Source organism: Nicotiana tomentosiformis, chromosome 2, assembly GCF_000390325.3.
Source record: "Nicotiana tomentosiformis chromosome 2, ASM39032v3, whole genome shotgun sequence".
Classification (NCBI taxonomy): domain Eukaryota; kingdom Viridiplantae; phylum Streptophyta; class Magnoliopsida; order Solanales; family Solanaceae; genus Nicotiana; species Nicotiana tomentosiformis.
In genome coordinates, this window is record NC_090813.1 from 172,931,714 (window position 1) to 173,003,802 (window position 72,089).

Sequence of the window (72,089 nt, forward strand, 5' to 3'; positions counted from 1 at the left end):
TAAACGATTCATGGTGAAAAAAAGAAGAAGAAAAGTTAACAATTCACATTTATCCTTAGTTATATTGTAATTGATGATGATTTTTCACTCACTTAGAGCCCGTTTATATTAGCTGATTGTAAATAGCTGATAAGTTTGAAGTGCTGAAAAATATTTAAAAGTATTGAAACTAGTTTTTTAAATAAGCATTTACGTATTTGGATAGACGTGATGAAACTGATAATAAGCAGTTGATATGTTTGGTAGAAAAGTATTGATAAGTTGTTATCTTGTTAAAAGACTAAAATACCCTTAAATTGTTTTACAAAAGATTATGAATTAAGAAGTTTTTTTGTAGAGAAAACGATAAACAACGGATATAGAATGAAGAGAAAATTAAAAAATTTATTTTGGAAAAAATTATTTTATAAATTAAAAAATATTATTAAGGATAAACTAGTAAAAATTTTGGTCAAACTAAAAGTGTTTATAAGGTGAAAAGTTAAGTTGGGATGACCAACTTATGACTTATGATTGATTTTAACTTATAATCATTTTGTATGTTACCAAACGCTTACAAAAGCCAAAATTTATAACCAAACAAACACTTAATTGTGTATTTTTCTTTCCTCTTTTTATTTTATTTCTTTATTTTATTGATCCTAAAACTTATGCACATTTACACAAAATCATTCCATCACACACACACAAAATCATTTCCATCGGTTAAGGATCGGAGTACAACTTTTCCGATCAGAAAATGGAGGCGACTCCCTCTAATCCTACTCATAACATCATCTCCACCGCCCCCTCTGCCGCAATCAGTATGAACGCCTCCGTCGCCAGCCACCGCAATCCGCTAAGAGTTGACTGGCCGACGGTCGACGGACCACTGGGTTTAACAGAGCAAGATTCCGTCGATTACGCGCGTAGATTCTTCAACTTTGGGTTTTTACTCCTCCCTTGGCTTTGGGCTGTCAATTGCTTCTACTTTTGGCCTGTCCTTCGTCGGCCCAACTCCCATTACCAACCCGAGCTCCGTCGCTGTAAGTCCCAGTTGACTTATCGATTATGAACTCTATGTGATTGAGAAACACTGCGTAATATTCTTTTTTTGGATTTAAGTTATATTTATTGGCAGTGTAATGGATTTGTTACACTGTGATTTAACCGGTTATAATAGGTTACTTATCATTTATTCTAGGTTATCCATCAACGTTAGTGAATATAGTTGCTTGCAAAATCCTTTTAAAGCGATCTTATTCTGTAAATGTTTTTTACACTCCGTGCATAGAACTTAAACTCTTTTTCAGAAACCCATTGGAGTAACCGTGATGTTAACGTGCTTTTTCTAGCTGCTTTAGTTCATGAATTGTACTTGCTATGTTCCGAAAAGAATGAAAGGGCTTACGAGTATAAGGGCCAACACATCTAATTTTGTGAAATAGGACATGATTTCTTAGGTGTTGTTCAGACAAAATTTACATATTCCAAAAATACTTAGATCAAAATTCATAGGTAAAAAGAATTTGAAACAATGTATTTAGAAAAAACATTGTTTGACTCTGCAGGTAAAATTTGCACAAATTAATTCGGACAGAAAGAGAACTTATTTGCTTTCAATGTTTTGATGAGTGTGTACTCAGAGGAGCGAATCCATTACTTAAACTTGATAGGTTCGGATTTTAAGATTCTTAGCACTTAACTCATTTTACTAATAAAATTATGAGTTCAAATATAATATTCGTTGAAATTTTGATGGGTTTTGATCTATGCTCCGCATTAAAGTATTGGGTTCGGATGAACTAGGTTCTTATGAGCCTGTGTGTACTATTTTCTTTTGGAGGGGAGGGGACTAATTTGGCCAGCTTTGGCATTAAGTTACTGAAAGGAAACACGTCCTGTTTGTTTTGTTTTATTTTGTTTTGTTTTGTGTTTGCTAAGCTTGATCTAATAGTTGTTTGGATCAGTGCTGGGATAGTGAAGACAAATCTTACCCCGTCCGGATCACAATTTGAATCTTTTCATGTTCTGTTAATTCCTGCTTCTATTTTTGTGTCTTGAATTGCAAGTTTTGTCGAATCTTTCACTTTGTTCTCGGATTAGTATTATATGAGAAAATGAACTTATTATTGGTAATTTCTTCTGTGAAACGGTTTGGCTAGTTGTCCAATAGTCTGGTGTGGTGGATATGTGATAGCGTTGTGTTGATATGGTACTTGTTGAATTGCATTGTTGAGGCAATAGATGCTTAGATGGTCCAAATTTGAGTTAAACGCCTATAGCTCAATAGATTTAGGAAGCTTGTTGAACAGGGTGAGAAGTTCACAACCTATGAGGTTCGCAGGCAGGGGGTGGAGTTGCTGAAAAGGGGTCCTAAGTTTTATCAGGTACTAGAATAATGTGCATGAAACCTAGAGCTTCAAATTGGTTAAGCTGTAGAAACTTAAAATCAATTTCTTTGGTAATGAAATCAATGTTAAGAGTGATGACCATTAAGAACTTGATATTCAAGAAACACAAACCAAATGCCATTCGTGTTTTAGAGTTGACTTCTTTGTTTAAATGTAGAGAGTTTTACAGCTGTATCTGCACTATGTTTAGTCGGATGATAGAACATTTTCCAGATGTTATATAAGATTGTCATGTTTTCCATGTAAACGAATTATTTAGTTGGATCAAGAAGCATTTTCCAGATGTTATAAGTTATACCATATCGGTTCCTAGGATGGTTAGGCAGCTCTCAGAGCACAAGTTTGCGAAGCAAAACACTGGTAACCGGGGCTTTAACTTATCAGTGTATGTGAAGCGTTTTAAGTATAATTACTTTTATGAGAAATGTGAAATAGATTAGTTAAATATAGCATGTTTGAGAAAGCTTGGATTGAATTGCGGTTAGGAAATAATTCTTTTTGGGTCAAGTGGCTTTATAGCTCATTACACAAGTTGTAATTAATGCATCATTCGGGTTGTAACTTCCCCAGCATTTCCTTTATGCTGGTATTATGAACAAAAGTTATACTTTACCGAAACAAATATTTTTGGGATTAAGTGTGTGATAAGTTGATAGACGGTTTTATGTATTTGGAAATCCATAAACCATTTTTCACCTTAAACAAATCTAACTTAGAATTGTTTTGCCAATTTATAAGAATCACAAAGAAAGAAACTAATTTTTTTCCCTCATTTTGTTTGTAATATTTTACCAACAATATAATAATACATTGTGCATATATAGATAGATCTATATACATACAGAGAAATCATAGAATTACCATATGTTGTAAACGGAAGCAACTAAATATCATAAACGAAAGTAGGCTAAATATCATGATTCTTTCATAGGTCTTCTAATTAGAAATAAAACAAGGTTTTGGTCGTTTCAATTTCCATGAAAGAACAAAGCAGCGAAAGCTGGCATTAAATGTTGCCTCAAATTGAGATTATCCACAAGAAATTAATATTGACCATTAGGAGTAATGAATGTGCGTAATTTGATTTCTTATTTTTTGTGAAGGATCGGATGTTCAATAACTAATGGTCAACCACCGACTAATATTACCTTATCAATTTCGGGCTAATTTCACCAACTGGGTGTTCCCTAAAAAAATAGGTCTTAATATTAAAAAGATTAAAGGAGAGAGGATTTAAAATAAAAATGGCCAAAAAAATGATTTCCCGGTGAGATTTTATGTTGTCCATGTGGGTTAGTGATTGGATTGGGTAAGTTAGAAAATCGGGTATTTTTGGGGGGTATTTTGAACCGATAGATGGACGGAGGGTATATTTAGCCCTGACCAATAGTTCAGGGGCAGTTTTGGCCCTGTTCCATTTATTTAATTGGATGGGACCGGTAATAAAATGACATGTGGAATTTAAATAAATTATTTTTTAATTCAAGTTGACCGTTAGTCATAAGGGCAGAAATGAGCCGAAAAGATAACGTTGGGGGCATTTTTTGACCGATAGGGAGCAATTTTGGCCCTTTTCCGTTTATTTATGCGAAAATGAGAGCCTTCTTTGCAGTTCTTTATATGTTGGTTGCTTGGCATACAATATTGAGAATCCTAAGGGGTCGTTTGGTTTGGAGATGGGGGTAGTAGTTACGCAGGGATTAGTTATGCAGATATAAGTTATGCAGGGATTAGTTGTGAAGGGATTACTATACAAGGATTAATTCTTTTTGAATATTTGATTTATTGTATTAAAAACTAATACACGTTATGGTGAGTATTCCACCAGGCATCAAGAATCCCATTGAAGCCTATGACTGGCTTCCATGAATTTCAATATCAAATGTCTGTCCTATGAGAATTCATTTGACAACACTTGGAATTACCTGTCAAATTCTCATTCCTTAATTCCTTGCCTGGAAAATGCAGAAACGTATAAAGGAAGGGAAAATAAAAGATCTTCCTATATCCAATTTTATTTCTGAACTTCTCATAAACCAAACAAGTGAAAGAATGGCGAGCTGAAATTCTCATTCCTTGATGGGGGGTAATTTGTCATTTATTAGTTTAATCAATGTATTATTTAATACACGTATTCTTATTCCACATTCTACCCCGCATAAGATTGTATATAGATTCCCTCATTATTTTATGCTAGTATTATGTATAAGGAGGGGTAAAATCTAACCAAACATTGTGTAAGTTGTGGCAAAATTTTGTACGGAAATCAAAACACCAACCAAACATTGTATAAGTTGTGCAAGGTTTTATACGGAGATAACATCAACCAAATACTGTATTAAGTTATACTGGATTTTATACATGGATTAACTCTTTTAGAAGCCAACCAAATGACCCCTAAGTGTTCAAATTCCATGTAGTTAGAGGAATGAGATGGTAAGAGATGACAATTACTTTCGCAAGCTGGCCCAGGGGCCACTCTTACCTAAAGGAAAAGAAGATGACAGTTACCTTGTTGTCTGTTCTAGTTTTTAGTGCTGCTTTTGTTCCTAAGAGTTAACTCATAACTGTACCGGAGGTGGATAGGAATTCTTTTTTATTCTTCCACTATTAGAAGTGGTGGATATGCCATGTCAACAACATATCTCCAATTCAAGTGCAAATAAGGAATGGACTGTGGTGACAGAATACTCGAAAGAATAAAGTCTAATTTTTTTTCCCAGAAGTGTGTCATGTCCGTTTTGTAACTCAAGATCTTTTATTGTGCAAATGTGTATTTAACAACTATTAACTCCCCTTGGTCAAAAAAAAAAAAAAAAAAAAAAAAGAGGCCCTTGGTCTGAAAAGCATATGTAGTAGCCTTTCTTTGACTTTAGATGGATGATAGATTGTATAGGTGTTGAATGCAATTAATATCTCCATATTGCTAAACTTAAGCGGATATTTAGGATTATATAAAGGTGCTAATTTTTGGATGAAAAACGGCCATTTGACAGTAATTTGTAGTTACCCCTGCATTTTGACAACAGCAATTTTCTTTAACAGGACTTGGAAACTTAATAAAAACATAAGAAAACCCTACTAAATCCTAAAAATTTGAAAAAGAAGCACCGTGTTTGCCAACCCCCATCTTGACTGGATATCGCCTTTAGATGTCCTTGAGCCCATATAATCATGATTCGTGTCCTGTCATTGAACACTAGAAATTTCATTTCATCAATCAAGCTATATGCTTATGCATATAAATGTAAATGGACGTTCCAGCATCCTGTGTGCAAAAGCAGTGCTCTATATAATTCAGATGCAGTGCTTTAACAACTTTAGAAGAGATCCATATGGCTGTCACTTGTCGTAATTAGCCGGTATCAAGGATAAACCTTAAAAGGGACGTTCTTTCGCCACTCCCTGTTCATAGTGGAGGGCCAGTGCAAGTGGACTTGACTGTTGAGGTTTGGATGCTTCCACTAGGGATTTCCAGCACTTGCTGTGATAACTCCTATGTTTCAGTTGGTTTTGGTGGTCTTCTTGTCTAAATACTATGAGCTTTTTCCTTGTTCACTCTGATTTAAAAAAAAAAAACACTTTCTCGACTCATTTTCCATCCAATTCTCTCCCTCCCTCCCTCTCTCTCAGTTTTCAAAGCTCGCCTTTAGTGTCAGGTGCTGGGCAGGTGAGCAATTTTTAATCAGGAATTCCAGTAGAAGTCCTAGTTTTAACAGTTAATAATGATCTAGTACTTTCTGGCAAGTCATGCAATTGTTAGAAAAATATACTCATGACTAGGCTTATCACGTGCTTGGGGAACTTCAATACGCATGTTACAGTCTCAATCGCTGAGGTTAGAATGTTTTGACTTGTAAATGTTAGGTCAGCAATTGGTTTCATGGTGTTGACTGTTATGAATTACTGTTTTAACTTGGGCTGCAAGCACTTTTTCTAACATTGAGGTTTTGAAATCTATGATTTGTAGATGTTGTCAGGTCAGCAATTAGTTTCGCGGTGTTTGCTGTTCTTCTCTCAACTTGGGCTCTTACCTTCTCCATTGGAGGAGAGCGTCTATTTGGTCATGCTTGGGACAAGCTAGTAATGTACAACGTTGCTGAGAAATATGGTTTAACGGGGTGGATGTAGGTACTTATTCCATTTCTCTGTGGTCGAAGCTGCTAGATACAAGATTTGTATATATTCTTCACTTGAAAAGATTATCTGACGTTGGAACTTCTCAGTTAGACAGTTACTATGATACTATTAAGGAGGTGATGAAACCAGAAAAGAGGTCCACCTTTTGAACTCATTGTATGCAAAACCTAAAGATGCACTTTACGGATTGGAAGTTGTCATTTTGCTCCTTTGCGCTCTCTCTCTCTCTCACACACTCTCTCTCTCTCACACACACACACATTAAGAGATACAGAGGTACTATAATACTGTTAAATTGTAGATGGAATCATAATAATGTGAATTAAGGGACATGAGATTTTGTATTGTATTGTTATGAGGTGATTTAGAAGGATTATAATGCTGGAGGATTGTAGATGGGTAAATCAAATCTATGCAAAGTTAAGCTACTAAAAATTAAAGTTATCTGACCATAACCTTTAGAAAAATCATGTAGCTGGTCATAATTAAATAATTTGTGATTTGAGACGCAATAGCAGAGTTGTGTATAATCAGAATTTTTGGGGTTGCAAGAGGTAGTCTTTTAAGGGAAAGGGGAAGGGGTTGAGTCAGTGGCGAAGACGCCAATTTACGAGGAGTATCCTTGAATATGTCTAATTATTTACTAAATGTTTAAGTAAATAATATTTTCTTAAAACAGTATAGAGAGAGAGAGAACAGTGAAAGAAAAATATTGGTGAAATTGTGATAATAAGTTTGATTATGCAAAATTTTGTGATATTAAGTTAGGTATGCTCTATGCTGCGGGAAATTCCTTCTGCTCTCATAGTCATGGACTCATGGGTAGATCTACCCCTGGTAATGGGTGCAAGAGTACCTCATTTGTTTTATACTTAACTAGTTTTAGGGGACGCGTTTTGCACGTGTTCCTCAAGTTAATGAATGAATAATCTTTTTTTAAAAAAAAGTTAAAACGTGAATTACATTTTTAATGACAGAATTATAATTAAGAAAATAATTATACGAAATTTGCGCATATACAATAGTTTATATATCTAATTTGGGAGAAAAATATTTCTTGAATGGAACTTTGAAGTTGCTCTACTAAATTCAAATATGCATGTTCCTAGCGTATGTTAAAGAAAAATATTATAAATAAATTATTTAGTTTATATAATTTAAATTTTAATTAATTTTAATATTCTAAATATTAGGACTTTCTATATAATATTTCAAATAAGAAAGTTTTAATAAGCAAAGTTTTAGTTGACCTTAAAGTCCTAAATCTTAGAAAAATAATTAAATGACGTTTTTGTCTACATGAAATCTATATTCGATAGTGTAAGGGTACGCGCTTTCCCTAATGCGCAAAGCAATTCCTAGTTTATAGTACGCGGGTTGCGCGTAAGACTGGCAAGTGGGCCGGTCCAGGCCCGGGACCGCGGGCCAAACGGTTAAACGGGTCAGGACCGTTTGGTCCGGTTTTAGCGGGCCTGGTCCGGTCTCGTGGGCCGGTCCTATGATTTGGGCCCGTCAGGCCCGGGATCGTTTGGCCCGTCAGGGCCCGGGACCGGCCCGGGACCTTAGCGGGCCAAACGGTCCCAACGGCTTTTTTTTAAAAAAAAAATAGCCGTTGGGCTGTCAAAAATAGTCGTTGGCTATTTATAAAATAGTCGTTGCGCGTAAGGCTGGCAAGTGGGCCGGTCCAGGCCCGGGACCGCGGGCCAAACGGGCCAAACGGTTAAACGGGCCAGGACCGTTTGGTCCTGTTTTAGCGGGCCTGGTCCGGTCTCGTGGGCCGGTCCTATGATTTGGGCCCGTTAGGCCCGGGATCGTTTGGCCCGTCAGGGCCCGGGACCGGCTCGGTCCCTTAGCGGGCCAAACGGTCCCAACGGCTTTTTTTAAAAAAAAAAAAATAGTCGTTGGGCTGTCAAAAATAGTCGTTGGCTATTTATAAAATAGCCATTTAACCTCCCCCCCCCCCCCCAAACTTTGTTATAATCCCAAACTTTTTATAATTACATTTTTTCCCTATTTTCAACTATAAATACCCCATCATTATTTCATTTTTTCTTACAAAATCATCAATCTATCATAATCTCTCTCTAATTTACTTCTATAATTGCTACTATTGCTTACTTTATTGTTACAATTTGTGAAACAATTGTGAAGTTGGTGAATTGAAGTCTTCAACGATAATCAATTTCCAACAAGTTGTTCGTCAATTCGGTAAACTCGTTCCAACTCTTAAGTTTTAATATTATAATTTTGTTTGTTTTATTTACTTTGCTTGATTAATTAAGATGGCTTATTCCTTAAAAAATATGTTTAGTAAAAAAAAGGAAAAATCGAAGAGTGGTGAATCTAGTGGCCAATCTGTTCCTCCTCCACTTCCCCCGGCTCCCCGACCCAAACCTGTTACCCGTCCTACACCTCCTATTCTTGATAGCGATAATAGTTTATTACAATTTACCGAGAGTCAATTATGCCATAATATTGCACCCGGTGAACAATTAAATCATGAATATATGAATGCTCTTTATGGTAATCCAACTATTGATGAAAATGATGATGAAAAAATAGATTTTGATGAAACGCAACCGGATGACGATACATCCACTAGTCCTGCTCCTGAAGTTAACCCAACTAATAATAATTCAGATGATCCCCCGTCTGACCCTCTTATTAGTGCCCCTACTTTTTCTAGACAACCTTCTAAACGGGCAGAAACATCTCTTGTTTGGCAATTTTTTACTTAACTATGAGAAAAAAATAGGGCTAAGTGTAAAACTTGTGGTAAAGAGTTAGTTTTTCAATATGTTGGAAGTCGGGGGGGACAGAAAGTTTGACTAGACATATATTGCTACACCCTCAAGATAAAGCTAGATATTTTCATATAAAAACTTTGGCTGAGGGGACAAGTGCACCTAGTCAGGCTGACCTTAGTACCGGGTCAAATCAATTTCAACCGGGAATTAACACTGTTACCGGTGGTATTTTATATTATGATCCAAAAAAAGATCGGGAAGAATTGGCAAAAATGGTTACTGTTATGTGCTTACCCTATAGTTTTCCTTCTAACCCCCACTTTGTGCATTATATTAGAAAAGTTTATAATCCTACTTATAAAGGTTTTCCTCGCACAACCGTAAAGAGTGATATTTATAAATATAAACATGAATATGAACAATATTTGCGCTATTTATTTACTCATATAAATTGCCGTCTTGCTATTACAACTGATATTGGTAGAAGTGGTAATGACTGTGATTACCTTACTGTTACCAGTCATTGGATTGATGAGCATTGGATAATGCAAAAGCGCATTATTGCTTATAGAATAATTAATTCACGTCACACAGGGCAATTTATTTCTATCACGATTGCGGATATTTGTAGATATTTTTGCATTAGTGATAAAATAATGTCAGTTTCAATGGATAATGCTACTAGTAACACAAATGTTGTAGCCTTGCTTACTACTACACTAAGTCCTGTATTTAATAATATTTTTCATGTTAGATGTATTTGTCATATTTACCATTTAATTGTGGGTGATGGTATGCGAATTTTAAATGTTGAAATTGAAAAGGTTAAAATGGCTCTTAATTAGCTTTTTTATTCAAACCGTAGAAGTAGACTTAGAGAATATTTTAAAAGATGCGATGAATTTGGCCTAAGAGAAAAAAAGGTTCCTAAACCTTGTCCAACTAGATGGAATTACATATATGAAAGTTTAGTTGTTGCATATGAATATAGAAACCCCATAAACTCAACATTTAATGCTCATGTAAGTGATGATTATGAGCACCTTATAAATGCGGATTGGGCTAATGTTAAAATGCTTGTAGATTTTTTAGAAAAATTCCATATTGCTACAAATGAATTTTCTGGGCAATATTATCCTACTATTTCTAACTGTTTAGTTTATATTGCAGAACTTGCAAATTTGTTTGATCATTTTTCAAAGGGTGGGGAAATTTATCAACTTGCTATTGATTCCATGAGAAAAAGTTAAAAAAATATTTTTTTCCTATTCCCCCTATTTATGGTATTGCTGCATTGTTAAATCCTACTATGAATTAGGAGGTCCTCAATTTTGGTATGAAACTGTTTATAATGGATTAGCACTTGAAGATGAGGAGTTGTCTAAACTTCCGAACGCAATAGCCTCAATTAAAATAAATGTTCAAACTATTTATAATGCTTATCAAGTTGCATTAGATCATGCTAGACCAAATGTTCCAACTCCTTCTTCTTCTAGTTCTCAATCATCTAAAAGAACTACGGGAGTAAGAGCACTTAGTGCTTGGGCAGGGTTCAGGGGTTCTCAAGGTTCCAGTACTAGTGATTTTTCACAACTAAATGAGCTTGAAGTTTATTTGTCACAGGGAATTGAGAAAGTGAATCCCAGCGGCTCCTTTAATATTTTGGAATGGTGGAAGGACAAAGAAAAATACTTTCCGATTCTTTCAAGGATGGCCCGAGATATTTTAACTATTCAAGCTTCAACAGTGGCATCAGAGAGCGTTTTCAGTCAAGCAAGACTTCAACTTGGTGATTATAGAGCGTCTATGAGGGAGAGCTTGGAAAAATCAGTACTTTTCAAAGATTGGATCCGTTCGGAAAGAAGAAATTTTGGACTTGCTGAATCACAACCAGAGGTAGACGAAGTTTACGAAGAAATGCTAGCTGAACTTGCGGAGGATGATGCTTCGCCCGGAAGCGGTGATGACCAAGCTTCATTTCCGCCACCACCAACGGAAATTCCTCCGTACCTTGAATGATTTGTGAAATTTGTAAGAGATACCATGTAAATTAATATGTAACTTGTATTTTGGCACATCTTGATTAGTTTTTTTTGCTTCTCAATGGTGGTATTAGCACCTTGTTGTGCTCATTCCATAGGGGGAGGAAGACTAAGAAAGATATTGCCATGATTTTTAATGCTATAATAAAAATATAACGCATTGATTTGAATATCTCTTTACAATATTTTTGTCTTTTTATATATCTTAATCTATATACTATACTATATATATACATCTCATAAGATATATAAGCTATATTCGATATACATATATATATAAGCTTATATATATACTATACTATTCTATATATACATCTTAAGATATACTAAGTATACTAGATATACTAGATATATATAGTATAGTATAGTAGATATACATGTATATATAGTATATCTTAAGATGTATATATAGTATATAAATCGAATATAGCTTATATATAGTAAGATGTATATATATTATAGTATATCTTAAGTTGTATATATAGTATATATACTATACTATACTATATATATATATATATATGTATGTATATATATATATGTATGTATATATCGAATAAATCGAATATAGCTTATATATCTTAAGTTGTATATATAGTATAGTGTGTGTATATATATAAATCTTAAGATGTATATATAGTATATCTTAATATGTATACTATCGAATATGACTTATATACTATGTATATATAGTATAGTGTGTGTGTGTGTGTGTGTATATATATATATATATATATATATATATATGTGTATGTATATTGAGTATATCGAATATACTATGTATATATAGTATAGTGTGTGTGTGTGTGTGTATATATATATACTATAATATATTATATATATACTATAATATATATATACATAGTTTATAAGTCATATTCGATAGTATACATCTTAAGATATACTATATATATAGCTTATATATTTTAAGATGTATATATATCTTAAGATCTACTATACTATACTATATATATATCTAGTATATCTTAAGATGTATATATAGTATATTTTAAGATGTATACTATATATATATAATATAGTATATATATATATTTTAAGATGTATATATAGTATATAAATCGAATATAACTTATATATCTTTATTACTATTTTTTTTCTCTAACTTCTATAAAAAAAATAAAAATAGAAAGTTTCTGTTGGGCCCGCTTAGGCCCAGGACCGGCCCACTTAACCCGGGACCGTTAGTTCGTGGTCCCGGTCCCAAGCCGGTTCCAGCAATAAGCCCGCGAAGCCCGGGACTGCATAGGACCGGCCCACTTAGGATCGGGCCCGCGAAGTCCACTTAGAACCGAACCCGACCCACTTGCCACCCTTAATTGCGCGTGTACCAAGTTTGATGACAATATATTCTTAAAAGTAATATAACTTATATTCAAAATATATGCTTGAGATAATTAAAAGACCTTTTTTTAAATCATGGATTGACAAATTACAATGTGATGCTTGATATAACTATATCTCTCCTAACGAAGGTAGTTTAAACCAAATCTACGTTAGTTTTATTACGAAACTATGTCAGAATTTACAAAATATTTGGCTAGTGCGTGAAAATTACTCGAACAATAAAAGATTTAATTCAATTAAAATAATTACTTCAAAGGATGTTTTTAATTATAGATAATAATAACAACATACTCAGTATTATCCCACACCGTAGGGTTTAGGGAGGGTAGTGAGTACGCAGACCTTACCTCTATCTTCTTTAATTATAGACAATTCAACTAATTATATATGTAATATAATTTATTTATTTACATCGAATTGAGTGCTATTTGATTTAGTCTTAAAATGATTTAATTTATTTTGATAGAATAAAAATAAATAGCCACAAAGTTTCGTAATAAATAGCCAAAAAGTTGTACCAGATTTGATGAAAGTATATTTTTAAAAATAACATAACTAATATTCAAAATATATGCTTGAGATAATTAAACGACCTTTTTTTAATTATGGATTGAGAAATTACAATGTGACGCTTGATATAGCTATATCTCTCCTAGTGAAGGTAGTTTAAATCAAATCTATGTTAGTTTATTAAGAAATTATGTCAGATTTTACAAAATATTTGCCTAGTGCATGAAAATTACTCGATCAATAAAAGGTTTAATTACATTAAGATAAGTACTTCAAAGGATAATTTTAATTATCGACAATCCAACTATAATTCATTTATTTACATTAAATTGAGTGCTACTTGATTTAGACTTAAAATGATTTAGTTTATTTTAACAGAATAAAAATAAATAGCCAAAAAGTTGGAAATACGATTTTTTCTCACATTTCTGACATAAATAAAGAAGGAAGAGAGACAGACTTAGAGCCCGTTTGGATTAGCTGATTGTAAATTGCTGATAAACTTAAAGTGTTGAAAGGTATTTTTAAGTGTTAAAACTGATATTTTAAATAAGCATTTACGTGTTTAGATAGCTGTGCTGAAACTGATAATAAGCAATTGATGTGTTTGGTAGAAAAGTGTTGATAAGTCGTTCTTTTGTAAAATAACTAAAATATCTTTAAAGTCATAGCTTGCTAGCGCTTAATGGCGTTGTATGAGATTTTAGACGGCGTTTGAGGTGGCTTATTGCCCGAGCAGCTTGTGCTAGGTGAGACGAGATTATTGAATCTGAGATCAGTGCGATCAAAGTTATGTAGGGTACATTAAAAGAGCAAATACTGTTATTCAGTTCAGAATGAGGTAATAGTTCTTGTCAGGAGGAGAGACTCCATGATTTGTTGATTCGGCAGATGGTTATGAGTTTTTACACATCCTTTTCGTCGTGGAAGTATTGCGAGAGTTGGGACAGAGTTTATATACGTTATAAGGTGTACTGCGTGCATCGGATTCGTGAAACTTCAGCTATTGTGGTCAAGTGATGCTATTATGGTCAAACGACTTATGTGGTGCATGGTGTAATTTTAGCGGAGGAGCATGATCATGTTTGGTATAGTGTGTGGTCATTGATGCGGTGTTCGTATATTAGAATCGGGTCTGGTAAAAAATTTCGGATGTTGGAATTTGGTTCTAAAGCTTGTTAGCTAAAGGATATAGGATCTTCAGTTTGGCTCGAGCTAATGTGCTCGCATGGGTTGTGGTGGCACGAGCAGGTGCACGAGGTGATTTTGGACAACTCCTGATCAGTTCTTGGCACATTCAAGGGCGAACATATGTTTAAGTGGGGGAGAATATAACGACCCGATAGGTCATTTTGAGCTTTAGCGCGGCGTTCGATGGTTTGAGACCTCGAGTAGCTTCACTTCATGTATTATGACTTGTACGTGTGGTCGGAATCGAATTTTAGGAAATTCAGAGTTGATTCGGATGGAAAATTCTAGATTCGGCAACTTTAAGTTGGAAGAATTGACTAATGTTTGACTTTTGAGTAAACGACCCCGGAATCGGAATTTGAAGGTCCCAATAGGTTCATATGATGATTTCAAACTTGAACGTATGTTCGGGTTGAGTATCGGGTGGTCCGAGAGTATTTCGGCGCTTATTATGGAAAGTTGACATTTTAAAAGTTTAAGAATTTGTTAAGTTTGACTTGAAGTGGATTTTAATGTTATCGATGTCCGGTCGGGATTCAAGGTTCGTATTATGATTTATGACTTGTGCGTAAAGTTTAGTGTCATTTCGGAATGTTTAAGTATAATTCGGACGCGTTCGGCGAAGTTTGAATGTTTGAAAGTCTAAAGAGGTTGCAACCGTTGATCCATAGTTTTGATGTTGTTTGGCGTGATTTGAGGTTTCGACTAAGTTCGTATCGTATTTTGGGACGCGTTGGTATATTTGGTTAAGGCCCCGAGTGGCTCAGGTGAGTTTCGGACGAGGTTCAGATCGATTTGAGCTTTGTTGAAGCTGCTGGAATTTATGTTGCTGGTGCAATCGCTTATGCGAAGCCTTGGTCGCAGAAGCGACTGGAGAAGGGCCAAAGCAGTGGCCGCAGGTGCGAAGCAATTCCCGCACCTGCGTGATCGCATATGCGGTCTCTGGCAATGCAGAAGCGATGGGAAGTGTAGAAGTGCAATGGTGGCTCGCACATGCGTTTGCGCGGAAGTGGACCTTCTGCCGCAGGTGCGATGGAGCAGTTGGGTAGTGCACTTCGCAGAAGCGAGCTCGCAGGTGCGATAAATTTGTCCGCAAGTGCGAAAGTCGCTAGGCAGTTGGGTGCTTTTAATCCGAGACTTAGCCCATTTCTCTCATATTTTTTATTTGGTTGGGCGATTCTTGAAGCTCTTGGAGGTGAGAGTTTCATCATCAATTGTGAGATAAGTTACTCCCACCTATTGTAAGTTAAATACATGGATTCTATAAGGATTTTAACATAAAAATTAGTAGAAATTATGGGATTTTGGTAGAAAACCTAGAATTTGGTATTTTTGGATTTTGACCACGAAATTAGACATAAAAATTCGAATAAATCATACATTTGAGTTCGTGGCGTCATGGGTAAAGTTTATTTTTGAAAATTTTCAGAATCCGGGCACGTGGGCCCGAGGGTTGACTTTTTTGACTTTTCGATAGGAGTTGAGAATTGTTATAAATTGATTAATTATAAGTATTAGAGTATATTTTGATTGAATTGCACATTGTTTGACTAGTTTCAGATCGTTTAGTTTTGAGTCAAGAAGTTAAAGAGGCATTGGAGCCGGTTATGGAACTTCGGAGCGAGGTAAGTCTCTTGTCTAACCTTGTGAGGGGGAAACTAACCCTTAGGTGATGTAATTATTATGTGCTATTAGTTGTGGGAGCTACGTACTCACGAGGTGATGAGAGCCCGTACGTGACTAAAGCATATTTATGTTCGGGTAGATTTAGGACTTTACCATGTAATAATTAAATTATTTGAACTCATTCTGCTGACTTAATTAAATTAAAATTATAATTGAACTTGATTTAGAAATTACATATATATTAGGCTGAGCCTTATCACCTTGAGTTGTTGGCAATTTATTTGAGAATCAGTAAAGGTTATACTCACTTTGTGTTCATATACTTTATCGCAAGCACGTGCCTCGTAATTTGAATTTTTCTTTCTTTCTTGTGGAGCGGGCCGAACGCTTCGGCAGGATCATGTACCACACTCTTATGGGAGCGGGCCGTTCGCCTCGGCAGTATAATGGACGCATTTATGGTTCGTACCGCTCGACCCTCGGCAGTGTACATGTTATGATGGGATCGGGCAATTGGCCTCGGCAGTAACATATTCCTTCTGGGATCGGGCCGTACGACCTCGCCATAATCGTGCGTTATATCGCTAGCAGTCCGAATATTCACGAGATTTTTCCTTCCACTGATGCCTTGAATTTTATATGGTATTTCTTATTCATTTGATATTGGCACTGGATATTTTCCAAGCTGTTGAGATAGGATACGAGATTGAGAAGTTTATATCGTTAAAAGAAATTTTGAAAGATTATGCTGGTTACCGTTTCATCCTACTATTACTGTTGTGCTTCATATCTGTTTAGCATTTAGCATACTGCTTTATTGGACCTCTAGTAAGTGTTGGCGTCGACCCCTCGTCACTACTTCTCCGGGGTTAGGCTAGATACTTACTGGGTACGCGTTGATTTACGCACTCATGCTACATTTGTTGCACTTATTGTGCGTGCATATATATATATATATATATATATATATATATATATATATATATATATATATATATATATATATGGTGGTCTTTTGGGCGCAAGGGCGCAATTGTTGCGGGGACTTTACGGTGAGCTGCATTCCATGTTACCCGCGGCATACAGAGTCTCCATCAGAATTATTTATATTCTGCTGTCTAGCTTGTATTCCAGACAGATATTGTATTATTATTGTACTCCTTAGTAGATGCTTATGCACTTGTGATACCGGGTTTTGGGATATGCTAATTGATGCTTATGGTTTTATATATCATTATCGCCTTTCATTTCTTTTATAAACTACTAATTATGTACGTTCACGTGGATTTAAAAGCGCAAATCTCCTTCCTTAATAAGAATTATGATTTCAAAAGTAATAAATTGAGTAATTAAGTTGATCAGTCATTGTTGGCTTGTCTGACGACGGCGTTAGGCGCCATCATGACTTATAGTAGATTTTGGGTCGTGACACTTTAATTAGACAATTCAACTAATTATATATGTAGTATAATTTATTTACTTACATCAAATTGAGTGCTGTTTGATTTAGTCTTAAAATGATTTATTTTATTTTGACAGAATAAAAATAAATAGCCACAAAGTTTCGTAATAAATAGCCAAAAAGTTGTGCCAGATTTGATGAAAATATATTTTTAAAAATAACATAACTAATATTCAAAATATATGCTTGAGATAATTAAAAGACCTTTTTTTAATTATGGATTGAGAAATTACAATGTGATGCTTGATATAGCTATATCTCTCCAAGTGAAGGTAGTTTAAACCAAATCTATGTTAGTTTTATTACGAAACTATGTTAGATTTTACTAAATATTTGCCTAGTGCATGAAAATTACTCGATCAATAAAAGGTTTACTTAGATTAAAGATAAGTACTTCAAAGTATATTTTTAATTATCGACAATCTAACTATAATTCATTTATTTACATTAAATTGAGTGCTATTTGATTTAGACTTAAAATGATTTAGTTTATTTTAACAAAATAAAAATAAATAGCCAAAAAGTTGGAAATACAATTTGTTTTTGACATTTCTGACATAAATAAAGAAGGAAGAGAGACAAACTTAGAGCCCGTTTGAATTATCTGATTGTAAATTGCTGATAAACTTGAAGTGTTGAAAGGCATTTTTAAGTGTTAAAACTAATATTTTAAATAAATATTTACATGTTTGGATAGCTGTGCTGAAACTGATAATAAACAATTAATGTGTTTGGTAGAAAAGTGATGATGAGTTGTTCTTTGTTAAATGACTAAAATATCCTTAAAAATTTTAAAACAAACTATAAATTAAAAAGTTTCTTTGTAACAAAAGTGATGAACAACGAATATGGAATGAAAAGAAAGCTAGAAAATTTATTTTGGAAAAAATATTTTGTGAATTAAAAATATTATTAAGGATAAACTAGTAAAAGTCTTGGTCAAACTAAAAATACTTATAAGCTGAAAATCCATAAGTTGATGTTGATCAACTTATGACTGATTTTAACTTATAAGTATTTTGGGTATTTACCAAACGCGTAAATAAGCTAAAAGGTGCTTATAAGCCAACTTGACTAGAGCTCACCCAAAAACCCTAGTAGAAACAAACTCTTCCCAACTATTCAAATTTACTGCTTTTTACCCGACAATTAAACAACTACATGCCACTGTCTGGTATAGTTTTGCTGAATTAGGTTCTTAATTTTTTTATTATTCCTTTAAATGGTTAAATAAAAGTTTATTATATTTATTTGAGCATAAATATTATAATGGCTGATACAAAACGCGATGCATTAAAATCTATTGAGAGAGCAAGTAAACGATAATTCATTATAACTAAATTATATAGTTCGTCTACACAATTTATATAAGGAAAGAATTTATATAAGTATAATATTTTTCATTTTCTATTCCTAAATATTAGGAGTTCTTACCTAGTTTAAATAAGGAAATAAAAATTTAGTTGATTTAAAAGTCCTAAATATTAGAAAATAACTTATATTACAATTTAATCAAATAATACATCTATTTTAAAGGGTAAAAAAGATCATTTGACTAAGAGGTTTCGTACTTTTGATATAGTACTAGTCTCTAAGTTCGTACGATGCATAAATATCTTATGTCAAATATTACAAAACGCATACCAAAAAATAATAAACTTTCAAATTAATTGCAACTGAATATGTACGAAGTTTAGTACATACAAAATTCGATAATCAGTTCCTTAAAAGAAAAAGGAATATAATATACAATCCAAACCAACTAATTTGGTAATATTTTGGCACAACAAAAGGAAAAAATAGAAGTAAATATTATGAAATCATATAATTATGTGATTAAAGTTGTAAAATCACTTGAATATAATAATACCTAATATTATTTCTCCAGTTCAATGATCTTCTTTGATTTAGTTAAGCTTTAATGATTCAGATACATGGAAATCATATTTATTAAGATATATTAATAACAAAGAAACCAAAGATTCGTAGCTTCTTTGGCATTAATTTTTTATGTTCTTTTGTTGTTCCATTTACGTTGTGGCATTATTTTTTTATGATCTTTAGCCAGTGCACTCATGTCACAAAATTGATGTGAAACCTTAAAAATATGAAATCGACATCCAACCCACATCATCTTAGACAGGAATTGCGTATTCGGGTTTATTTTATAATTTTAATTTTTATCTAAAATTGACTGGACTATATTTCGTTGTTTCAAAATAATGCCAACTTATAAACCAACAAAAGTTCCCAAATGCAAGTTCTACTTGGAAGACACGAGGAACACAAGTGTTGCTACTACTACTTGGAGGCTCAAATGTTCCATTTAGAGCACACCAATTTTATTCAAGATGAATCCTTGATGGAATTACATATGATTATTATTGAATATGGGACATTGATGGAATTGAATATGCTTACCGTATTGTCCTCCTCATAGAAATCTCATCATATTTAGTTTGACTCCGAAACGATTTAACGAGCTGATTATCTGAAATTCTAGTAGACACGTTTAATTGAATTAAAATATATAAAGTTGCATTTATAATTTATTCTGTATGAATTTGTTTTTTGAAGAAGTAATTTTATTTTTAGGGTCATAAAAGTCAGCTAATATTTCAAGAATATTTTTATCGTTTAACATTTAGAGTCTTAACATTCGTGCTGTTATATATATAGAAAAATTAAACGAATCGAATTTTACTATATAATAAGAGGGGAATAAAATAGAATAAAATAAGCAGGAGGTAATCTAATTCAGTATAGTTTAAATGTAGAGTGAGATCTTTATTTTTCATTACATAGTCTTAAAAAAAAAAAAGTTATTCCAATGGGAGAATAACTCAATTAAATTAAAATTTACATATTTTTTACCTTTCATTTCATAGAATATTTTTAATTTTACCTTTTCTATTCCAATTTATATGTTATAGTTTTCCCTTAGCTTGTATAAAAAGAATGTTATAATTTTTTAATACTAATATAATTTTAAACCTCTTATTTTATATTTAATAAAATAATTATAGCTTCATAATAATTTATATTCTTAAACTCCGCCAAATATCGTCACAGAAATTAGAATCGAGGAACAGTAGATTTTCCATTAAACTCTGATTTTAATATTGAAAATGTTTCTCTACAGGGAGCAGGCCCACTATTTCTTTAAAGCCACGTGTGAAGTTTCTTCACTCGGACCAAAAGCCCTTGTTATAACGCCTGTGAAAATCAAATCAGTAGCTAGTACCCTTCTTCCGCCGCGGACCTCCGTCGCAAACGACGGCAGCCATTTCACCGACGTCGAAAAATTAATCTGCATCACAGAGCACGAACCCTAACAAGTCCTCAATAATGCCTAAAACAAAAAGGAGTAACGGAAAATCCGACAAAAATGACGGAGACGAGCCGGAGATTTTCGTCGTTCCATCTTCCAGTACCGAATCACAACAAGACGAAAAAGAAGAAGAAGAAGAAAACGACGGCGTAGAAAATGTTCAGGAGGAATACGTAAGAGATACGGACGAAGAAGAAGAAGAAGAAAAGGCCGCGGAGGGCAAAGCCGGTAATAATACTAATCGCCGAGGCAGGAACGAGAAATTGGAAGTACAGAAGAAGGTTTATAGAAGAAAGGGGAAGAAAGGAGATGAAAATAGAGAAAATGAAGCAAAAAAGTCAAAGCAAAGTGAGAGTGAAAATTTGAAAATATATATGAGGAAGAAGAAGGTCAAAAATGGGAAGGAAAAAGAAGAGGAGGAGCAGAATGTTGCAAAAACAGCTAAAAGGGAAAAGGATAATACCGAGAAAAAGATGAAGGAGAAGAATGAAAAAGGAAGAATAGGCAAAAATGCAAAGAGCAATGGAGATTCGACTCGTGGATGCAAAATTGAGAACAAGAAGAAGAAAAATGAAGAGGAAGGAGGACAAAAAGTAGCCAAAAAGGCGAAGAGCAATGGTGATTCGAGTTGCGGAGGCAAAAATGAGAACAAGAAGAAGAAAAGAGAAGAGGAAGGAGGACAAAAAGTGGCAAAAAAGGCGAAGAGCAATGGTGATTCAAGTCGTGGAAGTGAAAATGAGAAGGAGGAGAGTAAGAAGAAAAAGAAAAGGGCAGAAGAAGGAGAAGGAGGAGGAGGAGGAGGAGGAGGAGGAGGAAAAGCAACAAAAAAGGCTAAGAGCAATGGCGATTCGAGTAGGTCGAAAAAAGAAGAGAAAAAAATGAAGAAAACAGAGAATAAGAAGGAAGGAAATGAAGAAGCTGAAGAAAAGGGAGTGAAAAGGGCACAGAGTAATGGGTCTACAAGTCGAGCTACAAAAGAGAAGATGAAAAGGGAGAAGGAGGAAAACGAGGGTAAAGCAAGTAATGGGAAGGTAGAAAATGGAGCAAGGTGCAATGGTGACACCCCTTTGAAGAAATTAAAGGCAAAGAAGAAAAGGGAAGATGATGAAGAGGAGGAACATGAGAAGAGTGAAAGTGCTCTTTATCAGTTTCCTCATAATCGAATCCATCGAATAATAAAGGACGAAAATTCTGATATGAGGATGTCCCAAGAAGCAACATTTGTTGTTAACAAAGCTACGGTATGGCCCTATAGTCCTTATTCAGTTGTGTTATATTTGCCACTGTACATATTATTTTCATTGTCTTATCAACAACAACAACAAACCCAGAAGTTAATGTTATCGACATTTGTTATTTTATAAAGAGTCCCTGCTAGTGCATTTTTCATAGTTAATCTTTCAAAAGTTATTCTTTGACTTTGAGGACCTCCATTAAAGAAGTGAGTGATTGACACAAGTACTGTCTAAAACCTTCATTGCTCACTGATTTTGGAGATTATTAGACTTCTTTTAGTTTTATGAGGACTTTGGGATAACTGCTGGAGGCATATGTGATCTGCCCAATAGCATAAGTAAATAGAGGTGAAGTAAGATTAGACAAAATCGTTTAGCCTAAATGTGGAGAGTTAGATATATAAGTTCAGTCTTACAGGAGAATGGCATAAAGGTGGAGAAATAAATAAAATAAAAGTAGAATGAGTGTGGTATGTGATGGGAAGACAAGAAATATTATAAAATAGTGAATGTTGGGCCGTTAAGGACCAATATATCTACTAGATGAATGGCGTAGCGGCTATTACAACAACAACAAACACAGTGTAATCCCACAAGTGGGGTTTGAGGAGGGTAGTCTGTAAGCAGACCTTATCCCTACCGGGTGGGGGTAGATAAGTTGTTTCCAATAGACTCTCGACTCAAGGAAAGTTGGAAAAAGAAGCAATGACAACAAGCAATAATAATAACAAGATACTAAGATAATCGAAGCAGAAGAAACAACATATAGTAATAGAAATCAAATAATAAGAAAACCTTATAAAAAAAATCAAATAATAAGAAAATACAAGAATATTACAAATACTACTGGCGTGGAAAAGAAATACGCTGACTACCTACTAACCTTCTACCCTAATTCTTGACCTCCATACCCTACTCTCAAAGGTCATGTCCTCGGTAGGTTGAAGCTGTGAATGTCCTGCATAATCACCTCTCCCCAATACTTCTTTGACCTACTTCTACCTCTCTTGAAGGCCTCCGTGTCTAACCTCTACTTCTCTTCAAGGCCTCCATGTCTAAGCTTTAACACCTCCTCACTGGAGCATCTGTGCATCTCCTCTTCACATATCCGAACCATCTCAACCTTGCTTCCCACATCTTGTCCACAACAGGGGCCACTCATACCTTGTCCTAAATATCTTCGTTCCTAATCTTATCTCTCCTAGTATGCCCACACATTCACCTTAGTATCCTCATTTTCGCTACTTCCATCTTTTGGACATGAAAGTTCTTGACTGGCCAATATTCCGCCCCATAGAAAGTCTAACCGCCACTTTGTAGAACTTACCTTTAATTCTTGGTGGCACAAGACACCACATGCGAGCCTCTCCAATACGATGCGTGACATCCTCGTTAATCTCCCTATTACCTTGGATTATTGACCCAAGGTACTTGAAACTCCCTTTCTTGGGGATAAATTGTGTATCAACCCTTACTTCCACGTCAGCCTCATGAGTTACATTATTGAACTTGCACTCCAAATATTCCGTCTTAGTCCTGCTCAACCTGAAGCCTTTAGACTCTAGGGTTTGTCTCCAAACCTCCGGTCTAGTGTCAACTCCGCCTCGCGTCTCGTCAATCAGTATTATGTCATCTGCAATTAACATGCACCATGGCATTTCCCTTGAATGTGTCGCGTCAATTCATCCATCACCAATGCAAATAAAAACAGGCTAAGAGCTGATCCCTGGTGCAAACCCATCACAACTAGAAAGTGTTTCGATTCCCCTCCCACTATCCTTACCCGGGTCTTGACTCTATGATACTATGTCTTTAATCGCCCTAGTGTATGCTAAAGGTACACCTCTTGTCTCCAAACATCTCCATAGAACCTCTCTTGGGATTTTGTCATATGCTTTTTCTAGGTCAATGAACACCATATGTAAGTCCCTCTTCCTCTCCTTATACTGCTCTACCAATCCCTCTTCCTCCTGCTCTACCAATCTCCTTACAAGGTGAATGGTTTTCGTAGTTGATCGCCTCGATATGAATCCGTATTGGTTCTCAGAAATAGATACTCCTTTCTTACCCTTGTCTCCACCACTTTCTCTCAAACTTTCATAGCGTGGCTTAGCAACTTGATACTTCTGTAGTTGTTGCAATTTTGAATATCGCCTTTGTTCTTGTACAACGAAACCATTGTACACCACCTCCATTCTTTGAGCATCTTTGCCGGGTTAAAAAATGACATTAAACAACCTGGTTAGCCACTCCAAACCTGCTCTGCCTGCGCTCTTCCAAAATTCTACATGGATCTTGTCTGGCCCGGTCGCTCTTCCCTTACAGTACCCAAAATCTCGACAACTCTCGGAGTGTACCAAATCACCCATCACAATATTCTTGCCCCCTCTTCATTCAAGAGTTTATGGAAGTATGCCTGTCATCTTGGTCTAATGTGTGCCTCTTCCACTAATACTTAGCCTTTCTCGTCTTTGATGTACGTCACTTCGTCCAGGTCTCGGGCTATCCTCTCCCTCATCTTGGCTAGCATGTATAACTTCTTATCCCCGCCTTTACCCTCAATTTCTTCATACAAGCGTTTGAACGTTGTCGTTTTCGTTGATGTTATTGCTAACTTCGTCTCCCTCTTCGCTGTCTTATGCCTCTCCCTGTTCATCCTCTTGTCATCCTTGTCTTTGCTCTCCACTAACTTCGCATAAGCAATCTTCTTAGCTTCCACTCTCTCTTGGACCTCTCACCTCTCTATTCCACCCCCCCGATGTCTACTAGAGTTATCCCTCCAGACCCCCAACACATCTCTAGCTGCTTCCCTAATGCAACTAGCGGTGCTATCCTAAATACTGTTTGCATCCGCACTACTTCCCCGAGCCCCCATCTCCATCATCTTCTTCCCCATCTCCTGGGCTCGGTCAGAAGTCAAGCCACACCATTTGATCCTTGGTCTGTCGTACATAGCCCTCTTTTTCCTTTTCCTCTTAATCTCTAAATCCATCGCCAAAAGCTTATGTCGGGTTGTAAGATTCTCACTCGAGATAACCTTGCAGTCCTTACGAGGACCTCTATCACACTCCCTAAGGAGGAAGTAATCTATTTGAGTCTTAGCCCTGAGCCACCGTACTACAAAAGGTTATCTAGCGCTCTTCCTTTTTCGGGAAACTCGAATAACTATTACCAACTCAAAAGCTTCTGCGAAATCCAAAAGCGAGACTCCTTCGCATCTATCCCCAAAACCAAAACCTCCATGCACAACGCCATAACCCCTTGAAGTAGTCACGATGTGGCCATTGAAATCGCCTCTTATGAACAACTTCTCGGTGGGTAGTATACCTCTCACAACTTTGTCCAAATTCTCCCAAAAATGCCTCTTGACCTCCTCTTCCAGGCCCGCTTGAGGTACGTAGGCACTAATTATGTTCAAAATAAGCCTCCAACGACTAGCTTAATCACCATCGTCCTATTGTTCACCCTTCTAACCTCTGCCACCTGCTCCCCGAGTTCTTTATCAACTAAAATGCCTACTCTATTCCTATTCTTCGAGCCTCCTGAGTACCACAATTTAAACTCATCCATGGCTTGTGCCTTAGTACCTACCCATTTGGTTTCCTGGACACAAGTTAAGTTAATCTTTCTCTTCTTAAGAATCTTCACCAACTCTATAGACTTCCCCGTCAATGTCCCTATGTTTCAAGATCCTACTCTCAGCCTAGAGGTACCCTTAACCCACTTGCCACCTTTGAACCCCCCCCCCCCAAACCGAGGACATGACCTTAGTTTACCATTGTTCATTAGAGCCACTAAAACATATGTAAGCTAATTAAAGGTTTACTAAATAGAACAACTTGAAATCAACTAATCTATAACAAAGACAGGCAAGCAAATATGAACGAGAGAAATAGAATATAGCCGGCGAGGCAACCAAAAATAAAAAGTATTCAACACCGCAAAGTGTGTCGGCAAGGCGACGAAAAGGAAAGGTATCACAATAACAAAGATGGCAAGGCCAAAATAGAGGAACAATAATGAAGCTAGAACTCTTAACCCAATAATCACCGCAGAGGCAACCAAAAATTAAACAAAAAAATTTGAACACAACAAAGAGTGCTGGCAGGGCGATGAATCAGAAAGGAATCACAATAATAGAGCCGGCAAGGCCAAAATAGAGGAACGATAGTATTTGGAGAACGTTGAATCTAATGGTGTAGTTGGACTTTGCACAACACCTATGGAGACCAAGATCTGGAACAAAATAATACAAAAGAGACGAACTGGCAGCAATGAAGGCAGGGCGCCCGAGTATGTCGTCCAAGTTAGTTTTCCGTCAAGGATGCATTCCTTTGTCAGCTCTGGATGTACCTGCAAAATCAAAGAAAGAAAGAACAAAGGGGAGGGGAGATGGTGGAGGTCGACGAAGTATATATCTAGATATATATATGATGAAAGAAAGAAATTCAGCTTCTAAGATGAATTTTCCGTTGAATACACAAAATTAGAGATGATCATATCCAATACAAGATGCAAATAGCACAGATAGAGGATAAAACAAGAGAATGTCACTAAGGTAGTTTTGATCATGTCTGATGTAAACTTGTGTTTACGCTGACCCATAGGTCCAATAATATGATGACTGAAGGTGTGACAAATGAGACGAAGTAAACCTACAACATCTCGGAATAAACACCGACTTGGCTAAGGATAGACACAGTGAAAGCAATTCATGTAGGTGATACGAACTAGTTAGGATTAAGACTTAGTTGTTGTGGTTATAGTTATAATAAGTTTGGTTTTTGTAAGGAGTCTTTTTATCATTTTAGAGACTTGTATCTCTGCGTTAGGGGAAAGTGTGTGATTTAGAGCTAAGTTGCTCGAACACAAGTGCGGGTGTCCGACACGAGTGCGGATCTAGAGGTCGGATCCTTTGAGATGTAAATTTTAAGATTCGGGGATATGGATCCTAGTACGGATACCGGTGCGGGGATCCGACTAAAAATAATTAAAAAAATAAAAAAATAAAAAATAAAAATTTCTTATGAGAAATTTTGTGCAATACTTAAGTATAGCTTGTAAAGTGTAGATTATTTTAGTCTCAAGTTGTAGATAAGTAAAGGATTGATTTCCTAGATAAGGTATGCTATTTTCTTCAAATCTACCCTAGTTTTGGTTATGATTTTGGGAATCAAATTGTATCTCGTCTCGAATTTTTTTTGTCCATCATGGTCGAAGTGTCCAAAATTGTTTGACCAGATCCGGTACGGATCCCATACCCACACCCATACTACTGTCGTATCGACACGGGTACGACACCTAAACTGCCGTGTCGTAGCAACTTAAATTTAGAGAACTCCTTATATGCCCTTTATTTGGCATTGTAATAAAATGAACTTGAATAGAATACAATCAAACCTTTCTATAACAGTCTCGTTTGTTCCGATATTTTTTGGCTGCTATAGTGAAGTACTGTTACAAAGGACATATATTATAACATTAATATAAAAATCGGTTCCGAGAAAAACATAGCTTTTATAGTGAATGACTGTTATATGGAGATGCTGTTATAGAGAGAGGTATGCTTGTAGAATGAATTCATAGGATTCATGAAGATGATCTCAACTAATTTGAGATTGAGGTGTAGCTTTTGATTGAATTATACGAGATTACCGGAGCAACTTATCAGTGCGAAATTTAGGCTGCTAGAGGCATGCATGATCTGACCTAATATCACAAATGGGAGTAGGAACTTATTGAAGCCACAACAAGTATGTGACATATCTGTAAATATTATTCACATTCTTAAGCTAAAGATGATCCTTGGAGATACCATATTCTTAGCTACACCAAGCCATGGCATACTCCTTTTAGCACCCGGTTGGGTTGGTGAAGTATACACGTTTCTAATGCATTGAGGAGTAAGATTGGTGGAACATGGAAAACCTTTTCTCTTTTCCATTGAATTAGTAGATGCTTCATATGCTTGGAAAATGTAAAGTATAGAGTCATTTTTTGGATTAGAAAGCATTTAGGACCTTCTTGTATTTTTGATACTTTCTGATATTTTTAGTTTGTTGTGTCCATGTTGCTTTTCTCAGGTAATGTAGTTGCACCAATGTAGTTAATTGTTGCAGTTACAAACCAAGCTGTTTCTGCAGTTCAGAATTATCTCATTTTCTCTTTACAACATTTAATATTATTAGGAGAAAACTATTTGTAAATGCTTTTGTTGAGCAATGAGGTGTGGATTCTTTGCTTTGATAGTGTGGTACCATTGTGTTGTTCATTATATAATCAGGAAAATAATACCCCTCAAAAGTGTAGGACCCTTTTGTGGTGAATTGTTTGCTTTCAAACTGTTTTATTGTTTCTTCCTCACCTCTCTTATGTAAGTTTTCTTTTGTTTATATGTTAGTGGATCTCCCTTCCCCTTCCACCGTGGCACTGTCTTGTTCTTCTTTTGTCGTGAGGTGTCAGTTTGTAATGGACTTAGATTAAGTCAAGCCTAAGCTCAAGGTTTTAGGTTAAGTAAGCTGCCTGTTTGGATTGTGCTCTGAGCCCTACTTTTCGTAGGTTGTGTTATTAGGAGAGATGAAGGGAAGAAGCAAAGGAGAAGGATAAAGCATTTGCATTTGAGTTGATCAATTTCGGAGCTTGTGGAAGTTACATTCTTTAATTAATTAATTAATTTATTTATTGACAAGGAAAATTACTTTCTTTAATTCTGTACCAGTAGTAGTAGTAGCAGTATATCTGCTTCGCTCTGCATGTTATCTTGCTTTACATATTTACGATGTCTTACAGATTTTGGTTGCTCCATGCAGGAGAAATTTCTTGAAGTATTTTGCAGGGAGGCTTATGCTTGTTCTTTTCTGGATCGCAACAATTATGTTGGATATGACCATCTCTGTGAGTATCTCTCAGTCCTTTGCTTATAAGTTAGTAGGACCTTCTTTCCTTGTGTAACAGCAGCTAGTGTTTTTTCTGTTACATTTTACATGATATTCCTGATTCACTTAGTGCTTGTGGTTTTGTGCTTAGCATTACTGAATTTGTTCTTTAATCACCTCCTGTTATTTCGGCATACCTTATCTTTGTTGATTTTCCATTTTCATCATTTTTAGTAACTTGTCACTTTGAAGTCTTTAGATGCTTATCACTGCATTTCTTATCAATGAAAGATGAGTTGAGCTGCATATCATAACCTTTCTCACTTTCATACTTTTCACGTGTTAAAATTTATCCTATCTCAAATTGTATGGCCTAGTTTGGTCTATGTGGCTGACTTGAATTTTCAGTCTAGTATTAAGTATTAATTATGAAAAAAATTATCCTATCTCAAATTGTATGGCCTAGTTTGGTCTATGTGGCTGACTTGAATTTTCAGTCTAGTATTAAGTATTAATTATGAAAAAATCTTAGAGACCTCCAGATTTGTGTTTGTGATACTAAGTTTCCTTGTGTTTTCGGATATACACCAACTTCCTTTATTTGATTTTTCAAAAAACTAGGCTGTTTTGAGTGATAAATTTTCTACAACATTCCCGAACTGCTGGTAATAAACATGTCAAGATTTCAACACAAACCCTCTTTGGATAGGAGAAAAGAGAGAGAGAAGATGTTGGTACAATATTGTAGTTAAAGGTTCATATATTTCTTATATTGGGGAATAATGATATTAGAGAAGACCAATGCAGTAAGGGAGGTTAGTGTAATATCTCAGACCACACGGAGGTAAATGATACAACAACAAACCTAGAGGAGGCCTCTTAAATTATTCCTCAATTTATCTCTTTCTTTGGGGAAAAAACTTGTATGTTTATAATTGCAAAAAATAGAACTGTGAATTATTTTCTTGAAATAAAAAGGATAAAGGAATAGTGAAGTCAGGAAAAAGTACTGTTAACTTTCAAAACAGTAACTAGGTCAAATAAAATGGGGTTCTGGGAGTATTATTGTAACTAGTAGGCCTTACTCAATGTGTACTATGCTTTGCACCTGGGCTCTATCTTACCTTCTTCTATCTTTCCAGTACAGAATTGTTTAATTTACCATTCTTAAAGTTGGAAACACCAAAAATTGATTAACAGCTCACTATACCACTTGCATATATCTATACTTCAGATTTCGGAAATCTAAGCTTTTACATGAAATTACTGGTGAAAGTCATTGTTAACACCTGTTGAAGGTTTTGACAGTAGTCTTTATTCTGTATAAAAGTTGATATGACATAATAAGTCTTGTTGAATTTTATTTCAAGGTTTCTAAAATTGAGAGCATTCCTTAGAAGTGGACTAAGGATTACTTACTATCACATGGAAGTGCAAAGAGTTGGTAGGGATAAGCTAATAAAGTACTAGAGTAATGATGTTTTATGGCCAGAGAAATAACACTATCAATGGATAGAACTCACATAAGAAGTCCAATGTATTGCACATTGGGTAGTTTCTGGGTTCTTTTTCTGGAGTTTTTGTTTAATGATGCTACTGCTTAGTGAACTAAAATGAAATTTTCAGTAGTAGTAGGAACTTTAAGAATTCTTTGCAATGTTGTTTGCTCTCTTCACATTGAACACAATCGTCAAACTAAAGATGGTGAAACAACTTGAGTTCACATATTTTGATAAAAATACTAAAAGATGACCAGAACAGTTAACAACTAGTTGAATAGTATCGTCCTAATAGTGAACAATCATCCAAGTTAAAAGCAGTAGTGGAGCCTTGTTCCCTCTAAAAGTTGTTGGTAATTGCTCGTGCAAACAGCTGCATCTTGCAGCAAACATGTAAACAATTTATTCTCAATCAGCGCAAAGAGGTGCAGTGATGCAAATTGCCAAGGTATCATTGGCATTGCTTAAATTGGCGGTTGAAGAGTACATGAAAAAATTTCAGGAATTAGTCAAAAAATTGACTAGAAGTCCGATATTCTGTATCGGCATTTCACCATATAAAAAAAGAGAAGGTCTTTTCAGAACAATGCTCGGATATTCATTATCGAGGAGGGCTCAATATCCAAACCTTGATACCATGGAGAAAATGAGAACAAGTTCTGGAGATATTCTTTTTGAGAAGCTGATAAAATGATCAATGTAGTGGCTGGAAGAGACGTCAGTGGAGGAGGTACCGTAGTTTGTATAGTTACCAAAATGAGAAAAATGTAATACTTTCTTTTAGATAGCGATTCCTCTTATGGGGGGGGGGGGGGGTTCGGGTTACGTTCCCTTGACCTAGACACGGATTATATGATTAACTTATAGATATGAGCAAAAACTTGGGCCAAACAGGTGTCATAAGGTCACTAGAGGTTGGCAAAAGCTACTTGGGTGTATTAAGTAAGTTTATAGAGGCTCTGATGCAATAAAATGAGACAATAAAAAAGAAAAAAATCTTATTAAAATGGTTGATACCAAATAAAAAGGTTCATATATAGGAGTTTTAAGTTGCATGAAATAAGAAAATATCTTAATTTTTGGGATTCTTAATTATGACATAATAATTACGAATATTCTACACTACATTCTTTAATTATTTTTTGATGTTCAACAATATTTACTTTCAGTCATAACCCATATGGAGACTGTAGAGGAACATATATAGATGATATAGCTGACCCCAACTAAATTTAGAATCGATTCATTATTGATGTTGTTATAACTTTGGATTCTTAATTATGACATAATATATTCTACACAATATTTTTTAAGTATTCTTTGGTTTCAATAATATTTACTTTAATTCTTAAGTCTCATCCCATTTGGATCTGAATAGATATAGATCATATAGTTGCCACCAACTAGTTTGGAATCAAGACATTATTGTTTTACTTTAATACACATAGGTGCAGGGTTTCGATTCCACCTAAGGCCTGCCCTTCTTTTATCTTCTTCTCTACCCCGATTCATGGGCGAACACATTCCAAAGAAAGAAAAAAAAAAGAGAAAAAGAGAAACAAAAATAAAAGAAAGAGAAAGAACAACCCACTTATTTTAAGTTCTCGTGTTGAGTTCAAATTTCATGTCTCAAATTGCCACCCCTAATGTACTACAAACTCAATTGAAAAACTTAAGAGGAAGAAAATTTAAAATGAACAAAAAGGTTATTTAATAAAAGAACTAAAATGGGCAAAAAGGAAGGATTAACGGATACCATCTTGAATATGCAATTTTGCTTTCTTACACTGTTCTTATTACCTTTTGATTTGTTGTGTGATCCAACTCGAACCGGTCGAATGACCAAAATTCTGATTTAAACAATCTTTGTCTAGTTATCGGGCTATCAATTTTCTGGTATTCTTATTCATCAAGGAAAAATAAAAAAGTAATATTCTGGAATTCTGCTTTTTTTGTCAATTTGAGAGAACTAAAAGGAGCAGCTTAGCTATAATCTATGCAGCATTCTGTGACATCTTATTATTAGACTTGGTTCGGGCTGTGTTTATGAGTATAACCAATTTTGTTCTCGAGAAGTCATTTTATTTGCATTCTTAGTAGCTCTCGACATTTTTTTGTGTTGCAGCTTCAGTTGTTTCCAAACGACACAGATTTGACTTTCTTTCAGGTATCGATTACTGTTTTCCCAATAACGAATGATTTGGCTCTCCCAAATTTTCGACATTTTCATTCTTTATTTATGGGATGCTATCTATGCAGAGTTTGTTCCGCAGAAAGTAAGAGCTGTAGATGCATTGGCTGAAATCCCCAAGGCTGAGGAGACATGATCTCGCCGATCTGGAATTGATGCTTTATACAATTTATTGTTGTTCGTACATGACATCATTTTTGCACCAACTATTGAGAGCAGTAACATAGTTTTCCCAGTTTGCTAATACAGGATATAGGGGGAGAAGGTTACGGGAAAGGGGAAACGAACCTGGGGTTTTGGGGTGGTGAATGGGCCATTCTGTTCTAATCAAATTGGTTTCCTATCTTTGCAGAGCTTATGACTGTAAATAAACATGTATCTAAGCTCTTGAACATTTAGCTTGACTTAATGATAGATGTTGACGAGTTCTGATCAGGTATGATGTATCTCAATGCATGTGCTTGGATCATAATGTCATATTTGTAGGTAAAACCTCATTGTGATACTATGCGTCTGTGCCTCTGTGAAGACTGAAGAGACATGTCCACTGCTTAATCCCGTTAACTTGTGGATTGAAGAAGTCACTTCTTTTCTTTTCTCTGCTTTTAAGCTTTCGTTTATCATAGATACCATTACCATATGAAGAACAAACAGATTTACAATATATGGACATTTTGATAAGGCATTCTTATTTTATTTTTCAAAAGCACGAGTATATGATGTGTGTTTTACTTGGGCCTTGTTAAATGTTGTATTTCTGAGAAGAAACTCAATAATGAATTGGTATTTCATGGGTCCCCAATAATAGCCATATCCTTGTGATCAATTCTAGGCTTGATGTCAAGTTTGAGTGTAGGGCAATGTGTTGAGGGATGACATTGTTGGATTTGTGTCTATCGAAGTCATTATAGGCTTTGGGAGATGAAATAATCTTTCAGTCAAAGGACCAAAATCAGTCTACTTATCCCACCAACTTGTCATCCTTCACTTCTCACAAAACATTATTTTCCATTTTATGCCAGATGTCTACAGGTCTTCTCCAAACAAAAGAATGGCCATAATCTCCATTTTTTCCTAGCTTGGTGAGAGTGCCACCAATACTCAAAAGTAAGTTCTATAGAGCGGTGGTTAGACCGGCCATGATGTATGGGGCCGAGTGTTGGCCCGTTAAGAACTCACATATCCAGAAGATGAAAGTAGCGGAAATGAGGATGTTGCGGGCACACTAGGATAGATAAGATTAGGAATGATGATGATAGATAAGATTAGGAATAATGATATTTGGGAGAAGGTGCACGTGGCTCCTATTGATGACAAAATGCGGGAAGCGAGGCTTAGATGGTTCAGACATGTTCAGAGGAGAAGCCCAGATGCTCTGGTACGGAGGTGTGAGCGGCTGGTTGTGGAGGGAACGAGAAGAGGTAGAGGGCGGCCTAAGAAGTATTGGGGAGAGGTGATCAGGCAGGATATGGTGAGGCTCTAGATTTCCGAGGACATGACACTTGATAGGAAGATGTGGATGTCGAGAATTAGGGTTGTAGGTTAGGAGGTAGTTGAGTCGTGCCTTACTTCGTACCATTGTGAGACTAGCCATGTAGGGGTTTTGTCTAAGATAGCTAATGGCAATGTTGTGTTATACTATTTCGCTTTTCAGTGCAGGTCCTATTTACTAGCTATCGCTTTTGCTTTGCATCTTTCTTATAGATTTTATGGTGTTCCTATTTTCTTATGATTGCTGCGGTGATACTAATATTGTCTCCCTTTGCTTTGTATCTTTCTTCTGGATTTTATGATCTTATTTTTCCTATGATTGCTGTGATGATACTAATATTGTCTCCTTTTTGTCCTTTTGGCTTTTTATTTTCTTGAGCCGAGGGTCTTTCGGAAACAGCCTCTCTACTCCTTCGGGGTAGGGTTAAGGTATGCGTACACACTATCCTTCCCAGACCCCATTAGTGAGATTTTATTGGGTTGTTATTGGCGGTGATGGTGGTGAGAATGACTACCAATGTTTACGAACAACAAAAACACGTGCGCGCACACATGCACTTTTTGCAATTACAACTGTATAGGAATACAATGTCCTCAGTTACCTCTAGCTGATGACATCACTTAGTTCTCTCCGCTTCAAGCTATTACAAACTATAAAAGCTTATTTTCACTGTTGTTCTTGGTGATTATAATGCATTGCCAAACATTATATGAAAAGATTTAGTTTAATGGTTTTGATTCCAATCGCAAATTAATGCTTGACATTATATTGCAAACGGTGTAGGCATAATGCATACACACATTAAGTTATATTGTTTACACGCACATAATTTATTTTTCCTACAAAGCAGTATTGAATAACACCACTTGATTGAAGGTGTCTCCACCACAGATCAGCTTATGAAAAAGAAGGGATTTGCAGTAACTCCAATCATCATGAATGGCATTGTACGGATTCATATAACCGACTCTAACTAGCTCGTGATTGAGGGGCAGTTGATTGAAAAAAGGCCGTAAAATATGCTTATTCCATATTGTAAAGGGATTTTTTCGTTCCTATACACTATTTGAAATTTTATTACCAAAAATGTCCATGTTTATTTATTTACCCCACCTAAACAAGTTTTATCTACAAAATATATACATTTATTTAAATTAGAATCCTTTCTGCAGTAGCCTTCCTTTTTTAGACGCTGGAATTTGGGATCGCGTAGGATTCTTAAGAGATTTTATTAACGCAATCATCGCACATTAATCAAGCCAATGTATTTGTAGAATCCTGCTATTACGCCGATTTTCTCTGATGATTTTATCAGCATAATCAAGTTCTATTCTCTGGTTTTCTCTGGTTTTCCATAAGCGAAGGTTTTAAATTTTTTTTTGCAAACAATTATCTATAATTGTATTGAATTTCACGACATAATGTCAAAATTAGCGATTATGCATCAGCTAAATGGTCACTGGGATAACATTGGGAGATACAAAGATTTTAATGTTGATGGAAATTATAGTCAACGAGGATTCAAATTATAGTGAATTGAATTCTGCAATTGCAGAGCATCTAATGATCGATACCTCCGCAAAAATCATTGAAATCAAATACACTATCAACAAACGTTGTCCTCCAATGGAAATTCGGAACGATATGGGAGTTTGAGTATACATGGAGACGAAAAAGGAAAATAAAAGCTTAGGAATGTATCCGCTGTGTATAACAGTGCGTGATTTCGATTTGGAATGCAGTATCTCTAATTCGAGCACAATTACAGGTTTGTTCTGTTTTTTCAGTGGTGATGATTTGTCAGTTTCATGTGTTCTACAATATTTCTACACATAACTATAATGATACTATATGACAAATATAGTTCAACTGTTATGTCTATTGAAGTATTCAATTTCACGTGTTCTATGATTTTAGTACAACCTATCTACAATATAGGTCTGAGTTGTAGATACTTTTAATTGAGTACATGTTCATCTGATTATCGTATGTCTAAAGTGGTTCAATTGTCAAGCAATTGTAACAAAATTGGAGAAGTATCAGAAACAGTGAAGTTGATTGATAGGCCAACATTTCCGGCGATTGTGGACTATGAAAGTATCATCATAACAGAACATACGCCAAATGTTATTGAAGTAGGCCAAGTCTACCAAGACAAGCAAACAATTGTCAGTGCAATGAAGCACTATTCTGTCATGAATAAGTTTCAATTTAGGGTGAAAAGGTCTAGCACAAGAAGGTAGGAACAGTTCAATTATCAAATTCATATTTTTATTTAATTTGTAGTGTTTTTGGAATTTTTTTGTACAATTTGTAGTTTCTTTGTATATAAATTTTATATAATTTGTAGTTTGTTTGTATATAAATTGTTTAATATAAGATTTTTGTGCTTAAGCAGCCTCTTATTTTGTAGCTACATTTTTTATCATATTTTTTAAATTATTTTTATTCTGTAGCTACTGCCTCGTATGTGTTGGGAATAATTGTACATGGCACTTCAAGTCCACCAGCATAAACGAATCAACATTGTTCAAAGTTCGAAAATTCAACAGCTTGTACACATGCTCTTTGATGGGCAATATATACATACAATGCAAACCTACTGCCATGGTAGTTGGTAGCATGGTTATACCAAAATATGCGAATCCTAAGACAATATACACATCAAAAGACATACAAGCTGATATGTTGTCGGAACATGGTGTGAACTTAACATACATGCAAGCTTGGAGAGCAAAGGAAAAGGCTTTGGAATTTTTGAGAGGTCATCCTGCTGATTCCTACAGTCGCTTACCAAGTTATTGTATATTCTGGAGAAGACTTATCTGGGGTCATTAGTTAAATTGCAGAAGACTGAAGATGACTGTTTCTTGTACGCATTTGTTGCACTTAGTACGTCCATCAAGGGTTGGGAGTATTGTAGGCCAGTTGTAGTAGTTGATAGCACCTTCTTGAAGTCAGCATATAGGGGAATAATGTTAACAACTAGTACAATGGATGCATCAAGTATTGTAGATTAATGGTAGAAATATTATCATAAAGTTGTTTTTCAGTGTGTATTTTTTATACTCTCAAGTTTTATTAAAGAAAATAAATTTTTTTTTCCACCTGTGTGATAGGTAGCATATTACCACTGACATACGCTGTTGTTGATCCAGAAAATGACGCATCATGGACATGGGTTTTTGAGCAATTCAAACATGCGTATGGTGAAAAACCAAATATGTGTGTTGTTTCGGACTGGAATGAGAGTATCTTGAAGGCAACATCTACTGTTTATACCGGCATGCCACATTATTCTTGCATGTGGCATATTTGGACAAATGTAATGTCAAAGTTCAAGAAGGGTCATCTAAAGTTAAGTGAATTGTACTTTGACACGACACGATCATACACACTTGATAAATTTAATGGAAGAATGTCACAGATTGAAGAGATCGACACATATGTTAAAGCATACCTATTCGATATTGGCTATCACAGATGGTCTCGGGTACATGCTACGGTGAACAGAACGTAGACGATGGCATCAAATATTGCAGAGTCATTGAATGTGGTAACAAAAGATGCAAGAGAGCTTCCCGTAGTAGAACTATTAGAGTACATGAGGATTTTCTTGAATGTTGGACTAATAAAAAGTTATTGAAAACAAAGGGTACGTTCACATACCTTGGGAAAAAAAATACAACAAAGAGTTGAAGGACAAGAGGAAATTATCGTAGAAGATGAGAGTAAGCTATAGCCAATAACATCAGATCATTAATTCCATCAAACTAAATATATATTGTTAATTGTAGATAAAGTATTGTATAATTGTAGTTATTTTATATATGTTGCTGACAACTTGTTGTGTGTTTGTAATAAAATTATAGGTGAGCGATTCCACAGATCACATCCATACTGTGATAGATGGTGTGAAGCGATTCATTATTTGCCTTCAAAACAAAAGATGTAGTTGTGGACAATTCCAACTTGATGAACTTCCTTGTGCACATGCTTTGACATTTTTGAGGCACATGAACGAGTCTTATGAAAATTATTGTTCTCCTTATTATACGAGGGAGAGCCTTTTGCATACTTATGAAATACCAGTAGACCCGCTGCCTGACAAAAGCAAATGGAATGTGCCACAACATATAGTTGAAGAAGTTGTAATGCCACTTACTGGGAAAAGACAGCCAGAGAGACCTCAAAAATAAAGATACAAACCATATGATGAAGTAAATGTAAAGAAGTACAAGGTTTCATGTGGCAACTGCGGACTAGAAAGGCATAACAAAATATCTTGTAAGAATGCTCCCAAAAGGAAATAAAAATTGATAGTCACAAGATTTTTTTTTCCTGAGTACTGTTGAAGATAATCTGTAGTTTAAGATACAAAGTTGTATTTGTTCTGTTCTGGAGAATTATAGTTGAGGTGTAATTGTGTTGCTAATTTGAATAAAGGCTGTCTCGTATAATGAAATGTTTTCAACTCTTAATGCAATTGGTTTGTGGTTGTTTTGTTCAATTACTGAATTTATTTATTTCAACCTTTCCTAACAAAACTGCTTAAAATTGAATGGATTATGTATTTTTTGTATATTAGTTGTAGACATAATTGTAGTTAAACTGTAAAGAAATTATATGCTAAAAATATCGAGATCAAGTACTAACAACTTTCAACCAAAACAAATCACATATGTTTTCTATTCTAAGTAGTAGGATTCTCGACAAAATAAAAAAACAAAAGGTAAAAAAATTGTAGCATAAATCTGCTACAAATAAATTGTAGCTTACTTGTTCTTAGTTAACAGTTTGTCTACAACTTTATTATAAACCAGCTACAACTAAACAATTTAACTATAATTTTTCTACAGAAAAGGGCAACTAATTCTTCTTTTTTCGGACTTGTGTTTTCTCGTTCACAACTGGTGTACCTTTTCTTTTTGCTAATATGCCAGTCACCTCACTTTCACTAGTTGAATCAAGCTCTTGCTTTTTCCTAGCATAATCCCAAAGTAGCGTCCCATAGCGTATACGATGTTGATCAATATCAGAAAGGGTTTCCTTTGAAATCGCTAGCTCTCCAATGCTGACATATTCTGCAAATGCAGCCACGTATATACCTTAGTCACTGCAAAAAAAAATTAGGGGAAAAAATTTAGCATTCATTGTAAAATAAAATCTGTTAAATAGATTGAAGGAAAAATAACTTTTTCATACAGTGATCCCTCTTTTTGCTGGGGTATCTCACCGACCAACCACTGAATGTCAAGAGGGTCAGTAACACCTTTTTCAATGTATGCCTTTGTGTTCTTGTAGTTGACGTCTAGACACTTGCCATAGAAGCCGGTGCATGACAAGTAGGGGGGAGGGGGATCATAACAACAAACTTGTTGACAACAGATTCAACAAGGTTGTGATTTCGTGAAGAGACCATAGAATCATAAACATATAGAACCCTATCGGTAATGTCAAACACAACCAACAACCAATGAAATTTCTCCACAATGTTTATGGGCATAATCACAAAATCAACTTTATCCCATGCAACATTTGCAAGTAACCTGTACCCCAATATGTATTCTGATACGGCGTCCTGGGGTTTGACAACAACAAGCTTCTTATCGGCAGGAGCATTAATGTACCTCTGATAAATTTGTTCAATTCTAGTCTTGAACATACAATCAGTGGTTGTAAACCGTATTTTGTTTTTAGGACCATACTTTCCTCTCTTCCTCAAATAGTATAAAATAACATCAATGTGCTGCAAAAAAATATATTTTATTATTTGTCAATGCTTCATACAATTTAACTATAATTGTAAAACAAAAAAACTATAGACTTCTTAAATTACAGAATACTACAGCCAGGGTATGTGTTTACCGTGTCGTTGAGGACTTGCCCAGGATGTGCCAAAGTATAAAACCACTCCTTTTATCAACTTTCTCCACTCCAAGATCATACCACGACTTTAGATGGTTATCTTTTAAAGAATAAGGCGCCTTCCTCCTATTTAAACAAATAGCAATTACAATTAATATGTAGTTTCAATTGAAAATCCAAAAATTTAATGCACTCGAAAATATGAAAAAATTACATAATCTAACCTCTTTGAAACCGTATCGGTACCAGAGTATAACCACTTATTGAATTCTTCCAACAAGTCAGGATCAACATCATCGCTAATAACCCCAATAAATGGATGTTTGATGAGGAAAATTGGAGGTCCAACAGAAGTGCTTCCCCCAGAACTGTAAAAAGAAAGAAAGGCCTTGTTCTTCTTTGATGCACAAGGGTTGTTTCATCTTCATTAATCTCGCCGAACTTAACAATCTGGGAGAAGTTCTCTTGCAGCTCAAAATTATCAAGTGTTACTTCCCTTTTTTCAGACCTGGACTCATTGTCCGAATCACCAACATTAATGTAGTCGACTGTTTCACCTTCAAAATTTAAAATAAAAGAACAACATTGTATGTTGCATCAGTTCTTTTTGAAAAATTGAAACTTATATAAAACCTTTTTTTTTCCTACAATTATATTGTAACATATAATACCACTGAAATCTTCACAGCAATCGTCTCCTTGTTGTATAATGTTTTCTTGTTGAATGAGAGATTGCATTTTTGTAGTCTCCTTCTCCTCATTTAAATGCTCTCATGGAATGCCAACTTTAGCATCCTGTTTTGGAGAATCCACATGCATAGTTTCCTTCTCTGTTTCAATAAATGTGTACAATTTAATAAAATTATAGATAATTTGTAGTAAGCATTAACAACACTGTAGATAAATTGTAGTAAATTTGTTAAAATATTGTCCTGCAGCTGATATGCAAAATGTATTGTAAAATATGATGATAAAATGTACTAAATCATACCTGCATTTTCTTCATCCAATGCCCCTTGAAATTGGGAAGATAAGTCAACACCTACATGACCATTCTCCTCAATTTGACTGTCATTCATGTGTCCTGTATCTAAGAAAACCATTGAAAATATAATGTAGATTATTTGTTGGTAATTTAGGCGATATGTAGATATATTATAGATATAATGTTAATATAATGTAGATACCTGTTTTACTGCTGCTGGCCAATACTGGTTTAGCACTACTGACCAGAATGTCTTGATTGTTCTTTTCTTTGTAATGCTCATCATTTTTCGTAGAACTACTAGTAAATTGCAAGCATAATTTGTTAGGCTATATACTTTATGAATGATAATAGAAACTTAGACATGGTAAAAATTATTATCCAAAATGAATATATTTCGAATGAAACCTTAGCATTAATGTTATCCTTTTGACTGTTTATTGCCTGTAAAACAGACTTGATGGAATCATTGAGTAGCAGTCAAATACTACCTAGTTCTTCAAAAACCTAAAGAACAAAAAATAGTTATAATGTATCTTACAATTAGGAGCCTTATATATATATATATATATATATATATATATATATATATATATATATATATAAATAAATAAAGAAGACTAAAAATCAAGAATTATGTATACCTCTTTCTTGAAGGTTTCAAGGTCTGAACACACCTACATATTAAAATAGAAAGAGTTAACGAAATAATTTGCATAACATAAATTAAAGAAACCATCTAGGATTATGTATAAATGTTACCTTATCAACATATTTTCTTAATATTTTATTTGGTTCACAATATCTTGCTTGTCATCTATTCCCATTGCATGCTTATATCTTGATGGAGATGGAGCATCTGTCGGATGCTCGGCCTTTGTTTCAGCTTCTTCAAAGATGTATTCAACTTTATCTGGCAAATTCATTCTTGAAAGCTCTTATGGTACTTCAATTATATTGGTGAACTGAGTGACAAAAAATGTGAGGGACCTAGTCATAATATGTATAAAATGTGTAAATAATTTTTATTAAATTGTCTGCCCAAAAGTGAAAACCATTTACCTTGATCTATGATGGTTTGATCGTTCTATCTTCCAATGCAGATAACCATATCTTGTCCTTACTAGCTGTCCAGTTAAGTATGCGTGGGATCGAATTACCAACCTTTGTAGCTATATCCGTATTGACTGTAGAGCAACACTCATACAACCATATTTGCATAGCTAGTGCAAAACCTCGAATGACATAAAAATGCACAGAAAGGCTGAGCTTGTGCCTAACGGACTGAAGCAATTGTGTATAAGATTCGATACCTCATGCTTAGTTCGCATACTGCCCCGAGTCCACCAAGTAGAACCTAAAATGATCTATCAAACCTAAATTATCTTTGTCTGAAGGATAGAGGAAGAATTCTATCAGATAGAGAATACACAACTTGACTGCATCCTCATCGTTCACCCAACTACGACTTGTTACAATTTGTTTCAAGTATGACTTCTCAACTTTTTTCTTGTTTGGAAAATAGCTCTTCATTATGTTACTGTCATACTTAGTTGTGTAACCAAAGTCTGTCACTTATGTAAAACATCTAAGGCCACTGATCATGGCAAACTCTCTCAACCCAAAGTTCAGCCTCCCACCCTTTATCTCTGCTGTAAAAAAGTCGAAACCAGATGCGTTAAATTCATACTTCATGAGAAGGTGAATTGCCTGGTTTTGGATACATATTTTGGGCAAGGAAAGAAAATGCCCAAAACATGTCTTCTTAAACAGCTTTAACCCATTTTCAGACAGTAAATCCTTGATTTGGCCAGGAATAGTAGGGTCAGATAATGTCTGGAACCTAGTGATGCCATAATCAACATCATGTGGTGTAAAAAATATTCGATTCTGCACCAAAATAAATAACAAGTTAATAAAACTTGTTTCAAAATCAGGAAACAAAATAACTACATTTCTACTACATTTTAGCTACAATCAGAAAAATATTAATATATTGCATACAAGTAAGTTTCAACATTAGTAAACATATATAACAACTGACTACATTGAAGCTACAAATGCACTAATAAAATTATGTTTAGAGCAAAAAATTAGAAATTAAGAACTAGACATAATATATACAATTTCTCTACAGTAAATGAAACTAACATCTACAAAATAGAGTAAATAATAACCAGTAAAACCAACTAAATCATATAGTACATTCCCTAACTAGATGATTTCGAATAATATACAAGAAATCTACAATTTAGAGAGAAATGTAGAAAATTTGTTAACCTACAACAAATCTACACAATGTAGACAAAATTTCTACAAATACAAAAAAACAAAAATTATGTATGTTCATGAGAATGAGAACAAGTTTTTTAACTTTAAAAAACAAAACAAAATTAGAACTACTAAAATTTTATTCTCAAATGACTGTTGGAGTATAGTTTTAGCTGATTTTTGAACCTTCTTCTTTTTTGAAGGTTTAACAGTTGGAGAAACTCTGATTTTTTTGCAACTTTCGTGATAACTTCTTCTTCGACGAAATCATCATCGAAAGCAATTTCTTTTCCTTTCCACTTTACAGATTTACCGGATGTCGAGGCTTCACCAGCATCCCTATCATGCTTATGTTTTGTTTGAGCTTCTGCCCTAGCTTCGCGAGGGGAAAACTTGAGCTTTGTCTCTGGTTTTGCATGTACCGATTTTGAAACTTTTTTGGGTGAATCGTGTGAGAAAACACCCAAATCAAAACTAGGAATATCCTCCATTACTTTAGCTTTTTTAGGGCTAATCTTCGAATGTGCTTTCTTCTTCATTGAAAGTTAAGGAAAAATTTAAGCAACTACAATTTTGGTAGGATTTAGAGCTGAAATCTGTAAAAATCGAGAGGGATTTTTGAAGAAGAGTGAAAACGGGCGTTAATGGAGGGAGATATTGAAGAAACGTGGGGGAGTGGGATGTGTACGTTAGAGTGATTATAAGAGTTAATTTATTCTCATTAAATTCCTAAAATGTACATAATTGGTAAATTGTATATGACTATGTATAAATTAAAACTTGAGTAGGGAGGGTAATAAAGTTTCAAATAGTGTATTGGAATGTAAAAATTTCCTATTGTAAATAGCAACCCAATGCACTTCCTACATGAAATCCCTTTTGCTCTTGGATTAACAGAGCATCAAATGTTCAAACCAAAAGGAAAATGCTTAGATAAGTTAACTTCTCTATTTAGTCATGAAGTCCATTATACAATTTAATTTAGACTTGATAACTTAAAATTGTTAGTCTTTGATATCCGCTGTGACACTAATCTAAACTTTTGCTATATTTCCAGTATGACTCAAACAACATAACTATTCAGATAAAATATTGACGGTACAGCCTAAACAAATACTAGGCAAATAACATAGAAGCAAAAAGTAGCAATGGAAGATCATATATTGGATGGCAGAAGGTGCTACAACATTTGAATCAAACAACAACTAGCATTGTAGTATTAACACAACAAACACACCAACGATTTCCACACGACCCCTAGCTTTCCAAGCAATGGTACAAAACAGATAATGTCATGATGTTCAGGTATTTGTTGTGCTAAGATAGATATTCTGAAGTTTCTTAGAACTACTCTAAGAAACAAACATGATAGTCATGGCAGCGGCTTTCTGCCATTGTTTTGATAATTTACCTACGTTATGCAGTAGCGATCAGACTTGTTATGTTCAAGACGCTCTACAAAAATCTTCAGCAGGATGCTCTAACCATTTTTGGGCTTCCTGAAAATTACTGGTAAACATAAGGAGTTACATGATCTCACTGGTAAACATAAGGAGTTACATGGTTGCTACAAGTATTAATTAAGAACCCTTTAGTATACACCCTACACTTCTTGAACATCCTGGTTCATCCCACATACACATAGCTACATGTTGACGTGCCAAGTTCTGGTCTGAGATGAGCTGATTTTTGTTGAGATAGCAATTCTATCAGAAGATAAACAAAGACAAGTCTGTACCCCTCTATACGCCTGCATTTGCAACGATTCACCATATCCACTGAATAACTGTAGAAATGGATGTCAAGGTCCTTCGTCACTTTTGGTAGCTGAGGATGTCCCAGATTTTTAGTACTTGAATCAATGTATGTAGAGTTCTCTACCAGAATATCTCTAGTCAGGTGCTTGACACTGTAGCTCTCCAATACGTCACATGAATTCCCACCACTACTATTGCTCAATTTCTCAACCACTTGAATGCTTCACCAAAAGTGAGATCACTTCTTTACAGATCTCGGCATCCATAATTCTGGCCATCGATTTTGAGAAATTCTCACTAAAGAGTTTATAACATCAAGGAACCGGTCATTTCTCCAAATTGCAAACAAAATAAGTAATCCAACTGACTCAAATAAAAGAAACTTTAAACGTCAAATGAAGCAGCTTACCTTCCACATGGCAGCTTTAAATAGAGGGGAGTCCGTCCTGAGTAATGTTTCAATCTGGCCAAGATCAATGGTAGCACTCAAAATAGCTTGAGTCAAACTATTGTGGAGCCTTGGTGTCAATGACTAAATACTTCCAAATGGAACCACTTTTAACCAACGTTGTGGCATTCCCTAATACCCAAAGGCAGTGTCTGCATACAAAACCAAGGAAGTAAGTAAGAACCTGTATTTTCACTGAATGACAGCTAAAAAACTACACTCTCCATCACATTTTATGTAATGGTGTTTAACCGTGAATGAAGTTAAAAAAACAAAAAAAGACTTTTGAAACTTGTGGCATGAAACAAGTCATAGATATTTATGTGGCTATAAATCATTTAATTAAGAGCAAAATGAGAAATTTGAGGTTATATTGTTTCTAAATATATAAATGTGTCATTCTTTTTCAGGCTAGACTAAAGAAGAATGAGTGACACGTAAATTAGGCAGAGGGAGTATAAGATAAGAATAGCCAATTATAACCATCCCTAACATCAAAATATTTTACATGTTATATTGTTGTCCAGCAAAGTAGTACCTTGCTTGAGTCAGTGCTGCACTTGCTCTCTGACGATTAGAAAGGAAACCTACTGATCCACTCCCATTACAACGAACAGTGGAGATAATTATCATGTCCTCTTCACTGTCTTGAGAACCATCAACAGAGCGTACATTCACTGAGAAGCAGCGGTTGACATATACTTCTGTCCAAGTTCTTGTTGAATCGCTAAAACTTAGGCCTTGTAAGGAGATATACAACCAACAGAAACCCTTTGCCTTGAAGTAACAGACTCTATAATTTGGAAAACTAAATCAGATTTGCCAACACGATTGTCATGCAGTCATGCTAACCAAGATAGATGAGTGAAAGAAAGAAAAACTCGTCATAAGCAAAAAATGAAGTCCTTGAAAGATATTATTACCTCTATAAAGGTTGGCAACTATCTCAGTTACAACATAAACTTCTGCCATATTTCTTGTGCTGCGTTTGTTATCATACTCCTCTTTTCCATTGCTTATGTTAACAAAAGAATAAGAGCCAAAAATGTTTCCTTTAAGAAATCTCTTCTCATACGTTGCTTCTTTCACATTCGGATCATCCATAATTTTGTTTTAATAGAACTCTCTATTTGGGAACAAACTTATTGCAGGATGCATCCTCTATTGGACATTAAGAAGGTGCTTCTTCTGTCCAAAATAACCAACCTCTCAAATAAGCTCCTCCCAAAGCCAGCCTTCTCAGAGATCTGTCAATAATACACTTTGTCAATGATAAAAGAGCATGACACTGTTTTTTTAATATCAAGCAATAACAAGATTAAAGGAAAACCTTTCTCTGAACCATTGCAGGCAATTGTTTCTCATCCCCAATAAGTATGGCATGACGGATACCTGCAGGTAGCTAAGAGATTTCAATACTTTGATACTTTCTGTTTTAGTTGCATGCAAATTTGCAAAACACCTCGCGTTGTTCCTTGTCACAACTACATTTCCAAGCAGAATTTCTTTTAAACCTCCATATGTTTCGACAGTGCGGAACAGTGCTCCAAGAGTTTGAAGCATTTCAAGAACTCTGATAATTTCTTTTGCCACTTCTAGTGGAATGAAAGAAGTAGGGAGATATGTGTACAAACTTGTCAGATAAAATATTAGCTGCTCCTGGATCCTTTCGAATCTATTGATAAAGAATTCCTGAAATGTCCAAAAATGGTCTTGTTTTTTTCTTGCCGGCTTATTCGCCTTTCCACCTGATTGATAAAGAATTCCTGTGATCTTTTCTTGTTATCCTTTAAGGTTTGAAGGACGTACTTCTTCCGCAACTTACTTCTCCTATTGTTTTGTACTCCTTGATCATTGATCCCGTCACCCTTCTCGCTAAAGATAGATCCTTCACTCGTAATGCTTCCTTCCTCTTCCTTTTCTTGTGTTGTTTCTCAAATGGAATAGGCTTTGGAGACAAGATAGTTAGCCTATCTAAACTTTCATCTTTGCCTTGTACTAATGCAATAAGAAATGATCTCTTTGGTCTGTCCAAATCATCAATAATGCTTTTTGGCCTCACATCTGATAGTGCAATCAGATCTCCAACCTTTGTGTTTACCCGAAAAATCGGATAATAGTTGAATTTGGGTATGGTTCTAAGGATAGGTAGATTCCTTTGACCTGAAGGTAACAATACACGTATTTGTTATGTGAAATAGAAATGATAAACGAAGATACTTAGTGAGCTTAGAAAGATAAACACAATGAATTCTTGATATCCTGGAGAAGATGTCTTCTATTACAATCTATCTTGCCTTTTATAGCCAAGGATCACTACTTTATCTATAACAACATAATAGAATAATATTACTAGTGGAGGACCCATGATGGTGTGTCTCCTCCTTAATTCCCGCCAAGATTCTCTCCTTTGGTGCGGTTGTAACAACTTTTTATCTGTGAGCTCGATACTGACTCGAGCTCGGTATCAGATCGGAACCTCGGCCTTGGTTTCGAGCTTGGTGATCACTTTCGGGCATCGATGTTCGGGACCTGTGTTGGTCGATGTTGCCTCGGTCGATTCGGACGCCCCGACGCTCCCATCTCGGAATTCATTTGAGCTCTCCATGTAGATACCCCTTGACTGAGATGCCATCGTCGATCGATCTTCATGATCGAGGACCGGTTTTAACCGTATACAGATAGCCCCCTCATTTCTCGGAAAGGAGATGACGAGAAACGATATGATTTCCCTAAGGCTCGACCGAATCAATGCTGACATTTCTATCGGCTTCGACTATGACGTATGTGATAGCTGTCCCATCGGTTTGGTTTTATCGAGGCATTTAATGTGTGTCAGTCGGTGGTCGGCCACCGCTAAAAATGAATCGCCATGCCTTATAAATAGTTTTCTCATATAATATTTTCCACTTTTGCGCTTCCTCTTTTCCCAAATTCTCTTTGATTATCTTCTCTATTTCGTTGCTTTAGTGCCGTTTATACCAGAGTTTTGGTGCTGTCCCCTCTTTCACCTTCCATTGCGACTTTTTCTTCTCATATCGATGGCGAAAACTTCAAAAATCGTACCTCAAAAGGAGAAAGCTTCCTCCTCACGGCCGTTTGACGATAAGGCGCCGATGGAGCCGTCAGTTCATGATTATGTTCCCGGCCCGTGTATTTTAAAAACTGATTTTAGGGTGGAGAACCCTTCGTCCGTTCCAGGTCGGTGTGAGCACATATCGATGTATACGTGCTCTATAACGGAGGGTCACCTCGAGGCCGTCAGAAAAGACTGCAACTGGGGTTCTGAGGTTGTGTTACAAATCCCATCCTCCGATGAGAGCGTCACTACCTACGTGGAGGGATTTTTAAGTGTTTACACCTATCCCTTCACATTGGGAGCTGTCGATCCCGTGATTTTTGATTTCTGCAAAAGATATCAGGTCACCCTCGGCCAAATTCATCCTTCCTCATGGCGTATAGTCATCTTATTGCGCTTCTTCTCTATCAAAGCCGGAGGGTTGGATTTTTCTCTGAACCACCTTATACGACTGTATCGGCCTCAGATTTTTTGTGGACTAATTAGACTACATCGTCGAGCATCGAAGGCTTTGATGTCGAGCATCGATAAAGATAAGGATCGAGGTTGGATGAGTCGATATATTCGAGTGAGGACTCCTGATCTTATCCCGGAGGAGAAGATGCCGTTCCCTGAAAAATGGAATTTCGACCGTAAGTGATTCATGTTTGCTTTTCGTGTCCTTTTTCGCCTTTTTTTGATATTATTTTTTGATATCCAGCTACCTCTTGGATGCCACAAGTGGTGCCTGACCTCGAGGATTGGGTTCTAAAGTTAGCCTCGACTTCATCCTATACCGAGCATGCTTGGCGTGATTTGGCAAAAGGTAGATGGGAGGCCAAGAATCATGGTGAGGTTTGGTTCCTGTTTCCCTCGAGGTATATTCTGCGTTCTTTTTCGTTATCGATTTTTCCTTTGTATATAGGTGTAACTAGGGATGCCGTTTTAAGGCCTTCGAGCGGTGATGAAGGAAACAAGTCCCTGGTCCTAGAACAGGGAAAAGAAAAGAAGCGAAGGGCTTCCTCTCGGCCGAAGGACCCCAAGCCCAAAACTCAAAAGGTGAGGGGAAAAATCAATTCCCTTTCGATCGACTCGGTCCAACGACTGAGGGAGGAAGAAGAAGAAGATAGCTCCTCAGCTTTGGTAGTCCGACCTACGGAAGCAGTCGAGGTTGCTAGAGCTGCTGAGCCGATGGCGGCCGTACCCGTTGGGGTTGGTTCCGAAGACCTAAGTCTCGATCGGAGTACTCCGAGTGATTTGCTCAGGGCAATGGCAATGGGTCATTCGCCTTCTCTTTCGTCTTTTTCTGAGGAGGCGTTGAAGGAAGCTCGAGAGCTGAAGACTCCCGATATTGGTGCTGGCTCAGGTGCAGCGAATCCTTTTAAGGATTGTTTTACTGGTGTTGATGACAGTTCCGATATCGGTGATGCTTCTCTTTTGTTAGAGGAGGCTCAACATTTTATTACTCGGGTAATGATTCTTCCATACTTGGTTTCTATGTTCTTTTCCATACTTGACTCATGTTTCTAACTGTGCAGGCCATCGGTAGGTTTCGAGTTGATCTTAGCCAGTGTGAGGCCGAACTCCGGAAGGTCCTAGGTGAAAGAGATGCCCTTCGGCTTCTTTGCAGCAAAAAGGACGAGGCTATAAAGGATCTTCAAGCGGATTTGGCTAAGGTCCGTGAAGAAGGGGTCGAGCTCGAAGAAGGTGAGCCTCGTTCTGTTAAAGTATGGATTCAACTCGACTGTGGAAGTTAACCCTTCGTTGTCTCAGCTGCAGCAAAAAATCAAGAAGATCGGGTTACTTTGAGAGGAGGTCGATCAAATCCGAGCTGAATGCAACCAGTGGAAGGAGACCATTGACTGCCTGGCAGCGGAGAAAGAAACCATCTTAACAAAGTTATTATCAGCTAACGTTCAACTTCGAAACGTCAAGCAAAAGGTGTCGGTTCAGGCTAAGAAAATCGATGAGCTTGAGATACGACTTGCTGAGGCTAAGGCGGAGGTTGAGTTGTCAAAAGTTTTGGCGGATAAGTCTATTACTGTATATCGAGCTGATGCTGAGGCCACTCAGGTGGAGGCCCAGGAAGTGGCGAAGACTGCCGATGCTCGAGCTCATTCGGTTGCTAAACTTGCTAAGTGTAGATCTCGGAGGGAGACCCTCGAGGAGATACACGCTCGAGGTTTCGACCTTACCTAAGAGGTAAGAAAGTCCAAAGAGCTTGAAGCGGAAGCTGAAGCCTTGGCTTCTGATGATGATGACGATGATAACGATGATGGTAGCAAAAGCGGGTCCGAGGATAGGGAAGACCCCGACCCAGAAGCTTAGAATCAAATTCTCCATATCTGTAAATTAATTACGTAGGCAATTTTGTATATATATAACAAGGTTGATTTTGATCGATCAGATTTGGCGTGACGTTTTGCTTGTTAAGTTGATGATAATGTGATGGTTAACGTAAACTCTGAGTAAACGTAGATGTTTCAACGTTTCAAACTCGATTGGGTCCTTGTTCGAACTCGGTAGCCCGTAGGCTTAATATTCGAGTGTTTATTTTGAACTCGAGATAATGTGGCTCGTAGGCTCAATGGTCGAGTGAATGTTTCAAACTCGATATAGAGGTAGCCCGTAGGCTTAATATTTGAGTGATTATTTCGAACTCGAGATAATGTGGCCCGTAGGCTCAATGGTCGAGTGAGTGTTTCGAACTCGATATAGAGGTAGCCTGTAGGCTTAATATTCGATTGATTATTTCGAAATCGAGATAAAGGTAGCCCGTAGGCTTATCATTGGTCGAGCGAATGTTTCGAACTCGAGATGATGTGGCCCGTAGGTTCACTGGCCGAGTGAGTATTTCGAACTCGAGATTGTGGTAGCCCGTAGGCTTAATATTCGAGTGATTATTTTGAACTCGAGATAATGTGGCCCGTAGGCTCAATGGTCGAGTGAGTGTTTCGAACTCGATATAGAGGTAGCCTGTAGGCTTAATATTCGAGTGATTATTTCGAACTCGAGATAAAGGTAGCCCGTAGGCTTATCATTGGTCGAGCGAATGTTTCGAACTCGAGATGATGTGGCCCGTAGGTTCACTGGCCGAGTGAGTATTTCGAACTCGAGATTGTGGTAGCCCGTAGGCTTAATATTCGAGTGGTTATTTCGAACTCGAGATAATGTGGCCCGTAGGCTCAATGGTCGAGTGAATGTTAATTCTGGTTGCATAATAAATCTCAAGTCATTGTACATATGTTTTGGGCCAATCTATATGAGCGTGGTTCATTTTGACCATTTTGGCTCTTACAATTTTTCCTCTATTGTTGTGAGAAGACTTTCTTGCATCTGAACTCGATATATTTGAGGTCCTGGTGCCCCCCCGGTATTCGAGGCCGATTGGGCTAAGGGTCGAAAGCCTCAGATACTGTTTAAAAGCGCAACACGATCGACGGTTGCCTCATTAAAAACCTTGCCACAAAAATCCATTGGGGAAAAAAACGGTCTAAGGAAAAAAGAGTGCAACACGTGCTTTTGAGTAAAAGATCTACTTCTGCTCTTTGTTCGAACTTCTGTACGGGACAGTTGAATAAATATGGGAAGGTCGGACCTTAGCAGTAGTACCGTTTTAGATGTGATACATTCCAACTGCTTGATAGCTGTTTGCCATTTATGATGCCGAGCCTGCACGATCCTTTCCCAAAGTTCTCGAGCACCTGGTATGGCCCTTCCTAATTTGGTCCTAGTTTTCCTTCGTTTGGATTCCGAGTATTGATGGTGACTTTTCTTAACACCAAGTCCCCTGGCTTGAAGTGGCGAAGTTTAGTTCTTCGATTATAATACCTTTCGATTCGTTGCTTTTGTGCGGCCAACCGGATGAGGGCAACTTCTCGTCCTTCGTTCGATAATTCAAGGCTGGTGTTCATAGCCTTGTTATTTGATTCTTCCGTCATGAATCAAAATCTGGTACTAGGCTCTCCGACTTTGACTGGTATCAATGCCTCGGAGCCATATACTAAGGAGAATGAGGTCGCCCCTGTACTGGATTTTGATGTTGTTCGGTATGCCCAAAGGACTTCGGGCAGGATTTCTCTCCATTTTCCCTTAGCGTCATCCAATCTCTTCTTCAGGTTTTGAAGAATAGTTTTGTTTGTTGATTCGGCTTGTCCGTTTCCGCTGGGGTGGTACGGAGTTGATAGTATCCTTCTTATTTTGTGGTCTTCGAAGAATTTTGTGATTTTGTTGCCAATGAATTGCTTCCCATTATCACATACTATTTCGGATGGTATCCCGAATCGGCATATGATATGATCCCACACAAAGTCAATAACCTCTTTTTCTCTTACTTTCTCGAACGCCTGTGCTTTAACACATTTAGAAAAATAGTCAGTCATAAACAAAATAAATCTGGCTTTACCTGGGGTCGATGGTAGGGGGTCGACGTTCTCCATTCCCCATTTCATGAATGGCCATGGGGATAGGACCGAGTGAAGTTGCTCTCCGGGTTGATGGATCATTGGTACAAACCTTTGACATTTATCACATTTACGAACAAATTCTTTTGTATCTTTGCCCATATCGATCCAATAATACCCTGCTCTGATCACTTTTCGAACTAACATGTCGGCACCAGAGTGATTTCCATAAGTTCCCTCGTGTACTTCCGGAGGATGTAATTGGTATCTCCCGGACCTATGCATACCGCCATCGGTCCATCGAATGTTCTTCGATATAATGTTCCGTCCGCAGCCAAAGTAAATCGAACAGCTTTAGTCCGAAGGGTCCTGGAATCTTTGTGGTCTGAAGGGAGCTTTCCGTTTTTTAAGTATTCAATATACTTGTTTCTCCAATCCCAGGTTAAGCTAGTAGAATTTATTTCGGCGTTCCCTTCTTCGATTACAGAAGTTGAAAGTTGAACGATAGTCTCCGAGTTCAAATCATTCACCTCGACCGATGATCCCAAATTAGCAAGCGCATTGGCCTCATTATTCTGTTCTCGTGGAACATGTCGTAGACTCCATTGTTTGAAATGGTGCAAAGTGATAAGCAGTTTGTCCAAATACCTTTGCATTCTGCCTTCTCGGACTTCGAAGGTTTTGTTTACTTGACTCACCACCAGCAAAGAGTCGCAATTGGCCTCAGCGACCTCTGCTCCCAAATTTCTAGCTAGCTCGAGACCTGGAATTATGGCTTCATACTCGGCCTCGTTTTTAGTTAACCTGATAGTTTTAATAGCTTGCCTAATAATGTTACCCGTGGGAGATTTCAAAACTATGCCTAGCCCGGACCCCTTTATGTTCGAAGCTCGGTCCGTAAAGAGGATCCATGCCCTCGTCGATATATTTGATTTTAACAGTAGTTCTTTTTCGACTTCAGGTACGAGGATAGGCGTGAAATTTGCCACGAAGTCTGCTGAAATTTGAGACTTGACGGCCGTTCGAGGTCGATATTCGATATCATACCCACTGAGTTCGATGGCCCATTTGGCCAATCGGCCTGATAGTTCGGGCCTATGTAAAATATTACGAAGTGGGCAGGTGGTTAATACGCTTATGGGGTGGCATTGAAAGTACGGTCGTAACTTTCTAGAGGCGCTAATCAGCGCAAGTGCCAATTTTTCCAAGTGCGGATATCTAGTTTCCGCTTCCCCTAAGGTCCGACTTACGTAGTAAACAGGAAATTGCGTACCTTCCTCTTCTCGAACCAGGACACTGCTTATGGCGACTTCTGATACTGCCAAGTACAGGTAAAGTTTTTCGTCGGTTTTTGGAGTGTGCAGCAGTGGTGGGCTCGATAGATATCGTTTCAGTTCTTATAACGCTAGTTGGCATTCCGGTGTCCAAGCGAAGTCGTTCTTCTTTTTGAGTAGAGAGAAAAATTTGTGGCTTCGATCTGATGATCTTGAAATGAATCAGCCTAAGGCTGCAATTCTTCCTGTTAACCTTTGTACAGCTTTCACGCTGTCCACGATGGTGATGTCTTCAATGGCCTTGATTTTGTCGGGGTTAATCTCGATTCCCCGATTTGATACCATAAAGCCGAGAAACTTACCCGAGCTGACTCCGAAAGCACATTTTTCGGGGTTGAGCCTCATGTTGTATTTCCTCAGCATATCGAACGTTTCCTGCAAATGGGTCAAATGGTCCTCTGTGCGCAGGGACTTAACTAGAATGTCATCAATATAGACTTCCATTGTTTTACCTATTTGTTCTTCGAACATTCCATTTACTAGGCATTGATAAGTAGCTCCTGCATTTTTTAGCCCGAAGGGCATTACACTATAACAATATGTTCCATATCTGGTCACAAATGAAGTCTTTTCCCGGTCTTTCGGGTTCATCTGGATTTGATTATACCCGAAATAGGCATCGAGAAAAGTAAGGATCTCGTGGCCGGCCGTGGCATCGATCAAGTGATCGATGTTGGGCAGTGGATAAGAATCTTTGGGGCATGCTTTGTTCAAGTCCTTGTAGTCTATACACATTCTAAGTTTGTTTCCCTTTTTAGGCACCACGACTACATTGGACAGCCATTCGGGGTATTTCACCTCTCGAATGGATCCTATTTTGAGCAGTTTGGTTACCTCATCCTTTATGAATGCGTGCTTCACCTCCGATTGGGGTCTTCTTTTTTGCTTCACCGGTCTGAATCTAGGGGACACACCTGGATTCCTGTTATATCTAAATAGGACCAGGCAAAGCAGTCGATGTTATCGATAAGAAATTGAATGAGTTTCTTCCTGAGTTCGGGGCTCAAGCCCCTTCCCAGGTATACCTTCGTTCGGGCCAGTGTTTGATCAAAATGATTTGCTCCAATTCCTCAATTGTTGATTTGGTGACATCGGAGTCATCGGGGGTCACGAAGGATCGAGGAATCCACTGATCATCATCTTCTTCGATGTTCTGCTTACCTGGCTGGGTCGAGGCCGATGTCTTTGATTGCTATTTGGCGTTCCGGTCTTCGACTGTGCCTCCTTTTGAACCCGATCCTTTCACCGGCGAAGACGAAGATGTTGGTTTTGCTTCCTCGACTGAGAACATTTCCTTTGTGGCTGGTTGTTCTCCGTACACTATTTTGACACCTGTCGGTGTTGGGAATTTGAGGACCTGGTGTAGGGTCGAAGGTACAGCTCTTATGTTGTGGATCCACGGCCTTCCGAAAAGGGCTTTATATCTCATATCGCCTTCGATCACGTGAAACTTTGTTTCCTGAATTGTTCCGGCAACATTTATCGGTAGGGTTATCTCGCCTTTGGTGGTTTCGCATGCCATATTGAATCCTTTTAAAACCAAAGTTTCGGGTATGATCCGGTTTTGTAGGCCGAGCTATTTTACGACCTTCGATCTGATGATGTTGGCCGAGCTACCTGGATCAATTAACATACGCTTAATTTTAATTTTATTCATGAGTACGGATATTATTCCCTCTGCATCTTCATCATTGAACGATAAAGTCCCTGAGGGAGTGTAATCTTGAATTCGAGATCGCTTTTCCCTTACAATCGACGTTTTAGTGCGTTTAAGCATAGGTCCCTGAGGGGCATCGACGCCGCCAATGATCATGTGAATGATGTGCTGTGGTTCTTCTACTTCGTTTTGCTTGCCGAAGTCCTTGTTTTTAAAATGGTTCTTCGCCCTATCACTCAAAAATTCCCTAAGGTGCCCTTTGTTAAACAAGCGGGCTACTTCCTCTCTTAATTGCCTGCATTCTTCCGTTTTGTGACCATGGGTGCCATGATATTTGTATATTTGATTGGGATTCCTTTGGGCCGGATCGGTCTGCATGGGCCGAGGCCATCTGGCATCTTTGATGCGTCCGATGGCCGACACGATGGCGGATGCATCGATGTTGAAGTTATATTCCGATAATCGAGGAACTTCTATAGGATCGACATATTTATCAAAGCCTCTCTTGCTCATAAGTCCCCGAGAAATTTTCCCCCGATCATTCCTTTGGTTATTCCGAACTGTCTCATGTGCCGAACCGTGGTTCATCCGATCTATGATGTACGGCTGGTATCAGTCTCTGTTTGACCTTTGTTCTCTGTTGGTTTCCTTCTGAATTTTAGTGGTTGCGCGGATCTGACGCGTGGGTTCATACGGAGATCCCAATTGATCATCTTCGACCCTGATTTTCGATTGATACCGATTATGTACATCCGCCCAAGTTATTGCAGGGTATTCGATCAAGCTTTGTTTCAGCCGACGTGATGCTGTCGAACTCAGTCCGTTCAACCCTTGGGTGAAAGCTTGTACGGTCCAGTCGTCTGTGACTGGTGGCAAATCCATGCGTTCCATTTGAAACCGGGATACGAATTCCCTCAGTATTTCGTCACCCCTTTGTTTCATTTTGAATAGATTCGATTTCCTCGTTGCGACCTTTATGGCACCAGCATGTGCTTTTACGAACGAATCTGCTAACATGGCAAAAACATCGATAGAATTTGGTGGCAAGTTGTGATTCCAGATCATTGCTCCTTTTGCGAGGGTCTCTCCGAACTTTTTCAATAATACGGACTCGATCTCATCGTCTTCCAAATTGTTGCCTTTGATGGCACATGTATAGGAGGTGAGATGTTCGTTAGGATCGGTCGTACCATTATATTTGAGAATTACGGGCATACGGAACTTTTTTGGGATTGGTTTCGGGGCCGCGCTCGATGGAAAAGGCTTTTGTATGAACTTCTTCGAATCCAGCCCTTTAATCATTGGCGGAGCCCCCAGGATCTGATCGATCCTAGCATCATATGTTTCGAATTTTTTGTCGTTGGCTTCGACTCGTTTTGTGAGTTCCTCGAGCAGTTTAGCAATTTCAGGAGCGGTTCCTGATTCTCGCTCATTCGATTTCACTGTGTCGGGCTCCATTCTGGGGGTTACTTCTCGAAGAAGCGGATTGGAGTTTGGCTTACTTTGCATATGAGTTTGGCTCTGCAACTGAGCTATCGCTACTTGTTGGGCTTGTAGCATTTCAAAAATCATATGCAAGCTGATCCCGATTTCCCCCGTGCCGTGGGTGTCTCGGGCTATGGGTCGAGCGCCACCCTGAACGCTTCTTTCCTGCTCAGAACGCTGATTCGCTTCTAGAGCTATTCGTGAATTGATATCTACTGGTACTTCGGCTCGAATTTTAGGTTCCTCGATTCGAGCCTCGTTGCCATTGTTGGGTAGCCTTTCGGCCCCGGGCACCAAGTTGTTGGTTTCATCCTGAAGGTCGGCTTCGAGGTCGATTGGCAGAGCCATTGCTGGTATGAAGTTGTAAGCTGGAGTGTACTGTATATTTGTATCAAATAATCACTTGTTATCCTTAGCCCCACGGTGGGCGCCAAACTGTTTACCCGAAAAATCGGATAATCGTTGAATTTGTGTATGGTTCTAAGGATAGGTAGATTCCTTTGACCTGAAGGTAACAATACACGTATTTGTTATGTGAAATAGAAATGATGAACGAAGATACTTAGTGAGCTTAGAAAGATAAACACAATGAATTCTTGATATCCTAGAGAAGATGCCTTCTATTACAATCTATCTTGCCTTTTATAGCCAAGGATCACTACTTTATCTATAACAACATAATAGAATAATATTACTAGTGGAGGACCCCTGATGGTGTGTCTCCTCCTTAATTTCCGCCAAGATTCTCTCCTTTGGTGTGGTTGTAACAACTTTTTGTCTGTGAGCTCGATACTGACTCGAGCTCGATGTCGGATCGGAACCTCGGCCTTGGTTTCGAGCTTGATGATCACTTTCGGGCATCGATGTTCGGGACCTGTGTCGGTCGATGTTGCCTCGGTCGATTCGGACGCCCCGACGCTCGACGCCTCCATCTCAGAATTTGTTTGAGCTCTCCATGTAGATACCCCTTGACTGAGATGCCATCGTCGATCGATCTTCATGATCGAGGACCGGTTTTAGATATCCTCCATCTTTGATAGAGAAGAAGCGCAATAAGATGACTATACGCCATAAGGAAGGATGAGTTTGGCTGAGGGTGACCTGATATCTTTTGCAGAAATCAAAAATCACGGGATCGACAGCTCCCAATGTGAAGGGATAGGTGTAAACACTTAAAAATCCCTCCACATAGGTAGTGACGCTCTCATCGGAGGATGGGATTTGTAACACAACCTCAGAACCCCAGCTGCAGTCTTTTCTGACGGCCTGGAGGTGACCCTCTGTTATAGAGCACGTATACATCGATACGTGCTCACACGACCCGGAACGGACGAAGGGTTCTCCACCCTAAAATCAGTTTTTAAAATACACGGGCCGGGAACATAATCATGAACGGACGGCTCCATCGGCGCCTTATCGTCAAACGGCCGTGAGGAGGAAGCTTTCTCCTTTTGAGGTACGATTTTTGAAGTTTTCGCCATCGATATGAGAAGAAAAAGTCCCAATGGAGGGTGAAAGAGGGGACAACACCAAAACTCTGGTATAAACGGCACTAAAGCAACGAAATAGAGAAGATAATCAAAGAGAATTTGGGAAAAGAGGAAGCGCAAAAGTGGAAAACATTATATGGGAAAACTATTTATAAGGCATGGCGATTCGTTTTTAGCGGTGGCCGACCACCGACTGACACACATTAAATGCCTCGATAAAACCAAACTGATGGGACAGCTATCACATACATCATAGTCGAAGCCGATAGAAACGTCAGCATTGATTCGGTCGAGCCTTACGGAAATCATATCGTTTCTCGTCATCTCCTTTCCAAGAAACGAGGGGGCTATCTGTATACGGTTAAAACCGGTCCTCGATCATGAAGATCGATCGACGATGGCATCTCAGTCAAGGGGTATCTACATGGAGAGCTCAAACAAATTCCGAGATGGGGGCGTCGAGCGTCGGGGCGTCCGAATCGACCGAGGCAACATCGACCGACACAGGTCCCGAACATCGATGCCCGAAAGTGATCTCCAAGCTCGAAACCAAGGCCGAGGTTCCGATCCGACACCGAGCTCGAGTCAGTATCGAGCTCACAGACAAAAAGCTGTTACAACCGCACCAAATGAGAGAATCTTGACGGGAATTAAGGAGGAGACACACCATCATGGGTCCTCCACTAGTAATATTATTCTATTATGTTGTTATAGATAAAGTAGTGATCCTTGGCTATAAAAGGCAAGATAGATTGTAATAGAAGGCTTCTTCTCCAGGATATCAAGAATTCATTGTGTTTATCTTTCTAAGCTCACTAAGTATCTTCGTTCATCATTTCTATTTTACATAATAAATGCGTGTATTGTTACCTTCAGGTCAAAGGAATCTACCTATCCTTAGAACCATACACAAATTCAACGATTATCCGATTTTTCGGGTAAACAAGTATAAGGTAAGAAACTCTCGACAAAAGAAAAACAGACACACACACATGAAATGCTATCTACAGCTAGAAAATAAACAAAGTCCTGGAAGTGGTTGATTCTGGTATAGACATTTTGGTCTTAGAATATGGGCGTTCATGTTCGGCTTGGTTCACTTTTTACGTAAAACAAAACCAGACCACGTTGGTTTGCCAAAAATCATATCAAACCAAAACTAATAGAATCATTTTATTTCCCTGTCGCATAAATTATAAATTCAATTCATTTAATTTAAGCGCTAAAGATAGAAGTTCTAATGTGTCAATAAATGTTCAACCAGAATCGGACAAATTGATAAATTTATTATCTGTCAAAACATCCGTAGACGAGAATTTCATCGTGACATATGATAATTTTTCACTTTCATAAGTCAAACAACAACATTATATCCACATATGCTTCAAACCAAACTAACCAACATGATCAAAACAATAAGCCAATCACTACAATAACTTCGATATTGAAAAGTACAGAACTCCAACAAGCATCATCAATATGTGTAGACTACCTATTTATTATGGCTAAAATATGTAAGTAGTTTGTAAAAATATATATGTATGTGCACGGAAGAATGATGTACACATATATAGTCGGTTTGGTTCCTTTTGTTTTTCTTATATAATCGAGAAATTCTAAGGACTAGTGACACACGTCGATTCAAATTGATGGACAATGGGACAACCTATCTATCTTTTTCCACTTAATACCATGTTTTTGCCCTCGAACATATTACGTGCGCCTAGCTCACACGTCACTAATTTCACATTTACTATTAGACCAAAGCCGTGGGGCTGGTTCCTTTCTTTTAAATAAAGAAGCCTAGGACAGTGTAATTGTCTTTCACACTTTCATTTGTGTTTTCAGCCTAAAGCTCTAGCTAGAGTAGCTGCAAGAGGACACGGGTTGACTAGATCAGTAGCTAGACCATCAAATGTTTTGTTTGTGTTACTAAAACTCATTCGTCCCGGTTTACGTTCTAACTAGGTACCAAGTTTTAAAAAAATCTTTTAAAATTTATGATCTAAAATAAATTATAAATATTTATATAATATAAATTATTTATATTATATTAAAATAAAAAGTTTAAAGTTAAATTTATATATCTATATTATACAAAAAAGCATAAGCTCCTAAATTTAAAAATTAATTACCTATTCACCCTTCTAAATATTTTAAATATCTTGCTCCTACAATTAAAAAAAAAGTTACTACATTGAGTCAAAATAGTTAGCAAAGTCTATAGACATGCTGGTTTGGCACAATACATGTTGTTTAATAAATAATATATTAACTATAAAATAAAATAAAAAGAAGAAACTAATGTTATCTTTCTAAGATTTTGCGTTTTAAAATAACTAACCAACTCTTCTTTGAACCAAAATTTACCTGACCAAACATTGAACACAAGTTGATTGCGGAGACTAAAAAAATAACGGTCTTGAAGATTGAATATTAAAGCCATTATCTACAAGGCACATAAAAAGAAAGTAAAAATCCCAACAATTTTAACAATGTAAAACAGAAAGTAAAGGAACAAGGGTGAAGGAACTGAAAAGAATTTAAGAATAATTATACGTCATTATAAAAAGAAATCTACAATGGATCAGCATTTGATTTTGCAAAATTGGTTACTGATGTTGGGCATATTTCGATATGTGTTGATATTACTTTATCCATGTTTTAACCGCTTTTTGATGCTATTTGATCCTTAAAATGCCCAACATGGTTTAATTATTGGTTTTATGACTAATTGAGTTGGGTGTGATGAATTAGGGTATTTGGAGTGCAAAAATATGAAGAAAAGGTGCTCTAGGTAAAGGAAGAGGGATTGGATGCGTCGCATCCAATCTAGAGAAAAAAAAATCAGATTTCGTGCACCCTTAGCATTGAAGTCGGCCCATAGCATCCGCACCTGGGCAAAGCTGAGAAGGAGGAACAAAGGGTGGATGCGACGCATCCACCCTAGCATGCGAAGCTGAGAAGTGGAGGACGAGGTGGATGCGACGCATCCACCCCAGCATCAATCCCTGTAGCCAAGTCGGATTAGGAATAGGAGAACTTTGGCCCACGACTCTTGTACGCAATATATAAGCCAAAAACGCCTCTTTTAGGGCATCTAACATATTGGGAAGAGGAGAAAAGCCACGAAAAAGCTGGGGAACCACGGAATTCATATTTTTCCTTCTTTTATTGATTATTATGCACTCTTGTGAGTTATTTGATGATTGCATGAACATGAGTGGCTAAGAACCCTATTGTTCTAGGGTCATGGGTATACATGAATGTTGATGTTTGAAGTTTAATTTGACGAAGTTGGTTTTATCATATTGGGTTATTTATTTAATTCTGTTTTTAATTATTTTGATGAGTAGCTAACAGTGAAATACTATCTACGAATCTAGAGTTGAACTCGAAAGTGGGAACTCTAGATTGCATATAGAATTAAATAGAGCAAGTTCTTAAACCTGAGTATCGGGGAACGGATTCGCAATTGGGATAGACATATACCTAATTGCCTTGCTCGGTTGCAATACAGGAATTGTAAATGCGTGCTTGTTAATCTTAATTCCATAGACATATAGGTATTAAGTTAGCTTGAATTGGCGAGTAAGAGTTTGACAGATTCTTATGAGTAATATCAACGCTGTCAACCAACAATCCAGATAAATCAATTAGTTATTTTAAGCTAAGAATGCAACATGATTGTTAGATAACCCGTGATCCTGAAATATTATCTCCCATTGATTGTCATTTAAAACTATTTAAGTGTTGTGTTGATTTCTAGTAAGTCTTTACTTGATAGACTTTAGGTAGTAAATTAGACAATTATCTATTTTATAAGAAATCGCTTGAATCGATAAGCTATTTGAGTTTGAATTAGTCAAAAGTTAATCATAAGTCTTCGTGGAAACGATACTTTATTCACTACTCTATTACTTGACGACCGCATATACTTGCGTGAGTGTGTTTGGTCGCAACAAGTTTTTGGCGCCGTTGCCGGGGACTTAGAAATTAGCTACTTGACCGAGTTAAGCTTTTATTACTTATTAGTTCAAGTTTTAATTTTCAGTTTGCCTTATTTGTGTTAACGCATGATCTTCTCTTGAATGCGGAGGAGTAGAAGTGCATACAACCTCCTTTCTTTTGATCAAGAGATTGAACGAACACTTCATAGAGTGAGGAGGGAAGTTGAAGCTAGAACGAGAATAGAAAGAGAGTTGGACATCGTAGTTCAACCACAGCCAATAGAGATGGCAGGTAATGAGGAGCGTCCGGTGATAGAAGCCGCAAGACCCAATCTTGCTAATATGACTCAGGCTATCGTGAAGCCTGATATCACGGGGCATTTTGAACTCAAATAGTACATGGTACAACTGATTCAGTCCACAGAGAAATATCTCATGAAGACCCGCAGAGGCACATTCAGAACTTTTTGGAAATTACGGACACTTACAATTATCCGAATGTTTCCAAGGACTATGTCAGGCTGACACTATTTTCCTTTTCATTGTTGGGGGAAGCTAAGGAATGGTTGCAAAAGGAGCCCGCGAACTCAATCCACACTTGGGATGATTTAGCAAGGAAATTCCTAATCATGTTTTTCCCCACTAAAAAGACAAAATCGTTGAGGAGCCAAATTCTTGGGTTCCAACAACGGGATGGCGAGACACTTCGTCAAGCTTGGGAAAGATACAAGAAGCTACTCAGAGACTGCCCACATCATTGTCAGACTGATGAGGTTTTGGGTCACACTTTTGTTGATGGGCTAGACGAGGCATCAAAGATGAATCTTGATTCAACGTGTGGGGGTAGTTGCATGGCGAGGCCGTATAGTGAAATACAACTCTTGCTAAATAACTTCACTGCTAATGACCATAATTGGCAATGAGATGGGGACGCAAGAAGAGTAATTAAATAGAAGGCAGCTGGGGTGATTGAGCTTGATGACTTCTCAGCCATGAGAGCAGATATTGCAAAGCTGGAAAATCAGATGAATAGAATGACAATGTAACAAACTCAACAGATGCAACATGTACAACAAATGTCTATTTGCTGCAAACTATGTGGTAACAGTCATATGAGTGACATGTGCCCCACGAATCCTGAATCTATATACTATGTGGGGCAACAAAACAGAGGTCCGATGAATCAGCATGCACAATATGGGAACACTTATAATCCAAATTGGAGGAATCATCCTAACTTCTCATGGGGCGGAAATCAACAGAATCAGAATCAGTATAGGCCTCAAGGAAATTTCAATCAGCCTCAGAAGCCACCCCAACAAACAGAAGAGAGTACGAATGACTTGCTAAAAAAGTTGTTACTTGACAATCAATAGCTCAGGACCGATTTCAGAAATCTTGAGAGGCAAATGGGGCAGTTGGCAGCAAATCAAAATACTAGACCTACAGGCTCTCTTCCCAGTGATACAGAGAAGAACCCTCAAGTTAATGCAGTTACACTCAGAAACGGGAGAGAACTAGAGGAAGTGCCAAAGAAGAGAAAGGACAGACCTATACCTGAGGGGGAGCTGACCCCTAAGGTAATACATGAGTCAAAGAAAAATGATGCAAGTTCAGAGCGAATGGAGGCTGCAAGGCCACCACCACCTTTCCCCCAGAGATTGCAGAAAAAGAATGACGATCACATGTTCAACAAATTTCTCTCTATGTTGAGTCAGGTTTAATTAAATATTCCATTAGTGGATGTACTTCGTGAAATTCCAAAGTATGCTAAGTACATAAAAGATGTAGTGGCTCACAAGAGGAAATTGACTGAGTTCGAGACAGTTGCACTTACTGAGGAGTGCACTTCAAGGGTCCAAAACAAGCTTCCTCAAAAGCTTAAGGATCCTGGCAGCTTCACCATTCCAGTGCGAATCGGTAATATTGATGTGGGTCGTGCTCTTTGTGATTTGGGTGCGAGCATAAATCTGATGCCATTGTCCTTGTTTAAGCAATTGAGTCTGGGAGCTCCAAGACCAACCACTCTGATATTGCAATTAGCTGATAGGTCCATAGCCTACCCTGAAGGAGTGATTGAAGATGTGCTGCTGCAAATTGGGAAATTTATCTTCCCGGCTGACTTCATTATTCTAGATTTTGAGGCTGATGAACAAGTTCCAATCATATTGGGACGACCTCTCTTGGCTACTGGTGATGCAATAATTAAAGTGCGAGAAGGGAAAATGATTATGAGGGTGGACAACGAGGAAGCAGTCTTCAATGTCTACAAAGCAATCCAACTTCCCCGCCACTATGAGGAGCTCTCTATGATATCTGTTGTGGAGGTGGATGAGCAACTTCTTGACACGAGTGTATATCTAGATGACTCTCTAGAAAAAGAAATCATGTTGTTTGATAGCTTTATGATTGATTATGAGGTTGAGGAGATGATGCATATCCTAGATGCATCATGTGCTTACATGCAAGGAATACACCCGTTTGAGCCCCTGAATAGGCCAAGTGGCCCCCCTCCAAAGCCGTCAATTGAAGAAGCTCCAAAATTGGAGCTTAAACCCCTACCCCCTCACCTTCAATATGCTTATTTGGGTAGTTCTGACACTTTACCTGTTATTGTTTCTTCTCACTTGTCTAAATTGCAGGAAGAAAAGCTATTGAGGCTACTACGTGAGCACAAACGAGCAATTGGGTGGACAATGTCTGACATTAAAGGCATTAGTCCAGCTTTCTGCATGCATAAAATCCTCATGGAGGACGGACACAAGCCAAGTGTAGAGCAACAACGCCGACTAAATCCAATCATGAAAGAGGTGGTAAGAAAAGAAGTGATTAAGTGGCTTGATGCAGGTATTGTATTTTCAATCTCTGATAGCAAATGGGTAAGCCCGGTTCAATGCGTGCTGAAGAAAGGGGGGATGACTGTAGTAGTTAATGAAAACAATGACTTAATTCCTACAAGAACAGTCACGGGTTGGAAAATTTTCATAGATTATAGAAAATTGAACAATGCCACCCGGAAAGACCACTTTCCCCTCCCCTTTATTGACCAAATGCTTGATAGGTTAGCTGGCCAGGAATACTACTATTTCCTGGACGGTTATTCTGGGTATAATCAGATTGCTATATCCCCAGAGGAACAAGAGAAAACTACATTTACGTGTCCTTATGGCACGTATGCGTTCAAGAGAATAACCTTTGGTCTTTGTAATGCACCTGCGACTTTTCAAAGGTGTATGATGGATATTTTTACTGACATGGTTGAAAGATTTGTAGAAGTGTTCATGGATGATTTTTCTGTGTTTGGATGTTCTTTTGATAATTGTTTAATGAACCTTGATAAAGTGCTTTCTAGGTGTGAAGATACGAACTTGGTGCTAAACTGGGAAAAGTGCCATTTCATGGTACGTGAAGGTATAGTTTTGGGGCACAAGGTGTTCAAAAGTGGTTTGCAGGTGGACAAAGCGAAGGTGGAGGCGATTGAAAAATTTCCCCCACCGACATCCGTCAAAGGCATTCGCAGTTTCTTGGGCCATGCAGGTTTTTATCGTTGTTTCATTAAAGATTTTTCGAAAATTTCTTCTCCTTTGTGCAGGATTTTTGAGAAAGATGTGCCCTTCAAGTTTGATGATACCTGTCTGAGAGCATTTGAGGTGCTGAAGGGAAGGTTGGTGACTGCACCAATTATCATTGGCCCAGATTGGGCGCAATCATTTGAGTTGATGTGCGATGCAAGTGACATAGCAATCAGAGCTGTTTTGGGGCAAAGGAGGGATAAAATCTTTCACTCCATTTATTATGCGAGCAAAACTATGAATCCAGCTCAGATGAATTATACAGTTACTGAAAAGGAGTTGCTTGCAGTGGTGTGGGCATTTGACAAATTCAGATCCTATCTAGTGGGAACCAAAGTCATCGTTTACACAGATCATTCAGCTATCAGATACTTGTTTGAAAAGAAAGACGCCAAGCCGAGGCTGATTCGTTGGGTCCTCCTCTTGCAAGAATTTGACTTAGAGATCCGAGATCGAAAAGGGACAGAAAATCAAGTGGCTGATCACTTGTCCAGATTAGAAAGTCGGAACCATGTAGCTGAAGGAGGGTCAATCAAAGAAACATTTCCTGATGAGTAGTTATTAGCAGTCACCTCAGGTGAAGCCCCATGGTATGCAAATTATGTGAATTTTATTGCAAGTGGGGTGACGCCACTGGAATTGACACCTGGAAATAGAAGAAGATTCTTACATGATGTGAGACTCTACATATGGGATGAGCCATTCTTATATAGGCAGTGGGCGGATCAGTTGGTGCGAAGGTGTGTTCCTGAGGAAGAGATGAATGCTATATTGCATGGTTGCCATGCTTCGCCATATGGAGGTCATCACGGCAGGGATAGAACCGCCCAAAAAGTGCTAAAATCAGGCTTCTATTGGCCAAAATTGTTTAAGGATGCACATGTCTTTGTTAAAAATTGTGACAGATGCCAAAGAACCGGAACTATCACAAGGAAGCACGAGCTGCCCTTGCAAAATATTCTGGCAGTAGAGCTTTTTGATGTTTGGGGGATTGATTTCATAGGACCGTTCCCATATTCTAATGGGCACAGGTACATCTTGGTGGCGGTCGACTATGTTTCTAAGTGGGTGGAAGCCATTGCTCTTCCTACTAATGACGCAAAGGTAGTGGTAAGCTTTATAAAGAAGTACATCTTCACACGTTTTGGGACTCCAAGAGTGTTGATAAGCGACGGAGGAACTCACTTTTGTAACAAATTGCTGAATAATGTTCTTGCAAAGTATGGAGTTAAGCATAAGGTTTCCACTGCCTATCATCCCCAAACGAGTGGTCAAGTAGAAGTTTCCAACAGAGAGGTAAAGCAGATTTTGGAGAAAACAGTAAGTGGGAATAGAAAGGACTGGGCCGGAAAGCTGGATGATGCATTATGGGCATATCGCACTGCATACAAGACCCCCATAGGTACTTCTCCGTACAGGTTGATTTATGGGAAGGCGTGCCACTTTCCTGTTGAGCTTGAACACAAAGCCTATTGGGCGATTAAAAAGCTAAATATGGAGATGGACTTGGCCGGTGAGAAGAGATTGCTACAACTCAACGAGCTTGATGAATTTAGATTGCATGCGTATGAAAATGCCAAATTGTATAAAGAAAAGACAAAGAGGTGGCATGATAAGCATATCCAACATCGTGAGTTTGAGCCAGGTCAAGAGTTTCTCTTGTTTAATTCGAGGCTAAAGCTTTTTCCCGGAAAGCTTAAATCTCGATGGTCGGGTCCGTTTGAAGTGGTTAGTGTGAAACCTCATGGGGTGGTGGAATTACGTGATACGAGTTCCAATGCTACATTCTTGGTAAATGGCCAGAGAGTAAAACACTGTTGGGGTGGTGACATTGGACGTCACAAGACCTCAATAGATTTGGTGGAGGCGTGAAGAACATGTTGCGTCGTGCCACGACGTTAAATCAGGCACTTCTTGGGAGGCCACCCAAGTCCTGTATTTAGGAATTAGATCTTGTGTGTATATATTTAAAAATGAAAAAAAAAACATATAGGAAAACAGGGTGGATGCGTCGCATCCCCCTCAGCATAAAAAAATTGACGGACCAATTGCTCAATGCAGTGAAGTCTGCCTATCGTGTCCACATCGCGTCCAACCAATTTAAGAGAAAACAGTGGGGATGCGTCGCGTCCAAGCTCGCACGCACAGGTAAGTGATATATTTTAACACATCCTATGCCAAAACACAATTACACATAAATTTGCCTTCTGCCCAGACCCGCCCCTCTCATCTCACTTGCGACCAAACACATCTCTCTCTTCTCTCGCGACAGGTATGTATCTTCTCCCTCATTCTTTCTTTTTCTTTACTCTACTCACTCTCCTCTCTTCTCTCTCTCGCTGGTAGCAACAGACCCCCTTCCCAAATTTTCCTAGGTTAAGTTTCACCAATTTAAATGTCACACATGTGATTCAACTATAATTTGGGGATGTCATTCCTATTAGTTGTAATGGTTGCAAGATGATAAAATATAATTCCCTTCATCTCGTTAATTCTGGGAGGGTAGTCGAAGTACCCCACTGATAGAAGAAACTAGGCATAACTGTTGCATATCACCTATTCGACGAATTGCCCGAGAGGTAAAGTTAGGTGCCGGTGAAGTCTGAGTAACCGAGCAACACTGGTATATGCTAGTGAATGAGTGTAGGGTCGTTTGTCTTGATTGTTGGAATGCTTTTAGCCTATGAAAGATTGTCTAAGGGAATTGAACATCCGGCACATGCTAGACGTCTTGAATTGTAAAGTGTTACTCGATTTGAATTGTGTGAGCTGCTATGTGTAATTGAACATGGTTAGTGAGCGTCGCTCGGATAAACATCATGTTGTGCATAATGATATCTATATCGCGAAGTGCTTATTTGTAAACTTGAAGAGAGTTATCACATCCCTGCTGAAAGCCATGGGCTATACTTTCATACAGTCATAAATGACACGACTATGCAAATGTTTGGAAGTGCTAGATGTTGCACCTGATTCATAGCTGAACTTCACTGTTCTATGCACCTGATCTATAGCTGAACTTCACTGTTCTTCGCATTCAGGTACTGAGGCTGGGAAATGGCAGCAACGAGCAAACAGTCCAAGCAACAAGACAAATATAATAACAAGCAACCTCCCAAAAAGCCCACTGAAAAGGCAACAGGTGCTCCAAATCGACAGAAAAAGGAAGCGAACTGACAAAGAAAAGGAACTGTAGACTAGGCATTTAATTGATGAATCAGAGCAAAAAGAGGAGGAACCATTAGTCAGGAGGACAGTGAAGAAGGGTAATACAACAACATCATTAAATCCGCCAAGCAAAGGGATAGAGATAAGAGAACCTGTGCCAAACCAGAGAAAAGCCTCCAAACAGAGTGATCCGAATGATAAAGGAAAGCAGAAGATTACTGCATAATCTGAGTCCAAGTCCGATTCAGATAATAAGCTTCTACATGTCGACATGAGTGATGAAGATGAGGGTGAACCAATAGACCGAGCTGCTTGGGAGAAGAACTTTGTTAATGAAAAGGCATTCCGAGCTTATAATAAGATACTTGGTTCAAAGAAGTACATTCCAGAAAAGCCGATCAATATCAGAACACTCAAGAAAAAGTACCCAGAGTTTCTAAAATCAATTCGAGAGGTGCAACAATGGGGACCTATATTGAAGGGTCACGACAAAGCCAACCTCACTATCGTCAGAGAGCTTTACGCCAATTGGCATCATTCCAGGGGCAGCATTGTGAGAGTACGAGGGGTGGATATTAATGTCTCAGCTGAAGCTCTGAATAATTTCTTAGGGGTGCCACACACACTAACAGATAGGTTTGACTCCATATGCACAGCACCGGATTATGCACATATTCGGTCGATCCTATGCCTTACCAGGAAGGATGCAAATTGGAAGCATGGGAGTATGGAGTACCATTCTCTGGCCAAGGAATTCATGAGTGCGTTAGCACGTGTGGATCTAAATTTCATATGCAACCGCCTGATGCCATGCCAACACAAAACTGATGTCCCTCGTCACCGCGCACTAGTATTGTATGCTTTATTGGAGGGGATACCGCTCAACTTAGGAGCCATCATGCATGACCAAATGCAGCGCACCAGGATGAATTACAAGTGGAGGATGTTATTTGCAAATACCCTATCGGCTTTCTTGACAGAGATAGGAGTACTATGGGATAAGGAGAATGACGACATTGAGGCTAAAGCTCCAGGACCATATGATGTTACTCATGTTCTAGAGCCGAACAAGGTAAGGTCTTCTAAGCTCACCATTCAACAGTTGTTTGAGCAGATGCAAGCTGATATGCAAGAGAACAGGGCTGAGTTGATAGCGACTCATGTAGAGTTGAGTGCCACTAGGGATGAGTTGAGTCAGACTCGTGCGGATCTAAGCCGAGTTCAGACTGAGTAGGCCACGATGATGAGGGAGGTATCATTACTCCTCCGTGCTCTGGTTCAACGTGAAGATATAGATATCTTACAGCTGCTTGCATCGTCCACTGCTGGACCATCCACTTTTGCTTCTCCTATAGTCCCCGAGGCCCCACACACCATGCCTGCTGAGGCCGATGTCCTACCTGCTATAGACTCAGCTCCAGTTGGTGATGATAGGACTGTGACAGCTCCCCATATTCATGAGGATGCTATCGCCAGGCCGGAGGGGGTCTTAATGAATGCCATGGATGCTGATACTCTTTCACAGACTGCGGATGAGCCTTCCACCTTGACTTGAGGGGAGTTTCTTCTCATCCTACTTTATGTTATTTGTGTGCATTGGGGGCAAAGCACGGTTTTAAATATGGGGTGGGGGTTATCCTTATGCTTGTGGATGAATGTACTTAACTGTTACAATTTTTGTTGATTTTGATACTGTTGAGGGCTGTAATATTCACTGGATTAATGGCCCGTAATAGTTAGTAAATGTCATCTATATGGAGTAACTCTCAGTTCATTGTTATGTGTAGTCGTAGAAAATAAAGGACTTTTCCCGACGACGGACTACCTGGATAGTTCTCTCGAGGGATTAAGGTCCTTAGAAAAATACAAAAAGATTTTCATTTGATTTTTGAAATTAGTGTTAATATTAGAAGATTGACAGAAAATTAAAGAAAAGCAGAAAAGTAGTTAGTAATTCTTTTTTTTTTTAGGTAATAATAATCTCCTGTGGTTTTTCTTTGTGCCTCGATTCTTTTCCATGGGATGTATTTTGAACCAAGCAGTAATAGTTTTTTTTTAAGAATAGATTAGAAATTTAGGAAATAAAAGGAGGAATAATGATGAACCTAAGCGCCCTTGACTTGTTTCATAGTAACATACTTATGCTTTGGCATGTGTAGTATTTCCCCTATATTGTGATGTTAATCTTGATGCCTTTATATATTAGATAGCATGTTTTGTGACGACTATTTCTCGTTTTCTTGACTCGTGTTCACTTTGCGCTTAATGCTTAATATCTTGTGGCTCCGTGAATACTTGCATTGCTTGAGAGTCGGAATGTGATCGTCCTTAGTGAGTCATGTGCCATGTGTGGTGAGGTTTTTGTGTAGTCCATATATTGTACTTGTGTCTAGAACTTGCCCGGTATGTGAGTTGAAGTGAAATTTGAGGTGATGCTCGGTTTGAAAAATGATTTTAGGCTTTCTTTGATCTTTTTGAGCTTATTGCTTATCACAAATAAAATTTATACCTAGTTAACCATTTTGAGCCTATTGACTTTTATTT

At 37.6% G+C, this 72,089-nt stretch overlaps 3 protein-coding genes, 1 long non-coding RNA gene and 1 pseudogene across 4 annotated transcripts; 3 read left to right on the top strand and 2 right to left on the bottom strand.

Moving 5' to 3' along the window:
- The first annotated feature begins 646 nt into the window (after window positions 1-646).
- On the top strand, window positions 647-6,742 carry LOC104093003 (probable gamma-secretase subunit PEN-2). Its single transcript, XM_009598707.4, has 2 exons — window positions 647-1,025; window positions 6,364-6,742. The coding sequence occupies exons 1-2, from the start codon at window positions 740-742 to the stop codon at window positions 6,522-6,524; spliced, it is 447 nt and encodes a 148-aa protein (XP_009597002.1). The 5' UTR covers window positions 647-739; the 3' UTR covers window positions 6,525-6,742.
- A 13,919-nt stretch (window positions 6,743-20,661) lies between these two features.
- Window positions 20,662-33,112, top strand: LOC104094309 (uncharacterized). The gene is made up of 4 exons (XM_009600224.4): window positions 20,662-22,048; window positions 28,852-28,936; window positions 32,542-32,583; window positions 32,676-33,112. The coding sequence occupies exons 1-4, from the start codon at window positions 20,825-20,827 to the stop codon at window positions 32,741-32,743; spliced, it is 1,419 nt and encodes a 472-aa protein (XP_009598519.1). The 5' UTR covers window positions 20,662-20,824; the 3' UTR covers window positions 32,744-33,112.
- A 2,975-nt stretch (window positions 33,113-36,087) lies between these two features.
- On the top strand, window positions 36,088-38,298 carry LOC138906100 (uncharacterized). The gene is made up of 4 exons (XM_070194621.1): window positions 36,088-36,338; window positions 36,993-37,105; window positions 37,219-37,592; window positions 37,972-38,298. Exons 1-4 carry the CDS (start codon window positions 36,088-36,090, stop codon window positions 38,296-38,298), a joined length of 1,065 nt encoding a protein of 354 aa, XP_070050722.1.
- Window positions 38,299-39,459: 1,161 nt separating this feature from the next.
- Window positions 39,460-40,316, bottom strand: LOC138905709 (uncharacterized). The gene is made up of 3 exons (XR_011413578.1): window positions 40,192-40,316; window positions 39,968-40,093; window positions 39,460-39,848 (listed from the first exon to the last, which is right to left on the bottom strand). It is a non-coding gene; the product is annotated as an uncharacterized lncRNA (long non-coding RNA).
- Window positions 40,317-45,395: 5,079 nt separating this feature from the next.
- Window positions 45,396-48,446, bottom strand: LOC104094310 (probable helicase MAGATAMA 3; annotated as a pseudogene).
- Between the last annotated feature and the right edge of the window lie 23,643 nt (window positions 48,447-72,089).

What these genes read in the sequence shown, in the direction of transcription:
- LOC138906100 (XM_070194621.1), top strand. Translation starts at nt 36,088, where the DNA reads ATGTCTAAAGTGGTTCAATTGTCAAGCAATTGTAACAAAATTGGAGAA. An exon ending in AAAAGGTCTAGCACAAGAAG is followed by an intron (nt 36,339 to 36,992) that starts GTAGGAACAGTT and finishes TGTTGCACTTAG; the next exon opens with TACGTCCATCAAGGGTTGGG. An exon ending in TAGTACAATGGATGCATCAA is followed by an intron (nt 37,106 to 37,218) that starts GTATTGTAGATT and finishes CCTGTGTGATAG; the next exon opens with GTAGCATATTACCACTGACA.
- LOC104094309 (XM_009600224.4), top strand. Translation starts at nt 20,825, where the DNA reads ATGCCTAAAACAAAAAGGAGTAACGGAAAATCCGACAAAAATGACGGA. An exon ending in TTGTTGTTAACAAAGCTACG is followed by an intron (nt 22,049 to 28,851) that starts GTATGGCCCTAT and finishes TGCTCCATGCAG; the next exon opens with GAGAAATTTCTTGAAGTATT. An exon ending in CAGATTTGACTTTCTTTCAG is followed by an intron (nt 32,584 to 32,675) that starts GTATCGATTACT and finishes CTATCTATGCAG; the next exon opens with AGTTTGTTCCGCAGAAAGTA.
- LOC104093003 (XM_009598707.4), top strand. Translation starts at nt 740, where the DNA reads ATGGAGGCGACTCCCTCTAATCCTACTCATAACATCATCTCCACCGCC. An exon ending in CCAACCCGAGCTCCGTCGCT is followed by an intron (nt 1,026 to 6,363) that starts GTAAGTCCCAGT and finishes TATGATTTGTAG; the next exon opens with ATGTTGTCAGGTCAGCAATT.